Raw genomic sequence first — 72,089 nt, 5'->3', positions numbered from 1 at the left:
TTCTATGTGAGTTTTATGTGGTCTATATGAAGATTCTTAGAAATTGTGAGCTTTTGGGCTAGTATCCACTTATCAGTGAGTGCATACCATGTATGTTCCTTTGAGATTGGGTCATCTCACTCAAGATGATATTTTCCAGCTCCATCCATTTGCCTAGGAATTTTGTGAACTGATTGTTTTTAATAGCTGAGTAGTACTCCATTGTATAAATGTACCACATTTTCTGCATCCATTCTTCTGTTGAAGGGCATCTGGGTTCTTTCCAACTTCTGGCTATTATAAATAAGGCTGCTATGAACATGGTGGAGCATGTGTCCCTGTTGTATGTTGAAACTTCTTTTGGGTATATGCCCAGGAGTGGTATAGCTGGGTCCCTAGGTAACGCTATGTTCAATTTTCTGAGATACCGCCAGACTGCCTTCCATAGTGGTTGTACCAGTTTACAATCCCACCAACAGTGGAGGAGTGTTCCTCTTTCTCCACATCCTCGCCAACATGAACTGTCACCTGTGTTTTTGATCTTAGCCATTCTGACTGGTGTGAGGTGGAATCTCAGTGTTGTTTTCATTTGCATTTCCCTGATGACTAGGGATGCTGAACACTTCTTTAGGTGCTTCTCAACCATTCGAGCTTCCTCAGTTGAGAATTCTTTGTTCAGGTCTGTGCTCCATTTTTTAATAGGGTTCTTTGATTGTCTAGAGTCTAATTTCTTCAGTTCTTTGTATACCTTGGATATTAGCCCTTTATCAGATGTAGGGTTGGTGAATATCTTTTCCCAATCTGTTGGTTGCCGCTCTGTCCTATTGACTGTGTCCTTTGCTTTACAGAAGCTTTGCAGCTTTATGAGGTCCCATTTGTCAATTTTTGGTCTTAGAGCACAGGCCATTGGCGTTCTGTTCAGGAACTTTTTCCCTGTGCCTATGTATTCCAGGCTTTTTCCCAGTTTCTCTTCTATTAGTTTCAGTGTGGCTGGTTTTAGGTGGAGGTCCTTAATCCACTTGGAATTGAGCTTTGTACAAGGAGATAAGTATGGATCAATTTTCATTTTTCTACATGCTGACCACCAGTTAGACCAGCACCATTTGTTGAAAATGCTATCTTTTTTCCATTCGATGGTTTTAGCCTCTTTGTCAGAGATTAAGTTACCATAGGTATGGGGGTTCATTTCTGGGTCTTCTATTCTATTCCACTGATCCTCCTGCCTGTCTCTGTTCCAATACCATGCAGTTTTTATCACTATTGCTTTGTAGTACAGCTTGAAGTCGGGGATGGTGATTCCTCCAGAAGTTCTTTTATTGCTGAGAGTAGTTTTCGCAATCCTGGGTTTTTTGTTATTCCAAATAAATTTTAAGATTGCTCTTTCTATCTCTGAGAAGAATTGAGTGGGAATTTTGATGGGGATTGCATTAAATCTGTAGATGGCTTTTGGCAAAATAGCCATTTTTACTATATTAATCCTTCCAATCAATGAGCATGGGAGATCTTTCCATCTTCTGAGATCGGCTTCGCTTTCTTTCTTCAGGGGAATGAAGTTCTTGTCATACAGGTCTTTTACTTGCTTGGTTAGGTTCACACCAAGGTATTTTATATTATCTGTGACTATTTTGAAGGGTGTCATTTCCATAATTTCTTTCTCAGCCAGTTTATCTTTTGAGTAGAGGAAGGCTACTGATTTGCTTGAGTTAATTTTATATCCAGCCACTTTGCTAAAGTTGTTTATCAGGTTTAGGAGTTCTCTGGTGGAAGTTTTGGGGTCACTTAAGTATACTATCATATCATCTGCAAATTGTGAGATTTTGACTTCTTCCTTTCCAATTTGTATCCCTTTGACCTCCTTGTGTTGCATAATTGCTCTGGGTTGGACTTCCAATACTATATTAAATAAGTAGGGGGAGAGTGGGCAGCCTTGCCTAGTCCCTGATTTTAGTGGGATTGCTTCAAGTTTCTCTCCATTTAGTTTAATGCTGGCTACTGGTTTGCTGTAAATTGCTTTTACTATGTTTAGGTATGGACCTTGAATTCCTGACCTTTCCAAGACTTTTATCATGAAGGGGAGTTGAATTTTGTCAAATGCTTTCTCAGCATCTAGTGAGATGATCATGTGGTTTTTTTCTTTGAGTTTGTTTATATAATGGATTACATTGATGGATTTCCGAATATTGAACCAACCCTGCATTCCTGGGATGAAGCCAACTTGATCGTGATGGATAATTGTTTTGATGTGTTCTTGAATTTGGTTCGCTAGAATTTTATTGAGTAATTTTGCATGAATGTTCATAAGGGAGATTGGCCTGAAGTTCTCTTTCTTTGTTGGGTCTTTGTGTGGCTTAGTTATGAGTGTAATTGTGGCTTCAAAGAATGAGTTGGGTAGTGTACCTTCTGTTTCTATTTTATGGAATAGTTTGAAAAGAATTGGGATTAGGTCTTCCTTGAAGGTCTGATAGAATTCTGCACTAAAACCGTCTGGTCTCGGACTTTTCTTTGTAGGGAGACTTTTAATGACTGCTTCTATTTCTTTTGGGGTTATGGGACTGTTTAGATGGTTTATCTGGTCCTGATTTAACATTGGCAACTGGTATTTGTCTAGGAAATTGTCCATTTCATCCAAATTCTCCAATTTTGTTGAATATAGGCTTTTGTAGTAGGATCTGATGATTTTTTTAATTTCCTCAGTTTCTGTTGTTATGTCCCCCTTTTGAGTTCTGATTTTATTAATTTGGATACTGTCTCTCTGCCCTCTGATTAGTCTAGCTAAGGGTTTATCTATCTTGTTGATTTTCTCAAAGAACCAGCTCCTGGTTTTATTGATTCTTTGGATAGTTCTTTTTGTTTCAATTTGGTTGATTTCAGCCCTGAGTTTAATTATTTCCTGCCTTCTACTCCTCTTGGGTGTATTAGCTTCTTTTTGTTCTAGGTCTTTCAGGTGCTCTGTCAAGCTGTTAGTGTATGCTCCCTCCAGTTTCTTTTTGTAGGCACTTAGAGCTATGAATTTTCCTCTTAGCACTGCTTTCATTGTATCCCATAAATTTTGGTATGATGTGTCATCATTTTCATTAAATTCTAAAATGTTTTTAATTTCTTTCTTTATTTCTTCCCTTACCTGATTTTCAAGGAGTAGGGTGTTGTTCAGTTTCCATGTAAATGTGGGCTTTCCATTCTCTTTGTCATTTTTGAAGACCAGCCTTAGACCATGGTGATCTGATAGCATGTAGGGGATTATTTCAATTTTCTTATATCTGTTGAGGCCTGTCTTGTGCCCAATTATATGGTCTATTTTGGAGAAGGTACCATGAGGTGCTGAGAAAAAGGTATATTCTTTTGCTTTAGGGTGAAATGTTCTATAGATATCTGTTAAGTCCATTTGGTTCATAACTTCTGTTAGTTTTACTGTATCTCTATTTAGTTTCTGTTTCCATGATTTATCCATTGCTGAGAGTGGGGTGTTGAAGTCTCCCACTATTATTATGTGAGGTGCAATGTGTGTTTTGAGCTTTAGTAAGGTTTCTTTTATGAAATTCGATGCTCTTGTATTTGGCGCATAGATATTCAGAATTGAGAGTTCATGTTGGTTGACTTTTCCTTTGACAAGTATGAAATGCCCTTCCTTATCCTTTTTGATAGTTTTAAGTTGAAAGTTGATTTTATTCGATATTAGAATGGCTACTCCCGCTTGTTTCTTAGTGCCATTTGCTTGAAAAATTGTTTTCCAACCTTTTATTCTAAGGTAGTGTCTGTCTTTGTCACTGAGGTGGGTTTCCTGTAAGCAGCAAAAAGCTGGGTCCTGTTTGCGTATCCAGTCCGTTAGCCTATGCCTTTTTATTGGGGAATTGAATCCATTGATGTTAAGAGATATTAAGGAGAGGGTGTTCTTGCTTCCTGTCATTTTTGCTAATAGTGGAGACATCGTTTGTGTGGTTATCTTCTTTTGGGTTTGATGGAAAAGGATTATTTTCTTGCTCTTTCTGGGGTATGATTGCCCTCCTTGTATTGGAGCTTTCCTGCTATTATCCTTTGTAAAGCTGGATTTGTGGGAAGATACTGTGTAAATTCAGTTTTGTCATGGAATATCTTAGTTTCTCTGTCTATGGTAATTGAGAGTTTTGCTGGGTAAAGTAGCTTGGGCTGGCATTTATATTCTCTTAGGGTTTGTATGATATTTTTCCAGGATCTTCTGGCTTTTATAGTATCTGGTGAGAAGTCAGGTGTAATTCTGATAGGTTTGCCTTTATATGTTATTTGGCCTTTTTCCCTTACTGCTTTTAAAATTCTGTCTTTGTTTTGTACATTTTGAGTCTTGATTATTATGTGAAGGGAGGTATTTCTTTTTTGATCTAGTCTGTTTGGGGTTCTGTAGGCTTCTTGTGTGATTATGGGCATCTCATTCCTTAGGTTAGGGAAGTTTTCCTCAATAATTTTGTTGAAGATATTTACTGGCCCTTTAAGTTGGGAATCTTCACTCTCATCTATACCTATTATCCTTAGGTTTGGTCTTCTCATTGCGTCCTGGATTTCCTGGATATTTTGAGATAGCAACTTTTTGCATTTTGCATTTTCTTTGATAGTTGTGTCAATATTTTCTAAGGTATCTTCTGCACCTGAGATTCTTTCTTCTATCTCTTGTATTCTGTTGGTGATGCTTGTGTCTATGACTCCTGATTTCTTTTTTAGGTTTTCTATCTCCAGGATAGTCTCCCTATGTGATTTCTTTATTGTTTCCACTTCCATTTTTATGTCCTGGATGGTTTTGTTCAATTCCTTCATCTGTTTGTTTGTGTTTTCTTGTAATTCTTTAAAGGATTTTTGTGTTTCTTTAAGGACTTCATCCTGTTTTCCTGTGTTCTCCTCAAGTTTTTTGATAGTGTTATTTACTTCCTTCTTGTAGTCCTCTAGCATCATCATTAGAAATGATTTTAGATCTGGTTCTTGTTTTCCTGGTGATATGGGGAGTTCAGGACTTTCTAATGTGGGAGAACTAGGTTCTGATGATGGCAAGTACCTTGGGTTGCTGGTGCTTGTGTTCTTGTGCTTGCCTTTCGCCATCTGGATCACCTTTGTGCTATCAGTGCTGTCTCTGACTGGGGCCTGTCTTTCCTACTATCTATGTTGTGTCAGAACTGTTTGGGATGGGTTTTGCTGCTTGAGTTAGAGATGAGGCCCAAGATGTGCTCGGTGCTCAGGTGGAAACCGGAAGGGGCCGGGGCTCCGGGTCAGGAGCGGATTCCTGGATCCCAATGAGTCCCAGTGTGTCCCAGTGTGTCCCAGTGGGTCCCAGTTGCTCCCTGATTGGGGGCGAGCACTGCCTTCTCCTAGCCTAAGAAACTGCTTGAGCTAGCTTGAGCCAGGAAGAGCCCCGCTCCCTCTAGGTTCTGTGAGATTGGGTGCAGAGCTGACTCCCGGGATCTGCTCTGGCACAGACCGGAAGGAACCCACGCTCCGGGCCCTGGAGTGAACTCCTGGGTCCCAGTGGGTCCTAGCCACTCCCTGTTCGGGGGCAAGCACTGCCACCTCCTAGCCCAAGACCCTGCTTGGCACAGAGGTCCTGCGAGCCCCGCTTCCTCTGGAGTCTGCGAGATTGGGTGCAGAGCTGCCTCCCGGGATCCGCGAGTGCTCGGGCCCCAACTGGATGGAGCCCGCTCCAGGCCAGGAGCGAATTCCTGGGTTCCAGTGGGTCCCTGTTGCTCCCTGTTTGGGGTGAGTGCTGCTTTTTCCTTACCTGGGATGCTGCGTGAGTTCAAGCTCCTGGGGGTCCCTGTTTTTCTTGGTTTTCTGCGGTTGGGTACGGAGCTGCTGCCTGCGACCTGCTCTAGGCTCGGTCCCAAACCCCATAGGAGGATATTTTCTTTATTTATATTTTAAATGGTATCCCCTTTCCTGGTTCCCCACCAATATCACCTATCTCATCCCCCCACCCCCTTGCAACCACGAGGGTGCTCCAACACCCACCTACCCCTCCTCCCCGAACCCGCATTCTCCTACACTGGGGCATCCAGCCTTCACAAGATCAAGGGCCTCTTCTTACATTGATGCCTGACAAGGCCATCCTCTGCTACATATACAACTGGAGCCGTGGATCCTACCATGTGTACTTGGTTGGTGGCTCAGTCTCTAGGAACACTAAGGTGTCTGCTTGATTGATATTGTTGTTTGTCCTAAGGGGTTGCAAACTCTTCCACTCCTTCAGTCCTTTGTCTAAATCCTCCATTCATGACTCCTATGGTCCCCCCTCTCCCGCTCAGTGGTTGGCTGTGAGCTGTGAACATCCAAATCTGTATTGATCAGGGTCTGGCAGAGCCTCTCAGGAGACAGCTATATCAGGCTCCTGCCAGCATGTACCTCTTGGCATCCACAACAGAGTCTGCCTTTGGTGACTGCACATGGGATAGATACTCAGGTGGGGCAGTCTCTGGACAGCCCTTCCTTCAGTTTCTCTTCCGCACTTTGTCCCTATATTTGCTCTTGTGAGTATTTTGTTACCCCTTCTAAGAAGGACTGAAGCATCCACACTTTGGTCTTCCTTCTTGAGCTTCATGTGGTCTGTGAATTGTATCTTGGGTATTCTGAGCTGTTAGGCTAATATCCACATATAAGCGAGTGCAAACCATGTGTGTTCTTTTGTGATTGAGTTACCTCACTCAGGATGATATTTTCTAGTACCATCCATTTGCCTAAAAATTTCCTAAATCCATTGTTTTTAATAGCTAAGTAGTACTCCATTGTGTAAATGTACCACATTTTTTGTATTAATTCCTCTGTTGAAGGAAATCTGGGTTCTTTCCACCTCTGGCTACGGTGTTTCATTATAGGAATATTGACACCCAGCCAATATTTTTGGTAAAATCTTTATAGTTTAATGATTTTTTTATACTTGTAATTTGTAGTACTAGTTTAGAAGCTTCTAATTGATATTTCTTAATTGAATTATCTAGTATTTCCATCACAAATAGAATCATCTTGAGTTATGATAGAGGGAAGATAAAAGGTAGGAAAATTGTCGATATAAGAACTCAGCTAACAGCACATGAATGTAGGTAAAGTACTAGTTAAGATTTTGCCTAGTTTATATAATTGGAATATTTTACATTTGGTATACAACCTTCATTGATTCTTTCATTCTTCTCCAAATATTATTACATTACCAATTAGATATATTTATTTTGACTTATCACATACAAAACACTTTTACATGTTTTATATTTCTTGTAGGCTGTCACTGTGAATGTGAAAGGATTAATCAAGAAAACCCTACAATGTAGACAGCTATCTGTGGCTCTAGGAAAAGGCTCATAAATAAAACTTTCATTATCTGTCTTAACTTTTCAAGTGGATTTTTAAAAAGGAAGCCTAAAGGAAACTACAGAATGCGATAAAGATAATTATTCTAAAAACAGATACAGGTATTTAAACACAATTGTGAAGATATGAACACTTTTGTAATTTCATATTTATTGTTCATTTTTATACTGAAAAGCAAATGCTAATTACTTATCAGATTTGTATTACATACTGTATATTTTAGGATTTTTAGTGGTACAATATGAAAAGGAAACTGTAATTGTTTTTTATTGGACATTCTGAAATCAGTCATGTTTTTTTACTTACATTATAAATGTCAAGAGAACAAGGGATGTGTTAATCATTTTCAGGTTGTCTGGCACACAATAGATATTAATAAATATTAGTTTAATGAATCGATTAATCCAGGTGAAGAGAAGGTTTTATCCCTAGGCAAATGTGGCATTTTATATTTTCAAAGTCAATAAATAGGCTGCCTAATGTTTTTGATTTGTTTTCTGCTGAAAATTCTTTTTAGTCTTGAATATGTAAATGAAACTTGTGTATAATTCAACAAAACAAATCCCATAAGAACAAAGATTTATGTATTTGAAAGAGGTTATGGGGGAAAAAAAAACTCATGAATAGTTGTTTTAAAAAAAACTAATTGTTTTTGTTGAGCAATTCAAAAGGAATCAATCACAAACTGACAGGGAACCATATGTTCATCTTTGTTGAATGTAAGCAGAAAACATTATTTTTCTAAATATGAATACGAAGAGAAACAAAAATGATAACCCTCCTAACACAATATTTTCAAGGACCTGCCACAGAAAAGTATACCAGTTAGTAAAATAATTGATTGCAATAGAAAGTCAGAATACTCATTTCTCAAAAACATAATGAAAAATATATCTTTTTATCTCATACTACATTGTTGTTTGAAATCATATGTGTAAAGGAATTGTAAAAACTACCTTATATGCTAACCTATATGTTAACCTAAGATTGCACAATGTTCACCAAGGAAACATTGAAACACAATGCCTCACATACTGAATGAGACAAAAAAATAAATAAATCCATAGAATCATCCTTTCTTAATTTCGTCTGAAAACCCATTCAGAACGTAAGATTCATATTGATTGAAATTTTAGTAAAACTACAAATGAAAATGCTTTCTTTTTGTGGGGTTTCTCTCTCTCTGTCTGTCTCTGTCTCTCTCTCTTTCTGTCTCTTTCTCTTTCTCTCTCTCTGTCTCTTTCTCCCCCCCCTCTCTCTCTCTCTCTGTATTTGTATATGATTGTGAATGTTTTCCTTCTTCTGTGTATCTGTGGCAGTAGTTGCCCTTTGCAATGTAGTTTTCAGTTAAAGTCTACTTATAACACCATTAAACTAAATTAGAAATATAATACTATTAGAAGAAGAGAAATTTTAACGTATCAATATTACCATTTTTTCATTGAAAATAGTTTTTTCTCTTATATAATATATTCTGACCTCAGTTTGCCCTCCCTCCACTGCTCCCATCCCCCCACCTCTCCTGTCACCCAGATCTACTCTCCCCTAATTTCCCTTGAGAAAAAAGCAGGCATCCAAGACACAATGACCAAATATGACAAAACAACGTACAATAAAACAAAGCAAAAGCCCTCATCTGGAGGCTGGTCTAGGTATCCCAACAGGGAGGAAAAGAATGTGTAATAGCCAAACACATCAAGTTTGCTTTGAAGTACTGCAAAGAAAATAATAAAGAAGAAGAGGTGTAAGGTTGAGGTTGTGAGGAAGAGCAACTTACAGATTGGAGTGATGTTACTAAGTGTTCCTACCAAATGTTCACACTGAACATTCTCTTAGCTGGAAGTTGAGAGCTGGATCTGTAGGCCATATACACACAAAGGTAGGGGGCTTCATTGAAATGAATAAATTTAAGGAATGAATACAGGTAGAATCCTGAATTAAAACCTAATAGTTCAATTTGTATAATTACATTGTATAATCAGCTCTCCAATTGTGGAAGATTTGAATCTAGAAGACAGTTTAGAATCTATAGCTGAAAATGATTTTTCAGTAATTAACCATTAACCCCAGTTGTGCATAAAATAAATTCTTATTTGATAAATAAACATTATAAGCAGATTGTTCATATCAGATAACATACTACACAGTTATGAAATGTATGTTTTCAAGCAGGATTGTCTTAAATGTATTAATATAAGAGTTACTACAATATCCACTGAAGTAACAGTTTACTAAGAATCTATAATGTGTTCATTTTAAGAACATTTTTGCATTATTATTCATTAGACAGTACATCACTCAGATATTTGTTCAGGAATTTGGGAACTGTCTTCCTACTTATAATATTTAAAGTAATATATCATTATTGTTTTTACTTATGTGATATTTTTATATGCAGATTTAAAAAACCATGGAGACAGGATAAAGGATAAAACATAATTTTAAACAAATATAATATTATTTTTACATTTATAATCTGTCTCTTAATGAGTCACTTAAGACTCTGTAGGGGAAAAGTATCAGGTTGGAGTTACCATTGTATTCAGTGCAGCATGGTTAATATTTATCATAAACCATTTTCATTTGTAAAGAAGGCCCCCTTATCTTAATGTGGGAGAAATCTCCTGAGTTTTTATCTTGACTGGTTTTTCTTCATTTTGTCTTCCATAGTAGCCAACCTATATGCTATTTCTTCTTATTTTTGTGTGTCCTTTATTTCTCATTTTTTTTTTTGTCATCATGTATCTAGATTGAAAACATCCTACATCAGTGTCAGAGCCACGAGGATCATGGCTGTTAGTTTGCTCTTCAGTTTTCATACTCCTCTATTTTATCAGTTAGTCCTACAGCATTCTACCACCATAAGAAACCTGAAGTAAGTTTAATATTTCAATCAATGGCTTGTAGTTTCTTTTTGTTTAAGAATCCCAAATATCTGTGGATTTTTCCCCTTAAATTTGAGGTATTCCTTGTTTTACATATATTTCACAAGTGCACGACTCATTTAAGTATTTCTGTTGAAGGACTCTGCCAAATCCTCCACATGTCACAACCTCAGAAGCTTCTAAGTCTAGGCTCAATATTACTTAAAACACTTTTCTTTATTTTGAATTTTCTAGAACATCAAATTCTGTCACCATATGATTCTGGAGCAGCAAGTTTTTATACTAGTTTTTTCTTAGGTTCATTCCCATTGTTTCTTTCTTGTAGAAAGATTCCATTTCAACAACTTTAAATTGTTCACTAAACATTTCCTTTTGTGTTGTTACCACTTTGAAGTGTAAAGCTTTCTTTCATTTGTGTTCTCATGTTACATGCGATTTTCATTGCAAAGAAATCTCTTTAAAAACTCTGGAATCAACATTTCTGGTTCACATAAAATATTCTTTTTTTTCGAAATAAATGTTACTTTCACTAATGATGATTATCTATTTAAGTAAATTAATCCTACATATTGGTCTATTAGTGGATCACACTTATCTCAGTTGTTCTTCTACTGTTTCAAAGCAGGGAATATTTCATTGTTCTACACTTAACAGGATGTCAAGGCAATTTTAAATCACATATCTGTAATCAGACTTCAGTGATGCTGATTTCTATCAATCATAGCTGATTTTGCAGCCTCAGAGGAAAAGAAACCACACATTCTCAATATAAACTATGATACAAACAACTATGATAGAGTCTTCACTTCTCTATGAAACTTCATATGAAAGGTCTTCATCATTGACAGCTCAATTACAATAGTTTTTTTCCAATTTCCCACAATAGTTGACTTAGCTCCAAATGCTTAACAGAATTTATAGCTCAAAGTTCTAAACATGTCTACAATCCTCCAGGAAAACAATGTGGTTAGGTCTATCACATCTACCCCTACATTTTGTCCTAGTTTTTTGTTTTGTTTTGTTTTGTTTTTTCTATTACTGAGGCTTAGAAAAAATTCTTAAAGTAAGTGTGTAAAGATTATAAGACCCCAAGGTCAGGAGGACAAGAGCAAAGCTGTAGCTTCTGGATATAACAGAATCACAGCACTCATTAACTCATAACAGCTGTGTTTGCCTGTATAAGACACACATAAGGTGAAGCCAATTGGTACTCATGGAGTGGCAAAGGGCTCATGAGCTACAACCATGCCTGAGGAACTATGTGATAGTTTGAATACGCTTGGCCTATGGAAAGTGGTACTATTATAGGAGGTGTAGTATTATTGGAGTAGCTGTGGCTTTGTTATATAACATGTGTCACTGTGGTGATAGGGCTTTGAAGTCTCATCTATATACTCATAGATATTTGGCCAGTGTGATCCAAACCCTCCTGGTAGCTGTCAGTCCTCTTCTAAAGCCTTCAGATGAAGATGTAGAACTCTTGGCTCCTCCAGCATCAAGACTGCTTGTATGATGCCATGTTTCATATCATTGTGATAATGGGCTGAACCTCTAAAACTGGAAGCCAGCTCCAATTAAATGTTTTCCTTTATCAGAGTTCCCTTGGTCATGGTATCTCTTCACAGTAGTGAAATGCTAAGACAAGCTACTAGCAGGTGATGGTTTCTAGAGGAGTGAGAAATCAATTTTCTTTAAGGATTGGTAGGTGTATCAATCTTGAGTAGATGGCCCTTCATACTTGAGTGTATGGTATGCAGAAATTGGAGTTAATGATTCTTAAACAAACAAACAAACAAACAAACAAAAGTTGTGGGGGAACATGGCAGTAAGCTGGATCTAGGAGGAGTTAAGAGGAGAATTTGGGGTCAAATATTTTACAAGCAAGATGTGTCTGCTCTGCCCCCACATCTTACACCTGCTGCTTTGCTCTAGAGGCTGACTTTATGAGGGTAGTCTGTGAAGAGCAACATTTTGAGAAGCAGTCATCCTTCACTCTGACAAGTTGCAGTTTGGGATGCTCTGTGCCTCTCTCTGCTGTTTTCTTCTCTGGTGCTCTTCAGGCTTATTTATTTCTGGAGGTCATAAAATTCCTTAAGATATTTGTTCTGTTCTTGACCTTCTGTCTATCAGCATTTTTGGTGACAAGAAATCAGGTATTTTCAATTTCTTAAAATGGTCCTGAGGTCCACCTGTAGTATGAATTTGTCAATTTACAATTCATCTTTTTGTAAAAAATATGTCTGTGAATAAAATTGCAATGGTCTAGCAAAAGTATGACCTAAAAGCTATGAAACATGTTATGAAAAACTGTCAATTTTATATGTAGTAGCTATTTATTAATTTAAACCTCATTACCAACTTTTAGCCTCTTAGAATTAAAATGATTATCTTTCTATTTAATTCTAGAACTGTCTTAAAGAGAACTGTAGGTAGCGGGGTTGAATATGGTGACAAAGAAGGAGATATGGGGACTTCAACATAAAAATTTCAAATTTGAATCAGCCATGCTCTGATGGAGTATTTATCCTTCATTGAGAAGGGAATCAAAAACTTAATGAGTGGAGAGAGTAACATTTTCAATTTCACTTGATGAACAGATTAGTAGGCAAAGCCAAAAGAAAAGATGTTTAATAAAGTACATCTGCTCAAAAATGCTTGCCATTTTATGGGGGGAAAGCAGCTTTTCTAATTACATTTAACTCTTCTGTTACTTAGTTGAGCATCACAGTAATGAATATTAGTGAACCTCTAGAATAAATATTACATTTTCCAGATCTAATTCATAGTACTAAAAAGCAAATTTATGAAATCCACAGATATACATATATGTGTGCATGAATTCCATTATTGAGTGGCTGAAAATGATAGCACATTTTAAATTACTTGTAAATACTAAGCAGGTTAATTCATGTGATAGAATTAATTTGAGGTTTCTAAGTAAGAACAAATCAATCAGAATAATTTTCCTCAAAGATAAAGTTGATCTTTATTTTCATCTTACAGCATAGCTAGTAGATAAGTTGTATCTCTTCAGATTAATGCTGATTATTTCACAAATAAGATTGTTGTAACAGTCAATGGTCTTACTACATAAATTAAATTACCCATTGCTTTTAAAAAGTTATTAATGTGTTCCTCTCAGAGTACTTGTTTATTTCCCTTCATTATAAGTGATTTATGTAATTCATTAGATTGTGGTAATTGTCATTTAAGACTCATAAGACTTTTGTTTCTGTAAGGTACGGACCTGGTGATGAAGTACACAGTGATTCACAAAGCAGGGTTGATAAGCTGCATATATAGGATAATGAAGTCATTCACATTATCTTTAAGCTACAACTAGATGTAATTTATTTTATTACTGGTAAACCATTCGAGAGAGGTCTTAAAAAACAGTTATTACTTAGTGGTTATATTCTAAAGCTAGGAAGAAAGAAAATTCCTGAATATTGGTTCATTTGTCTCCAAGATAAACATATTGCTAGAGTAGTTGATTAGTATTGGTTTGTTTTGATTTCCTCTCCCCTGCCCTACACAAAGGAAGTATATTTTAACTGACATAACCTCTTGAGTCTGTCTGTAAAATGCTGTAGTTATCATAAAGAAGTTGTATTTGAGTCATAAGACCAGTTAATCAAGAGTTTAAGATACATATCATTTGTTGGGCTTATGCTATTATTATTACTGTTGAAAATAATTTTTCCCTAGATAATATATATCTGTATTATGGCTCCTATCTCTTTACTCCTTCCAATTCTTCTCCACTTCATTTCCCATCCAGATCCACTCCCTTTCTGTCCTTCATTAAAAAATAAACAAGCCCTCTATAAGATGTAGGGTTGGTAAAGATCTTCTCCCAATCTGTTTGCTGCCATTTTGTCCTATTGAGAGTGTCCTTTGCCTTACAAAAGCTTTGCAATTTTATGAGGTCTCATTTGTTGATTTTTGATCTTAGAGCATAAGCCATTGGTATTCTGTTCAGGAACTTTTCCCCTGTTCCCATGTTTTCAAGGGTCTGGTTTTTTGTGGAGGTCCTTGATCCACTTATACTTGAGCTTTGTAAAAGGAGATAAAAATGGATCTATTTGCATTCTCCTATATGCCAGCTCAAGCAGCACCATTTGTTGAAAGTGCTGTCTTTTTTCCACTGGACGATTTTAGCTCCTTTGTCAAAGATCAAGTGACCATAGATGTGTGGGTTCATTTCTGGGTCTTCAATTCAGTTTCACTGATCTACCTGCCTGTCTCTGTATGAATACCATGCAGTTTTTATCACTATTGCTCTGTAATACAGCTTGAGTTCAGGAATGGTGATTCCCCCAGAAGTTCTTTTATTGTTGAGAGTAGTTTTCTCTATCCTGGAATTTTGTTATTCAAAATAAGTTTGCAAATTGTTCTTTCTAACTCTATAAAGAATTGAGTTGGAATTTTGATGGGGATTGCATTGAATTTGTAGATTGCTTTTGGCAAGACGACCATATTTACTATATTAATCCTGCCAAACTGTGAGCATGAGAGATCTTTCCATCTTCTAAGATCTTCTATTTCTTTCTTCAGAGACTTGTCATACAGATCTTTCACTTGCTTGGTTAGAGTCACACAAGGTGTTTTATATTATTTATGACTATTGTGAAGGGTGTTGGTTTTCTAATTTCTTTCTCAGCCTGTTTATCCTTTGAATAGAGGAAGGCTACTGATTTGTTTGAGTTAATTTTATATCCAGCTACTTTGCTGAAATTGTTTATTAGGTTTAGGAGTTCTCTGGTGGAATTTTTGAGGTCACTTAAGTATACTGTCATATCATCTGCAAATAGTGATATTTTTACTTCTTCCTTTCCAATTTGTATCCCTTTGACCTCCTTTTTCTGTCTAATTGCTCTGGCTAGGACTTTAAGGACTTTTACTGCATTGAATACATACAAAGAACTCAAGAAGTTAGAATCCAGAGAACCAAATAACCCTATAGAAAATGGGGTACAGAGCTAAAGAGAAGAATTCTCAACTAAGGAATATTGAATGGTTGAGAAGCACCTAAAGAAATGTTCAACAAACTTAGTCATCAGGGACAGGCAAATCAAAATAACACTGGAATTCAACCACGTACCAGTCAGAATGGCCAAGATCAAAAACTCAAGTCCTATGGTGTTGCAAACCCCTTCAGTTCCTTTAGTCCTTTCTCTAATACCTCCATTGGGGACCCTGTGTTTAGTTCAATGGATGGCTGGGCACATTCACCTCTGTATTTGTCAGGCTGTGGCAGAGCCCTCAATTTCTGTTCTATGAGGTTCAGTGTATCTAACCTTACACTAAGTTTTGTGGAACATAAGTATAGATCTATTTGAGTTTTTCTACATGCAGGCAAACAGTTTGACCAGCATCATTTGTTGAAGATACTGTATTTTTCCTGTGTGTATTTCTGCCTTGTTTATGAAAAATCAGTTTTTCATAAGTATGAAATTTATGTCACTGTCTTCAATTTGATTATATTTATCAACATATATGATTTTGTGCCAATACTAAGTTGTTTTTAATACTATACTATAACTTTCGATCAGCATATGAGTATCAATATTTGATTCAATCTGTACTAGTGTTTCTTTTTTGAACTTGGGTGTCCTAATGGTGCTGTATAAATATTAAGAATTGCAATATCTTCTTGGTAAAATTTTCTTTTGATGAATAAATAGTGTCTTTTTCTATCTCTTCTCATTAGTCTTGGTTTGATGTCTATTTTATCAGCTATTAAAATTGCTATAACAGGTTGCTTCTTGGGTTCATTTGCTTGGAATATCTTTTTTCATACATTTTACTATGAGATGCTATCTATACTTGATTGTAAGGTATGCTACTTAGATGCAGCAAAAGGATGGAGTCTGTTTTCAATTCCATTCTGTTAGTTTGTGTCTTTTATTGGATGCCTTCAGAGCACTGATGTTGAGGGATATCAAGGAGGAGTGTTTGTTGATTTATGTTTTTTTGTTGTTGTTGTTATCATTTATGGTGGTGGTAGTGGTGGTGTGTGCATTTCTCTCTCTCTCTCGCTCGCTCTCACTCTCGCTCTCTCTCGCTCTCTCTCGCTCTCTCTCACTCTCTCTCGCTCTCTCTCACTCTCTAGCTCTCTCTCACTCTCTCTTTCTCTCTCTCTCCCTACCTCTATCCCTCCCCCCTGCCTCCCTCCCTCCCCCCCCCTCCCTCCCTCCCCCCCCCTTGCTCCCTCCCCCTCCCTCTCTTCTTTCTTCTTTCTCCCTCTGTGTGCTTCCCCTTTGCTGACTTGCTGGTCAGTTCTGGAATTATTTAATACCTGTGTATTCTTGGGTGTAGTTAATCTTTTTAGGTTTGAATTTACCATGTAGTTCCTTGGTAAGGCTCTCTTTGCCATGGTCCTGTGAAGTTCAAGTCCTTTTAGTGACAATATAACTAAATGCATTGCTTGCTTATTTCTCTCTATTTCCTCATATTTTAAAAGCATACTTTTGATCAATATCTTAGACAATCCACCAGAAGCAGAAATGTGTAAAGACAGTCTTTTATGGCATTAATTTAAATGGCATTGGAATCAAATGCAAACTTTAGAGTAGACATCATCAAAATATATCCTGCTCATACCTAGAAGAAATATACAAAAATATATTTTAAAAACAGGTTAGAATCATTTACGAAATATAAATCATTATAAAAAATTTTAATATATGTATATTTGACATGGTTATATGAGACATTGTTCCCAGCCTATTCACTTTATTCCTTCCTGATGTGATAGTGATTAATCTCATAGTATATTCTGATAGGAATATTTTTTAGTTTCATTTTATAGCATAGTATTTATTTGATTACTATTATCAATAAATGTTTATAATTCCTTTTAGCCTAAAATCATTTGAAATGTCAGTTGAAATTTTGGAGATTTTTATTGTCACCTATAATAAATTTTGGTAAACTGCAATCAAATTTGATATATAAATTTATATATCAAGTTAAATTTAACATGTGTCTGCCTATATCATATAGGCTTCAGCTATGGTATTCAGATATCATTTCTCCTATTCTACCTGTCTATTAGCCATGCATGGAGTTGAAATTTATTTTTTTGTTGTTTTTTTTGTTGTTTCTTTATTGGATATTTTATTTACATTTCATATGTTGTCCCCTTACCCCATCCCCCACCCACCCAGGAGCCCCCTATCCCCTTACCCCTCCTCCTTCTTCTCTGTGGATGTAACCCCTACCTACCCCCCCACTCCCACTTTCCCACCCTCAAAATTCCCACCCCCTGGGGCGTCCAGGCTTCATGAGGTCAAGGATCTCATCTTCCACCTATGCCCAGCAGGGCCCTCCACTCTTACTATTCAGCTGAAGCCCTGGATCCCTCCCTAAGTGCTCCCAGGCTGGTGGTTTAGACCCTGGGAGCTGTGGTTGGTTGGTATTGTTGCTCTCCTCATGGTGCCACAAACCCTTTCAGCTCCTTCACTCCTCACTCTAACTCCTCCATTGAGAACCCCATGATCAGTTCAATGGCTAGTTGTGAGCATCTGCCTCTGAGTATGTCAGACTCTTGAAGACCTCTGAGGAGACATCCATATCAGGCTCTTATCAGCATCCACTTCCTGACTTCCACATCAGCATCTTCAAATGGCCCGTCCTTCAGTTTATGTCCCTCACTTTGTCTCCATATTTGCTCCCTTGAGTATTTTGTTGCTCCTTCTAAGAAGAACTGAATCACCCACACTTGGTCTTCCTTTTTTATGAGCTTCATGTGGCCTGTGAGTTGCATCTTGGGCGTTTGAAGGTTCTGGGCTAATATCCAATAATCAGTGAGTGAATACCATGTGTGTTCTTTTGTGATTGGCTTACTTCACTCTGCATGATGATTTCTAGTTCCATCCATTTACCTAGGAAACTCTCGAATTCATTGTTTTTAATAGCTGAGTAATACTCCATTGTGTAAATATACCACATTTTTTGAATCCATTCCTCAGTTAAAGAACATCTGGGTTCTTTCCAGCTCCTGGCTATTATAAATAAGGCTTCTATGAACATAGTTGAGCATATGTCCTTGTTATATGTTCGAGCATCTTCTGGGTATATGCCTAGGAGTGGTATACCTGGATCCTCAGGTAATGCGATGTCCAATTTTCTGAGGAACCATCACACTGATTTCCAAAATGGTTGCACCATCTTGCAGTCCCACCAACAATGGAGGAGTGTTCCTCTTTCTCCACACCCTCGCCAGCATCTACTATCACCTGAGTTTTTAATCTTAGCCATTCTGACTGGTGTGAGATGGAATCTCAGGGTTGTTTTGATTTGCATTTCCCTGACGACTAAGGAAACTGAACATTTCTTTAGGTGCTTCTCGGCCATTAGAGTTTCCTCCATTGAAAATTCTTTGTTAAGCTCTATACTCCGTTTTTTAATAGGGTTATTTGGTTGTCTGGAGTCTACTTTCTTGAGTTCTTTGTATATACTGAATATTAGCCCTCTATCAGATGTAGGATTGTTAAAAATCTTTTCCCAATTTGTTGGTTGTCATTTTGTCCTATTGACAGTGTCCTTTGCCTTACAGAAACTTTGCAATTTTATGAAGTCCCATTTGTCAATTCTCGATCTTAGAGCATATGCCATTGATGTTCTGTTCAGGAACTTTTCCCCTGTGCCTAAGTATTCGAGGGTCTTCCCCACCTTCTCTTCTATTAGTTTCAGTGTATCTGGTTTTATGTGGAGGTCCTTTATCCACTTAGACTTGTTCTTTGTACAAGGAGATAAGAATGGATCAATTTTCATTCTTCTACATGTTGTCCTCCAGTTGAACCAGGACCATTTGTTGAAAATGCTGTCCTTTTTCCACTGGACAGTTTTAGCTCCTTTGTCAAAGATCAAGTGACCATAGGAGTGTGGGTTCATTTCTGGGTCTTCAATTCTATTCCATTGATCTTCCTGCCTGTCTCTGTACCAATACCAGGTAGTTTTTATCACTATTGTTCTTTAGTACAGCTTGAGGTCAGGGATGGTGATTCCTCCAGAAGTTCTTTTATTGTTGAGAATAGTTTTCGCTATCCTTGGTTTTTTGTTATTCCATATGAATTTGAGAATTTCCTTTTCTAACTCTGTGAAGAATTGAGTTGGGATTTTAATGGGGATTGCATTGAATCTGTAGATTGCTTTTGGCAAGATGGCCATTTTTATTATATTAATCTTGCCAATACATGAGGATGAGAGATCTTTCCATCTTCTGAGATCTCTTCGATTTCTTTCTTCAGGGACTTGAAGTTCTTGTCATACAGGTCTTTCACTTGCTTGGTTAGATTCACGTCAAGGTATTTTATATTGTTTGCAACTATTGTGTAGTGTGTCCTTTCCCTAATTTCTTTTTCAGTCTGTTTATCTTTCATGTAGAGGAAGGCTACTGATTTGTTTGAGTTGATTTTGTAACTAGCCACTTTGCTGAAGTTGTTTAGCAGGTTTAGGAGTTCTCTGGTGGAAGTTTGGGGGTCCCTTAAGTATACTATCATATCATCTGCAAATAGTGATGTTTTGACTTCTTCCTTTCCTATTTGTATCCCTTTGACTTCTTTTTGTTGTCTAATTGCTCTGGCTAGGACTTCCAGTACTATATTGAATAGGTAGGGGGAAAGTGGGCAGCCTTGTCTAGTCCCTGATCTTAGTGGGATTGCTTCAAGTTTCTCTCCATTTAGAGTGATGTTGGCTACTGGTTTGCTGTAAATTGCTTTTACTATGTTTAGGTAGGGGCCTTGAATTCCTGATCTTTCCAAGACTTTTATCATGAAGGGATGTTGAATTTTGTCAAATGCTTTCTCAGCATCTAGTGAGATGATCATGTGGTTTTTTCCTTTGAGTTTGTTTATATAGTGGATTACATTGATGGATTTCCGAATATTGAACCATCCCTGCATTCCTGGGAGAAAACCCACTCGATCATGATGAATGATTGTTTTGATGTGTTCTTGGATTCGGTTTGCTAGAATTTTATTGAGTATTTTTGCATCGATGTTCATAAGGGAGATTGGTCTGAAGTACTCTTTCTTTTTCGGGTCCTTGTGGGGTTTGGGTATGAGTGTAATTGTAGCTTCATACAAAGAATTGGGTAGTGTTCCTTCTGTTTCTATTTTGTGGAATAATTTGAAGAGAATTGGTATTAGGTCTTCGTTGAAGGTCTGATAAAATTCAGCACTAAAACCATCTGGTCCTGGGCTTTTTTTAGTGGGGAGACTTTTAATGACTGCTGCTATTTCTCTAGGGGTTATGGGACTATTTAGATGGGTTATTTGCTCCTGGTTTAACTTTGGGACCTGGTATCTGTCTAGGAAATTGTCCATTTCATCCAGGTTTTCGAGTTTTGTTGAGTATAGGCCTTTGTAGTTGGATCTGATGATTTTTTTTAATTTCTTCAGTTTCTGTTGTTATGTCTCCTTTTTCAGTTCTGATTTTATTAATTTGGATACTGTCTCTGTGCCCTCTGGTTAATCTGGCTAAAGGTTTATCTGTCTTGTTGATTTTCTCAGCTCCTGGTTTTATTGATATTTTGTATTGTTCTTTCTGTTTCTATTTGGTTGATTTCAGCCCTGACTTTGATTATTTCCTGCCTTCTACTCCTCCTGGGTGTATTTGCTTCTTTTTGTTCTAGAGCTTTTCTTTGCACAGTCAAGTTGTTAGTGTGTGCTCTTTCCAGTTTCTTTTTGTAGGCACTTAGAGCTATGAGTTTTCCTCTTAGCACTGCCTTCATGGAGTCCCACAAGTTTTGGTATGATGTATCCTCATTTTCATTGAATTCTAAAAAGTCTTTAATTTCTTTCGTTATTTCTTCCTTGACCAAGTCATCATTGAGTAGAGAGTTGTTCAGTTTCCATGTGCACGTGGGTTTTCCATTGGTTTTGTCATTATTAAAGACCAGTCTTACTCCGTGGTGGTCTGATAAGATGCAAGGGATTATTTCAATCTTTTTGGATCTGTAGAGGCTCGTTTTGTGACCAATTATATGGTCTATTTTGTAGAAGGTACCATGAGGTGCTGAGAAAAAGGTATATTCTTTTGTTTTAGGATGAAATGTTCTATAGATGTCTGTTAAGTCCATTTGGTTCATAACTTCTGTTAATGTCAAAGTGTCTCGGTTTAGTTTCTGTTTCCATGATCTGTCCATTGCTGAGTGTGGGGTGTTGAAATCCCCCACTATTATTGTGTGAGGTGTAATGTGTGTTTTGAGCTTTAGTAAAGTTTCTTTTATGTATGTAGGTGCCCTTGCATTTGGAGCATAGATGTTCAGAATTGAGAGTTCACCTTGGTAGATTTTTCCTTTGATGTGTATGAAGTGTCCTTCCTTATCTTTTTTGATTAATTTTGGATGAAAGTCGATTTTATTTGATATTAGAATGGCTACTCCAGCTTGTTTCTTGTGACCATTGGCTTGGAAAATTGTTTTCCACCCTTTTATTCTGAGGTAGTGTCTGTCTTTGTCACTGAGGTGCGTTTATTGTATGCAGCAAAATTCTGGGTCTTGTTTGTGTATCCAGTCTGATAGTCTGCATCTTTTTTTGGAGAATTGAGACCATTGATGTTAAGAGGTATTAAGGAAAAATGATTGTGGCTTCCTGTTATTTTTGTTATTAGATGTAAAGTTATGTTTGTATAGTTATCTTCTTTTGGGATTGTTGGAAGATTACTTCCTTGCTTTTTCTAGGTTGTAGTTTCCCTCCTTGTGTTGGTGTTTTCCATCAATTATCCTTTGAAGTGCTGGGTTTGTGGGAAGATATTGTGCACATTTAGTTTTGTCATGGAATATCTTGGTTTCACCATCTATAGTGATTTAGAGATTTGCTGGGTATAGTAATCTGGGCTGGCAATTGTGTTCTCTTAGGGTCTGTATGATGTCAGTCCAGGCTCTTCTGTCTTTTATAGTCTCAGGTGAGAAGTCTGGTATAATTCTTATAGGTCTGCCTTTATATGTTACTTGACCTTTTTCCCTTACTTCTTTTAGTATTTTTTCTTTGTTTTGTGCATCTGATGTTTTGATTATTATGTGACAGGAGGTATTTCTTTTCTGGTCTCATCTATTTGGTGTTCTGTAGGCTTCTTGTATGTTTAAGGGCATCTTGTTCTTTAGGTTAGGGAAGTTTTCCTCAATAATTTTGAAGATATTTACTGTCCCTTTAAGTTGGGAATCTTCATTTTCATCTATACCTATTATCTTTAGGTTTGGTCTTCTCATTGTGTCCTGGATTTCCTGGATGTTTTGAGTTAGGAGTTTTTTGCATTTTGCATTTTCTTTGACAACTTTGTCAATATTTTCCACCGTATCTTCTGCATTTGAGATTCTCTCTTCTATCTCTTGTATTCGGTTGGTGATGCTTGTGTCTATGACTCCTGATCTCTTTCTTAGGTTTTCTATTTCCATGGTTGTCTCCCTTTGAGCTTTCTTTATTGTTTCTATTTCCATTTTCAGATCCTGAATGTTTTTGTTTAATTCCTTCTTTGTGTTTTCTTGCATTTCTTTAAGGGATTTCTGTGATTCCTCTTTAAGGGCTTCTATCTGTTTACTTGTACTCTCCTGTATTTCGTTAAGGGAGTTACTTAATTCCTTCTTATAATCCTCTATCATCATCATGAGAAGTGATTTTAATTCTGAATCCTGCTTTTCAGGTATGATGGGGTGTTCAGGGCTTGCTATATTGGGAGAACTGGGTACTGATGTTGCCAAGAAAATTTGATTTCTGTTGCTTATGTTCTTGTGCTTGCCTTTTGCCATCTGGTTAACTCTAGTGTTACCTGTCCTTACTGTGTGAGACTGGAGTCTGTATTTCCAGTTATCTTGCTTGTTGCAGAGCTCCTCAGAGTCCAGATGTCTCTGTAGTCTTATGATCCTAATCTCCTTGGTGTGTGCTGCTCTGAGTGCAGTGGTTCCTCTAGGCTGACTCAGGAGTCAGTATCTCCGCAGGAGCAGACCAATTCTGTGTGGGCTGCTCTGAGTGCAGTGGCTCCTCTAGGATGACTCAGGAGTCAGTATCTCCACAGGACAGGGGCAGACCCAACTCTGTGTCTGCCCCAGCCCAAAGGACCAGGCAGGGCAGGAAGGGAAGTGGAATTCCGGAGGGGCGGGGTTTGGGTAGCTGCTGTGTCCTGACTGTCCCTGGCTCCCAGATGTATCTCTGGGGCTTAGGGAGTGAGATGGAATTCTTACCAGCTGCTCTGAGTGCAGTGGCTCCTCTAGGATGACTCAATAGTCAGTATCTCCACAAGACAGGAGCAGACCCAACTCTGTGTCTGCCCCAGCCCAAAGGACCAGGCAGGGGAGGAAGGGAAGTGGAATTCCGGAAGGGTGGAGTTGAAATTTTAAAGCTTACAGGCAGGTATGTGCCTATGTACAATGATGTCACCCACATAAGTAAGAAAGACTAACACTAAACAACAATAGAGCTACAAAACTACAAGCATATTCCAGTAAATCAAAACCAAATATATAATGTTCACCTTTTATAGACACCATGTAAATGGCAGTAGCTAAAGTGCTTATACAGATTCAGTCAGACAGGATAAACAGTGTATTAGGAATAGGAAACAGAAAAAGAAATCTACCTCAATGAAGATTTTGTTGTTGTTGTTGTTATTTTTGTTGATGATGATCTACAAATGTACTTTATTTTGTAAAGACTTAACTTAGATTTTTTTCAAGATTTTAGATGCAGTCTTTGTAAATAAATAATTCCACAGGCCATTATTTTGTTATAGTTCCTCAATATTACCGTTAGCTTTTTATGGAAAAATATTAACAATAGCATAGTAAATGCTCCCCAGCTAATAAAACAAAGTAGATGATATAATGCTTCGAAAAAATATTCCTATCAACTAGCAGTCAGTGTCTGTAACATGCTTCTCTAAGATGATCATGAACTTCATACACCGAAAATTCTGCAGAGGCTTCTCATTTGAATAAAATCACCATTTCTATCATTAGGCTCTTTGTATATAGAGATTTCCTTCCATGTATCAGGAATACTAGAAACAAAAGCCAGCTGAATAGATTGTAAAAGCAATTTCCTAATGAATTACTTACGTTTCCTTGAAAATGTGTGTATTTTATAGAGACTTCAATAAAATGAATGGGAGCTTCCGGTCTGGGCCCGAGCATAGAGCAGGTCACAAGTGGCAGCTCTGTACCCAACCCCAGAAAACTGACAGAAAGAGGGACTCCTAGGAGCTTTAACTCAGGCAGCATCCCAGGTAAGGAAAAAGCAGCACTTGCCTCATACAGGGAGCAACTGGGACCCACTGGGATCCAGGAATTCACTTCTGGCCGGGAGCGTGGGCTCCATTTGGTCTGGGCCCGAGCACTCGGCAGATCCCAGGAGGCAGCTCTGCACACAATCTCACAGAAACCAGAGGAAGTGGGGCTCTCAGGAGCTCTAACCCAAGCAGTATCTTAGGCAAGGAGGTGGCAATACTTGCCCCTAAAACAGGGAGCAACCGGGACCCACTGGGACCCAGGAATTCACTCCTGGCCCAGGGCAGGTTCCTTCGGGTCTGGGCCTCAGAAGATCCCAGCAGTCAGCTCTGCACCCAATCTCCCAGAACCAAGAGGAAGTGGGGCTCCCAGGAGCTTTAACCCAAGCAATATCTTAAGCTAGGAAGTGGCAATACTTCCCCCAAACAGGGAGCAACCGGGACCCACTGGGACCCAGGAATTCACTCCTGGCCCAGAGCGTGGGTTCCTTCCAGTCTGAGCCTGAGCACTGGGCAAATCCCGGGAATCAGCTCTGGATCCAATCTCACAGAAACCAGAGGAAGCAGGGATCCCAGGAGCTCTAACCCAAGCAGTATCTTAGGCTAGGAAGCAACAATACTTGTCCCAATCAGGGAGCCACTGGGACCCACTGGGACCCAGGAATCCACTCCTGACCCAGAGCCCAGGCCTCTTCCAGTTTCCACCTGAGGACGGAGCAGATCTTGGGCCTCAGCTCTAACCCCAGCAGCAAAACCCATCCCAAATAGTTCTGACACAACCTAAATAATAGGAAAGACAGGCCCCAGTCACAGACAGCACAGATAGCACAAAGGTGATCCAGATGGCAAAAGGCAAGCACAAGAACACAAGAACCAGCAACCCAAGGTACTTGCCATCATCAGAACCTAGTTCTCCCACATTAGAAAGTCCTGAACTCCCCATATCACCAGGAAAGCAAGAACCAGATCTAAAATCACTTCTAATGATGATGATAGAGAACTATAAGAAGGAAATAAATAACACTATCAAAACACTTGAGGAGAACACAGGTAAACAGGATGAAGTCCTTAAAGGAACACAAAAATCCTTTAAAAAATTACAAGAAAACACAAACAAACAGATGAAGGAATTGAACAAAACCATCCAGTACATGAAAATGGAAGTAGAAACAATAAAGAAATGACAAAGGAAGACTACCCTGGAGATAGAAAACCTAAGAAAGAAATCAGGAGTCATAGACACAAGCATCACCAACAGAATACAAGAGATAGAAGAAAGAATCTCAGGTGCAGAAGATACCTTAGAAAATATTGACACAACAGTCAAAGAAAACACAAAATGCAAAAAGTACTTAGCACAAAACATCCAGGAAATCCAGGACACAATGAGAAGACCAAACCTAAGGATAATAGGTATAGATGAGAGTAAAGATTCCCAACTTAACGGGCCAATAAATATCTTCAACAAAATTATTGAGGAAAACTTCCCTAACCTAACGAATGAGATGCCCATAATCACACAAGAAGCCTACAGAACACCAAACAGACTAGATCAAAAAAGAAATACCTCCCTTCACATAATAATCAAGACACAAACTGCACAAAACAAAGACAGAATTTTAAAAACAGTAAGGGGAAAAAGGCCAAGTAATATATAAAGCTAGACCTATCAGAATTACACCTGACTTCTCACCAGATACTATAAAAGCCAGAAGATCCTGAACAAGTATCATACAGACCCTAAGGGAACATAAATGCCAGCCCACGCTACATTACCCAGTAAAACTCTCAATTATCATAGACAGAGAAACCAAGATATTCCATGACAAAACCAAATTTACACAGTATCTTCCCACAAATCCAGCACTACAAAGGATAATAGCAGGAAAGCTCCAATACAAGGAAGGCAATCATACCCTAGAAAGAGCAAGAAAATAATCCTTTTCCATCAAACCCAAAAGAAGATAACCACACAAACGATGTCTCCACTATTTGCAAAAATGACAGGAAGCAACAACACCCTATCCTTAATATCTCTTAACATCAATGGACTCAATTCCCCAATAAAAACGCATAGGCTAATGGACTGGATATGCAAACAGGACCCAGCTTTTTGCTGCTTACAGGAAACCCACGTCAGCGACAAAGACAGACACTACCTTAGAGTAAAAGGTTGGAAAACAATTTTTCAAGCAAATGGCCCTAAGAAACAAGCGGGAGTAGCCATTCTAATATCGAATAAAATCGAATTTCAACTTAAAGCTATCAAAAAGTATAAGGAAGGACATTTCATACTTGTCAAAGGAAAAGTCATCCAACATGAAATCTCAATTCTGAATATATATGAGCCAAATACAAGAGCACCCACTTTCATAAAAGAAACCTTACTAAAACTCAAAACACACATTACACCTCACCCAATAATAGTGGGAGACTTCAACACCCCACTCTTAGCAATGGATAGATCATGGAAACAGAAACTAAATAGAGATACAGTGAAACTAACAGAAGTTATGAACCAAATGGACTTAACAGATATCTATAGAACATTTCACCCTAAAGCAAAAGAACATACCTTTTTCTCAGCACCTCATGGTACCTCCTCCAAAATAGACCATATAATTGGGCACAAGACAGGCCTCAACAGATATAAAAAAATTGAAATAATCCCCTACATGCTATCAGATCACCATGGTCTAAGGCTGGTCTTCAAAAATGACAAAGACAATGGAAAGCCCACATTCACATGGAAACTGAACAACACCCTACTCCTTGATAATATGGTAAGGGATGAAATAAAGAAATTAAAAACTTTTTAGAATATAATGAAAATGATGACACATCATACCAAAATCTATGGGATACAATGAAAGCAGTGCTAAGAGGAAAATTCATGGCTCTAAGTGCCTACAAAAAGAAACTGAAGGGAGCATACACTAGCAGCTTGACAATGCACCTGAAAGACTTAGAAGAAAAAGAATCTGATACACCCAAGAGGAGTAGGTGGCAGGAAATAATCAAACTCAGGGCTGAAATCAACCAAATAGAAACAAAAAGAACTACCCAAAGAATAAAATCAGGAGCTGGTTCTTTGAGAAAATCAACAAACTAGATAAACCCTTAGCTAGACTAATCAGAGGGCAGAGAGACAGTATCCAAATTAATAAAATCAGAACTGAAAATGGTGACATAACAACAGAAACCGAGGAAATTAAAAAAAGTCATCAGATCCTACTACAAAAGCCTATACTCAACAAAATTGGAAAATTTGGATGAAACGGACAATTTTCTAGACAAATACCAGTTATCAATGTTAAATCAGGAGCAGATAAACCATCTAAACAGTCCCATAACACCAAAAGAAATAGAAGCAGTCCTTAAAAGTCTCCCTACAAAGAAAAGTGCGGGACCAGACGGTTTTAGTGCAGAATTCTATCAGACCTTCAAGGAAGACCTAATTCCAATTCTTTTCAAACTATTCCACAAAATAGAAACAGAAGGTATACTACCCAATTAATTCTATGAAGCCTACAAATATGCTCATACCTAAACCCCACAAAGACACGACAAAGAAAGAGAACTTCAGACCAATCTCCCTTATGAACATTGATGCAAAATTACTCAATAAATTCTAGTGAACGGAATCCAAGAACACATCAAAACAATTATCAATCACGATCAAGTAGGCTTTATCCCTGGAATGCAGGGTTGGTTCAATATTCAGAAATCCATCAATGTAATCCACTATATAAACAAACTCAAAGAAAAAAAACCACATGATCATATCAATAGATGCTGAGAAAGCATTTGACACACACCTTCAACACACCTTCATGATAAAAGTCTTGGAAAGATCAGGAATTCAAGGTCCAGACCTAAACATAGTAAAAGCAATTTACAGCAAACCAGTAGCCAACATCAAACTAAATGGAGAAAAACTTGAAGCAATCCCACTAAAATCAGGGACTAGGCAAGGCTGCCCACTCTCCCCCTACTTACTTAATATAGTATTGGATGTCCTAGCCAGAGCAATTAGGCAACACAAGGAGGTCCAAGGGATACAAATAGGAAAGGAAGAAGTCAAAATCTCACTATTTGCAGATGATATGATAGTATACTTAAGTGACCCCCAAACTTCCACCAGAGAACTCCTAAATCTGATAAACAACTTTAGCAAGGTGGCTGGATATAAAATTAACTCAAGCAAATCAGTAGCCTTCCTCTACGCAAAAGATAAACTGGCTGAGAAAGAAATTATGGAAATGACACCCTTCACAATAGTCACAGATAATATAAAATACCTGGGTGTGAACCTAACCAAGCAAGTAAAAGACCTGTATGACAAGAATTTCATGCCCCTAAAGAAAGAATTCGAAGCAGATCTCAGAAGATGGAAAGACCTCCCATGCTCATGCATTGGAAGGATTAATATAGTAAAAATGGCTATTTTGCCAAAAGCTATCTACAGATTTAGTGTAATCCCCATCAAAATTCCCACTCAATTCTTCACAGAGATAGAAAGAGCAATCTTAAAATTCATTTGTAATAACAAGAATCCCAGGATTGCAAAAACCACTCTCAGCAATAAAAGAACTTCCTGGCGAATCACCATCCCTGACTTCAAGTTGTACTACAAAGCAATAGTGGTAAAAACTGTGTGGTATTGGAACAGAGACAAGCAGGAGGATCAATGAAATAGAATAGAAGACCCAGAAATGAACTCCCATAACTATGATTACTTGATCTTTGACAAAGGAGCTAAAACCATCGAGTGGAAATAAGACAGCATTTTCAAAAAATGGTGCTGGTCCAACTTCAGGTCAGCATGTAGAAAAACGCAAATTGATTCATACTTATCTCCTTGAACAAAGCTCAATTCCAAGTGGATGAAGGACCTCCACCTAAAACCAGCTGCACTGAAACTAATAGAATAGAAACTGGGGAAAAGCCTGGAACACATAGGCACAGGAAAAAAGTTCCTGAACAGAACACCAATGGCCTGTGCTCTAAGACCAAGAATTGACAAATGGGGCCTCATAAAACTGCAAAGCTTCTGTAAAGCAAAGGACACAGTCAACAGGACAAAGAGGCAACCAACAGATTGGAAAAAGATCTTCACCAACCCTACAGCTGATAAAGGGCTAATATCCAAGGTATATAAAGAACTGAAGAAATTAGACTCTAGACAAAGAACCCTATTTAAAAAATGGAGCACAGAGCTGAACAAAGAATTCTCATCTGAGGAAGCTCAAATGGTTGAGAAGCACCTAAAGAAGTGTTCAGCATCTCTAGTCATCAGGGAAATGCAAATGAAAACAACACTGAGATTCCACCTCACACCAGTCAGAATGACTAAGCTCAAAAACACAGGTGACAGCACATGTTGGCAAGGTTGTGGAGAAAGAGGAACACTCCTCCACTTTTGGTGGGATTGTAAACTGGTACAACCACTATGGAAAACAGTCTGGCGGTATCTCAGAAAATTGAACATAGTGTTACCTGAGGACCCAGCTATACCACTCCTGGGCATATACCCAAAAGACGTTTCAACATACAACAGGGACACATGCTTCACCATGTTCATAGTAGCCTTATTTATTTTAGTCAGAAGTTGGAAAGGACCCAGATGCCCCTCAACAGAAGAATGGATGCAGAAAATGTGGTACATTTATACAATGGAGTACTACTCAGCTATTAAAAACAATGAGTTCATGAAATTCTTAGGCAAATGGATGGAGCTGGAAAATATCATCTTGAGTGAGGTGACCCAATCTCAAAAGAACCTACATGGTATGCACTCACTGATAAGTGGATATTAGCCCAAAAGCTCACAATTTCTAAGAAACAACATATAGACCACATAAAACTCACATAGAAGGAGGAAGACCAAAGTGTGGGTGCTTTGGTCCTTTCTAGAAGGAGTACCAAAAATTTCAAACAGAGCTCCCAAAGTCTAAATCGACAGCCAGAGAGCACAAAGGGAGGGACTCATGCACCTGTATAGGGAATTGAGGGTGACCTTGTTAGACTTCAGTGAAAGTGGAGGGCCTTGGTCCCCAAAAGTTTGGATCTCCTACTGTGTGGGAATTCGAGAGCAGGGAGATCGGACTGGGAGGATGTTTGGAGCACACCCTCACAAAAAGTAGGAGGAGGGGGTATGGGTTAAGCGGTTTTGGGGGATAATGGGAGAGGAGATAACATTGAAAGGTAAATATGTATAATATCCAGTAAAAAAAACACACAGATAAAGGTTCTAAAAAAAAAAGAGAGGGAGAGAGTTTACTTATTTTAAATTATTTTCAAAAGTTTCTAGGAGTTGCTAATTGGCTAAGATCCTATTTTAAGCTCTCCACAAAAGAATTTAAGTCTCTGTTCAATATTCTCAAGAGAGATGTAAATCCTAATTTTCCTCAACTATTAATTGACAAAAGAGAGGCAATCTCACAAAAAGTAGAAGACGCTATTACTAATCGATATATTATATAGTCTGATTAGTTGTCAGTGTTACTATAACAGTCTTTTGACCAAAGATTATTAATATAGATTTATATACCCTTAAATAGGGTCTTCATGACTCTCTGAGTGTGGAAGGAGCGACTGTTGGAGCTTCTGCCCTGATTTTACAAGAACTCTGAAAAATTGGCTTTAAAAACAAGAGAAGGGGAACAGTACTCCCTCAGAAGGCGTCCCCCTGAAATATTCTCCATCATGCCTTGTTCACTTTTATCTCTCTAAAGCTGAAAGCTCATGGCAAATCTGCTGCTGACTGCCTCTGGCACCACCAAGACCAACAAAACTTTGCCACAGATATGGGGAAGGACCCTCTTACCCTTAAAGGGAATGGCCCAGACCCAGCTCCCCTATGGGGCCGAGGATTGATATGCCTGTCTGATACCACAGAAGGCACAGCTAAACAGCTACCAAAAAGATTAATGAAAAAATAGATATCCCCACAAAGCCAGGCCCAACCATAAATATGGTGAATAACAATTTACATCCAGGTAAGAGAAATATCCCTGAGAACTCCGTTCTTTTTCCTTTCAAGGTAAAAATGAATCACCCGTGATGTCTGCTGTTAGAAGTTCTAATCCAGATGCTGCTCTCCAAACTTATACTACTTAGACCTTTGAAGGGCCACTGACAAGAACATCATACAGCTAGAGATTGACATCACTAATCTGAAGAAATCCCTCGTTTCGCTGTCTGAAGTTACCTCCTAAAATCCCAAAGATACTTATTGGAATTGATATACTTTATTACTATAGAAAAGGCTGTGTACAGCTCTTGACTGTGTATAGCCCTTAAAGAAGAAGGTTGCCTTTACATAGACAAGAGAAGGACGGTTAAAGAGAGCGTGAAATAGGTAGTGAAGGCCCTAAGAAAAGTCAGAGAGAGAAAGAGACAGATGAATGCTGGTACAAGAATTGGTTTTCACCCTCTCCAAGGTTGTCAACCCTATTTCCTCCCATCTTGGGACCATTATTTGGCTTCTTTTTGCTTTTTTCTGCTGGTCCCTGGCCCTCAAATAGGCGAACTAACTCTGTGATACAACAGATAAATAATTTGATAGCAAAACCTACTCAGATACATTATCATAAGTTAGCTATGGAGGACCACGAGACTCAAGATGAGGTTGTTACTTTATACAGGGTGTTTCCAAAACTCATCTCCACCCAACCTTAAAGGTGGGACTTCTACCCCTAGACCAAGCAGAGAGGGACCACCCAGAACCCCTTCTGATATGCGATCTGAATTCTTGCTTAGGCTGCGAGGCTAAGCACTGCAAGGGAATATAAATAAAAGAAAAAATATCTATCTGGGTTCCCTGAGGGACAAGCCTAACTGCATAGGGGTTGATGTCAAAAGTATCCCTTCTCCAGGAAAAAGACATCGGGATGGGTATGGCCCTCATGCTTCACTGGACAACGACAGGGGAACTGGAGCCATTACAAGGTCCCCTTAAAATGCTGGAGGTCAAGCCTCTATCCCTGCCTTCTCAAGTTTAGAATTGCCACAGCCCTTCTATACTTAGAGAAAGGATGAGATGTCAGGGGCAGCCCTGCTTACACACTGAAGGCCTAAAATCAGCAGTAGGCCTGTCATACATGTATACTAACACCAAGTCTTGGGTCTTTGTGGAAAAACATTGAAACAGATGGCTATAAGCTAATGTCAACAGGCAGCTTTTGTGGAAATTCACAAGCCTGAGTAGTCATAGACCTTGTAAATAGGTAGCCTTGGCAGACAATACCAACTTAGATTAGAACAAGCGAGTCATAGGCAGAGTCATAGTGAGTTGTCCCCTGAACCTTCACCCAGCTGATACCCAGTTCTGAAGATATCTGTATTCCCCCTGAACACCCACACTCCAGTGTCATTCCCTTCCCCACATCCTGCCTTTCTGTGTTTATAACCTCTGTGTGAATGAATTACGATTCGAGAAAAAATAAATTATAAAAAAAAGAGGTACAATATATAGCTTTAATAGGAAAAGATTCCAACTGTTCTTGTATGTAAGTTGTGCTTGTCAGTATATATAGTAAATAGGCAATGATCTAGGATAAGCAAAATTGTATTTATTATATATAAAAAAGTATTCCTCTGATGTGCATTCGGGTTCATATGTATGTAAGCCTTATACTTTTACATGGAAAATTTCATAAAAAATATACTGACCAAGAGAAAACGTTTGCAAATAGATAGCTATTAAGAGTTGTATTTTCAATAAATAAAACACGAAGCCTAACGTTAAACTATACAGAATTATATATTATTAAAGAAATAATTTGGATGGCCAAGGAAATCAGAAAGTTGTTCTCCACTAGTGCTTTTCAGGAAAAGCCACATCAGCATTAATCACTTAACTACTAAACTGAAATTGACCTAAGCTAATCAAAAAGATAACAAGTATACTCAGAGAACAAAAGATGGAAACGAAGTGGTGAATATTCACGCCTCGAATATTATTTCCCAAGGTGAAAATGTACCTCTCACAGAGCCACATCTGACATTTGATGCATGACCATAGACTAGAAACAACCCGGATATCCACTAACTAGTGAAGAAATCAAGGCTCCAACCTGAAGAAGTTGCAGCAGGGATAAACATGGAAGGACTGGTCCAGGAAGCAACACAGATTAATTTCAAATGTATGTACTATGTAAAAACAACATTGTCATTTAAAGACATTGTAAAAAGGTAACACTGTCCACTCAGGAATCAGATCAGAAGGGACCAGTGCCTAAAACATTGACCAAAGAGGCACTGAGATAAGGATCATGCTGTTGATGCTGCTGTGAAAGAAAGAACATGTTCTCTTCAATACTGGCACAGTGGTGCACTGTTTTACTTGGAAGGCAGAGACAGGAAGGTCTCTGTGAGTTTGAGGCAAGCTTGATCTATATAGGGGTCCAAGACAGCCAGGACTACACAGAGAGGCATTGTCACAAACAAAACAAAGTATTTACCTTCATAGTTATCACAATGCATCAGTTTTTTAACCCAAATTGTTGCCTTTTATTTTATGCTAGATCTAAACTCATTATGACTGACTGAAAATTCCTTTCCATAATTGCCCACATTTCTGGAATCATTCAGAAAAGTATCTAATGGATCTTCTTGATCTACTAAAACTATATGAACTTTGTTTCAACTAATTTTCTTTTTTCTTCTCAGCAATTTCTCATTCATATTTCTTTTTAATACATTGCTTAGGTTTGGTTTGTTTATTTGCTGTAAAATTCATGTAATTTACTATATATTAGGTTTATGTCTCAGCAAAGCATGGGGATTCCTGTATCTGCAAGAACACAGCCAAAGCCTTCAATCTCTTCCTCATTGGGGGCCGTGTTTGATGTCTCCTCCTTTCCACAGCAGGTGCAAGCAGGACAGGCAGGCAGTGCACTGCCCACGAACTTCGAACAGCTGGACTTTTCCACAGGCAGCCTTTGAGGTCTATGGTTGCCATGGCTACTTGCCTGACCAAATCTAAGTATGCTGCTGCTTAAAAACATTCAAAGAATTTTAAATCAGTGTTATCCTGACTCAATTTGAGCATAGATTATTAAATTATAACAGGAGAAAAGTTGGGTTATAAATTTTATAAAAATATAATGAATCATTTAAAAATGTTAGTGTTTATAAAGGTCTATCATTTACTTAAGGACAAAGGAAAGGAATATGAATATGATGACAAAATGGCATTTACTCTGGTGAGGAAACTATAGCTACTTTAACCTATTTATGTGTTTTTATGTTGGATTAGAGATTTTATACAAATGCATCTATTTTTTCACTGTTGTAGCAAATGTGACTCGAAACTAAAACTTGGATATAATATTTGCATACAGTAACCTTGCTCTTAGTAATCTACAACTATGAGCAAGATATTCAAATGAAGATATCTAGCAAAACAAACTAATAATATAGGTAGCAACTAATGTACATCAAATTCTGTATTAGATTAACAGCAATCTCAACAATCATTATATCATTTAATATAATGTAGGTAAATGCATATATACTTAATATGATTGTACATGAAATATGACAAATCATGCACACAAGACCAATGTTGGAACATTTATTAAAATATCTATTTGTAAATAATTTTAAAAATTAGTTGTGTTTTTGACAAGTTTACAAATATATATAATACATTCTAATTACACTAACCTATTCTATCTTCCTCAAACACTTACTTGGCTTCTCTCTTCCCTATAAAATTCCTACTTTGATATCATTCAGTTTGATTGTGATCTACTACTTTTAACAAGGGTCATCTATTTGACCATGAATTTGAAAATACTCACTGAATGCTGGTGTACCCACCTGTGAGTACACACAGAACAGGATATACTCTCTCCAGAGGCCACATGCTGCCAGTAGTTCTACAGGGACTATTGAGTAGTTCTTGTGTAGTCTTGTGCAGACTTAAAGCAAGTAAACATAGTTACAATTTCCTAAAGATTGCAATGGTCTTATCCTGTCTAGATGAGGGCATTTCACAGCCCTTATTTGTGTTCTGTTACATTCTTTCTGCCTCCTCTTCTGCAGTGTTTGATAAACATTAGAGATGGTGTTATTAATGTTTCATTTAATTCCAATCAGATAGTGCTTGATTACTCCCATGACTATTTACTGAATTATGCCTTTATTGCTTCATTTTGTTCTTTTTCTTTTTCTCCACCCTTCCATCCCTCTTATTACTTTATTTAATCAATTTAATTTATATCCCACTGGCTGCCACCCCTTCCCACAAGCCTTGCCCAAATCCATCCTCCTCTTCTCCTCCAAGAGGGTGCCCCACCCCCATGTATCTCCCAACCCTGACACACCAAGTATACAGGGCTAGTAGGCATATTCACTTCCACTGAGGCCAGACAAGGCAGCCCACCTAGAAGAATATATCTCATGGACAGGCACAGCTTTTGAGATAGCCTTCATTCCATTTGTTCTGGACCCACATGAGTAAGAAGCTGCAAGTCTGCTACATATTTGTGGAGCAGCCTAGTTCCAGCCCATATATGCTCTTTGGTTGTGATTTGTTCTCTGAGAACACCACAAGTCCAGGTCAGCTGACTCTTTTGGTATTCTTGGGTAATATCTATCCCCTTCAGACCATACCTTGGAGGCAAGCTACCACTGAAGATCTCAGGGTTTGTAGCTGGGCTGGTGTTTACTCTTCTCCTCTCCTAGTATGCACAGTATCTCCCAGTATCATTAATACTATTTAGAAGGGATGAAGGTTTTAAGTCAGCACCCACTGGGCTTCTAAATGCTCAGTGATTATGTGGGTGTTTTCTTCAGAATTAAGACTTTACCAACAGAGAACAACCAATAGTGTTGGGAATAGCCTGGGTTATCTGGGTTATCTATGATCCCCTTCAGCCCAAAACTAGATTAAATATAACCCTATACTGGCACTTGAGGTTTTATTTGCTGGTGAGGGATGTCTAGCTGAGATTTTGTCTCCAACATTATATGGTAACCATTTATAGACTTCTTTCATTTAAGCTTCTACTGTATTAGGTTTCCATATGACCCCTCAAGTGATCCTTAGTTTTAGGTCTGCCTTCTGTAGTCCCTCCTCCAGCCAGTCTTTTTGTCCTTCCCATTTTTATTCTAAAGATTTCAGTCATACCATCTCTGTCCAATATATTGTATTCTTTTTCAACTTACTAGGGAGCTCCGTCCCTTTCTCAAGTCCCTTACTCGATACATATCCTTGCATTATATGGATTGAAGCCAATTTATCACAGATTGAACAGATTATTTACACATATAAGTGAAAACACACCATACTTATCTTTTTTTGGTCTGGGTCACCTTACTTAGGATAACCGCTTTCTAGCTACATCCAATTATCTGTAAATTTGATGATATTTTATTAAAGAGCAGATTTTATTAAGTAAATGTACTATGTTTTGTATTCATTTATCTGTTGACAGAGATACAGACTGTCTCCAGTTTCAGGCTATTATTAACAGAAGAGCCATGGACATAGTTGAACAAGTGTCTGAAATAGGATGCAGAACCTGTGGGTAAATGCCCAAGAAAGGTACAGCTAGATCTTAGGATATACATATTTTTAGCAAGGAACAATCACACTGATTTCCGTAGTGGGTGTACAAATTTCCATCTCAATAGCAGTGGATAAGTGTTTACTTTATCCAAGTCCTCACCCAGAATGAGTTGTCCTTTGTTTTATTGGTTTTGGATGGTCATATTTTATAAAATGAAATCTCAGAATGATTTTGATTTACATTCCCATAATTACTAAGTCTGTGGACATTTTCTAACTTGTTCAGCTGTTTATTTGTGTTTAATTTTTTGAGGATTTTCTGTTTAGTTGTTTATCCCAATTTTAATTTGCTTATTTTGCTTTTTGAAATCTAGGATTTCAGGTCTTTATAAATTTTGATATTATCTCTTCATCAGATGTGGTGTTGACTAAAAGAAAATCTTTTGTGGACAAGAGCGATGTCTGAATGATGGTTTCATTTACCTTACAGAAGCCTTTTAATTTCATGCAGTCACATTTATTAATTGTTCTGTCTATGCTATTGGTTTTCTGCCCAGATAGTCTTCTTCTTGCCAATTAGCTTAAGAATATTTCTCATATTCTCTTCTATCTGATTCCGTGTATCTGCCTTTATATTGATATTCTTGATTCATTTGGAGTTCATTTTTGTGCAGTGATAAATGTGGATCTATAGGGATTCCCTCTTCATGTAGCCTTCCAGTTTGACCAACACCATTTTTTGAAGATGTTATCTTTTCCCTGGTGTTTTTTTTTTTTTTTTTTGCTTCTTTATGAGAAACTTAAGCTGTTCATATGGGCATCAATTTATTTCTGGGTCTTTAATTCAATTCCATTCTTCAATGAGTCTGTTTCTATGCCAATACCATACTGATTTTACTGCTGTAGCTCTGTAGTACAATTCCCAATCAGGTATGATGACCTACTGCAGTAGACGGAACCCATGTCTGACATTGCTCAGGCAGACAAGAACCTGTGACTGCGATGTCTATGGTACTGAGGAAAGCAGACTACTGTGTTTCTGCTAAAGTAACATAGTAATAAAATGATTTCTAATCATATATCATTTCAGCCACTGAGCAGTGAACCACAGATTAACCGTAAAAGAAGTATTGTTCAGCAGTAAATGAAAACTAGAAAAGAGACCTAGGATTGGACAATGTCCAGAGAATGAGGCTCTTAGGAATATTCATATATAGATGGGATATCTTCATTATACTCTCCTTCCAAGATTTAGGATCTATGTGAAAGAGAAATTGGAAAGATCATAATAGCCAGATATGAACAATGATTACAAGAAAACAGTGACTTCCAGACACATCATAGCTAGTATACTTTTTCACTCACAGAAAATGTGGGTATAGTAGCAGGCATAAACATATTTTTGTAGACATTTTGTTCCATTTTGCATTTGTTTTGACAAACAAAACATACTCTATATCTTTTGTGTCATTTTCTGTTCTTTTCTTATCTTTTTCTTTCCTTTTTTGGGGGGGGTGGATTTGTTTCGATTTAAAAGGGATTTTTGGTTGCTTTTGTTTGTTTTATTTTTCATGGTTTGTTTGTTACTGATTTGGGTGTTGGCTAGGTAGAGATTTGATTATGGAATTAGGAAGAATTGGGGGAATAGAAAAATATGATAAAAATAGATGTTATTAAATTTGTGGAAATATAAATGAAAAACTATGCTGGAGATACAAGAAAAAGTATAATATCAGATTAAAGGGATAATTATTGTACCTATTGCAATAAATGGCTTAAGGTAGAAGTATCTTGCTAGAGATAGTTTATCCTTCCTAACAATCACTCAGCCAGATCATTGACCTACACAAACCAACCAGGACTGAGTTTTTCCTTTATGGGTTTTTATTGGTATCTAGCACCATAGTTGCAGAATTTATTCTGCACTGATGATTCCCTATACTGCATTCACCTTAGTAGAAAAATCTGAATGACAAGCAAGTCTCTAATACGTATCTATCTATCTTGGTGGGTTGTTGGTTTGATTGCTTTATTTTTAATCATTATTTTTACAGTCCAGGCCTTATCCCCCTCCTGGTCTGCCATCTGAAAGTTCTTTATCTCAATCCAACTCCATCATCCCAAAGATGATGTCCCTACCCCAACAGACCTTCACACTACCTGGGTCCTCAAGTCTTTCAAGAGTTAGGTTCATCTTCTCTCACTGAGGCCAGACCAGGCAGTCCTCTGCTGTATACGTGTTGGGGACTCATTTCATCAAGTGTATACTGCCTGGTTGTTGTCTCAGTGTCTGAGAGATCTTGATGGTCCAGGTTAGTTAGACTGCTGATCTACCTATAGGATCATCCCCTTCCTCGGTTTCTTCCAGCCTTTCCCTAATTCAACCACAGGGGTGCCCAGCTTCTATCCATTGTTTGTATATAAGTATCTGCTTCTGTTTCAGTCAGCTGCTTGTTGGACCTTTCAGAGGGCAGACATGCTAGTCTGCTGTCTGTAAGTACACCATACCGTCAGTAATAGTGTCAGGCCTTCGAACCGCTCCTTGAGATGGATCATAATTTGAGCCTGTCATTGAACCTCCTTTCCCTCAGTCTCTTCTCCATTTGTGTCCCTGCAGTTGTTTTAGACAGGAACAATTCTGGGTCAGAGTTTTTGACTATGGGAGGGCAACCCCATCCCTCCACTTGATGCCCTGTCTTTTTACTGTAGTTGGACTCTACTGAGGGTGTGGTGTGAAGGCAGAGTATTCAACTATCTTGGTGGTTTTTAAATTATGTATCATTACTATATTTTTAAAACTGTTTCTAATTTTAAAAATTTCAATTCATAATACAAACTATAATTTATAAAGCATTACTGTGTTGATATTTTATGGATATTAAATACAAATTATTCTTATTCATGATTTCTTTTAAATGCGTCATTTACATATGATGTGCTTCTGTGCTCTAGAATATTATAGTCAGTCACACATACTGTGTTTCTGTCTTCTGTTCTCGTTCTCTTCTTTTCTTTTTCTCTGTCCCCTTATCTCCTCCCCCTCTGCCTCCCTGTCTATATGTGTGTCTCTATCTAAACTAAAATTTATGTAAATGAACTGGAAAGCACACCAATTCCAGAATTCTTGACAATGTTAATATAGACTTAAATTGTTGTCAAACTTTCAATTATTTTATTAATGTATAATATCCATACAACAATGGGAAAGTAAAGCTTGTTTTCTCACAGAACTCTGCTATTCAGAATATTGTTTATTATTTATACTTTTATAATATTAAAAATAAAGACTTTCATGACATTACTGTCTCATTGTTTATACTAATTTAATTAAATACCATTTGAGGAGGAAATGGTTCATTTTTTTCTTTCAACCCTCAGATTACACTCAAAAACTGAGGCAAGCCAGGGGAAGAACTCAAGGTATGAACTTAGAGGCAAAATTTTAAACAGAGACTACAGAGGAATTTTGCTTAATGGCTTACTCCCATGGCTTGTTCAGCCTAATAACTTATACAACTCAAGACTACCTACCCTAATGTGACAACACCCTCAAGGGTATGCTCTTTAATGTCAATCACTGTTCATGAAAATGTCAATCAGACAGCCTCAATTCAAGGCCAATCTGATAGAGGGATTTCTCTCAAATAAGTGTTCCTTTTCCTTAATGACTGTAGCTTGTGTCAAGTTGATATAAAACTAGCCAGTATCATCTTGATATTAGTTTTCTTAGACTTTTGAAGTTGTAGTCACATATTCATGATTACTAGTAAACTTTTCATTTGTATAAGTAATTATTTTTCAAAGAACTGAAGAACAGTCTTTTATGAAATGTATGAATTGATTAACTGGAATGAAAATACTTATAAATTCATCTTTATATACTCCATAGCATTGCCAGTTGTAGTTGTAGAAATATTAAGTTGCCTATCTAAAATTAAAGCAAATGTGACAAAATTATATAAGACATTGAATAAATGTTTCAGCAGTTAAAGCATTTGATGTTCAAGACTGAGACCTGACTTTAGATACTCAGAACCCAAATAAAATTTGGAATGGTAGCAGTACAGATATATAATCCATATACTCTTACAGGGATATGGGAGATATAAACAGGAGAATTCCCTTATGTCCATGAGTAAGTTATCCCTGAGGTAGATCATCACAGAAAAAAAAAATCTTGTCTTAAGTAAGGTGTAAGATCAAGAATGATGTCATCAGTTTTCCTCTGACCTCCATACATATGCCATGACATGTGTGTAAATACTCAGACATATACATCACATACAAACACATAAACACACATGTATGTGATACATTGTAGCTTTTCTTCAAAAATGTATATTACATTTTTCACAGTTGAACATATGCAGAACCTGAAATATATACTGTTTCACCTAAACACATGTTGTTAAATGTGTCAAAAAAACCTATACCAATTTTATAATACAGTTAGTTAAACATTTCAGCCTAATGCCATCACATAGACCAAATACACTTTAAACTGTCAGATCCCCTAATTAACTGGACATTAATGATATCAATCACATGTTGGCTTTAATCATGATTCAAATTTCCACAAGTGAAACACCAACTGCACTTTGAGGCACATGAATTTGCAAAATCTCTTGTTTAGGAACATTCTGTGAAACCCACTTAGCAATCAATTTTATTGCTGGACTCCAGAGAACAAATGGAGGAGGGCTCAGAAATTCAGAATGAGTGTGAAGCAACTTGCAATTACTAAAAGAATTTAGTATCTGCAAAATTAATTCAATTAAATTTAATGCAGAGAATTCAATTTTATGTGCTGAGAAATTACACCCTGGATACATGGAGAAAATGCAGAGTAAAGCACTGTTACAGTCATGGAAAATGAAGTTTTAAAAGAAATCCCATACTTTTTATTCTTTAAGGTACATGAAAAAATATTTTTGAGGCTAGTAGGTAAAGAACATAGCAGAGCTCTTCTAATTACTGCAGCTCAGAGCCTCTAGGTACTACTTGGAAAAGCTTCTATAGGCTGGGTCTACAAAAGCCCTGGGTCTGCCCCTTACAGTTTTCAACCATCTCCCCTCTACATCCTATCTCAGAATCTGAGGCAGTCTAACAGAGGTCACTTGGCAGCAATCACACATTAATCAAGTTTGCTTACTTGTGGTTCAGGACCTCTATCCTCTTCAGAGCCCTTTATTTTTTCATTTTACATCTCCACCTTGCCTCCCCCACCCCATCCCACCTCACAAACCAGTCCCTCTCTTACAAATCCTTCCCCTTATTAACCCCTCTCCTTCTCTGAGGAGAAGGAGAAGCTCTCCTTGTGTACCACCTCGCCCTGGGACATACGATGAAAGTAGGCCTAAGAGTATCCTCTCCCACTGAGGCTCACTTAGGTAGTCAAGTTAGGGGAAAGATATCCAATAGCAGGCTGGCAAGTCAGAGACAGCCTCAGCTTCAATTGTTAGAAGACTCACATGAAGACCAAGACTGTACATCTGTTACAAACGTGTAAGTGGCATAGGTCCAGCCCAAGCACACTATTTGGTTGATGATTCAGTCTCTGTGAGACCCCATAGATTCATAAAGTCTTCTTGTGGTATTCTTGACCTCTCCATCCCTCTCAATTCTATCCCCCACTGTTCCAAAAGACTCCTTGAGTACTGCCTGATTTTTGGCTATGGGTCTCTGCATCTGTCTCCATCAGCTGCTGGATGAAGCCTCTCAGGATAGACTTATGCTAGGCTCCCATCTGCAAGTACAGCAGAGTATCGTTAATAGTGTCAGTGATTTGGCTATCTTTCATTGAATGTGTTTCAGTTTAGGCAGGTCACTGATTGGCTGTTCCCTCATCATTGCTCCTGCTTTATCCCTGCCACTTTTTTATGCAGAAAAAGCTTAGTATTGAAAGTTTTGTGGGTGGGTTGATGTCCCTCTATCTCCTCTACAAGTCTCACCTGGCTACAGGAGGTGGCCATTTTAGTCTCTATATTCCCTACTGCTAAGAGTCACCCCAATAGACATCCCAAAACACCCTCAGTCCCAAGTCTGCAGATACTACCAAAGATGCCCCATCTATTGATGTTCTCACTCCCAGCCTTCTCCCACATCCCCTCTCCCATACCTAATCTCTAGTCCTGTTCCCCTACTTACCTCCTTTTCTATCCAATTCCCTCTCTCCTTTCATCTTCAATGACTATTTTGTTTCTCCTTCTCAGTGACATTGCCACATCCTCCCCTGGACTCTCATTATTTAGTTTCTTTAGGTCTGTGGAATGCAGTAAGAGTATCCTGTACTTTATGGCTAATATGTCAATCTGGGTTTAGGTTACCTCACTCAGGATGATATTTTCTAGTTTCAAACATTTGCCTGTAGTTTCCTGTTGTATTTGTTTTTAATAGTTGAATAGTATTCCATTCTGTAGATGTACCACATTATCTTTTTCTATTTTTAAATTGAAGGACATCTAGGTTGTTTACAGTTTTCAGATATTATCAATAAGGCATCTGTAAATATAGTTGAGCAAATGTCTTTGTGTTATAGTGGAGCATCTTTTGTATACATGGTCAGTATATGCAGTATAGCTCAGGTTAGGGGATAGAACTATTACCAGTTTTTCGAGAAACTGGCAAATTGATTTACAAAGAGGTTGTAAAATTTTTCACTCTCACCAGCACTGGAGGAGTGTTCCTCTTGCTCCACAGCCTTGCCAGCGTATGCTGTCACTTACTTGACTTTTTGATTTTAGCAATTCGGATGATGTAAGATGGAATCTCAGAATTATTATGATTTCAATTTTGCTGCTGACTAAGGTTGATGAAAATTTCTTTAAGTGATTGGCAAACATTAGAGATTCATCTGTTGATAATTCTGTTTAACTATGTACAGCATTTTTAATTGGGTTACTTGGTTTCTTGGTGTCTAATTTCTTGAGTTCCTCTTGAGTTCTTACTAGTATTTTGATATTAGTTTTGTGTCACGTGTAGGGTTGGTGAAGATCCTTTCCCATTCTGTAGGCTATCATTTTATCCATGGTGTCCTTAGCCTTGCAAAAACTTTCAGTTTCATGAGGTCATATTTATTAATTGTTTATTTTCATGCCTGAGCTATTGGTGTCCTGTACAGGAATCTGTCTCCTGTGTCAACGCATTCAAGATAGTTCCCTACTTTCTCTTTTGTTAGATTTAGTATATCTGTTTTATGTCCAAGATTTATTTTGATCAACTTGGACATCATTTCAGAAGAAAAGAATAGACAAAGTTATTCCAAGCAAATGGACCAAAAAGAAAAAAGAAAAAAAAAACCTATCTAGTGTAGCCATTTTAATACCTGACAAACAGGTTTCAAGCCAAAAGTAATCAAGGCAGATAGGAAAGGACACAATATAATGTACCTGATGGGAAAAAAGGACAGGGTGGAGAATGGGGAACACAGCCAGGTATTGGGTTGGGGGGAGCAAGACTCAAGCCCTGGGGCCAGCAAAAAGAATGGAAATGGGCAACATCAGGAAGTAGGAGGTTAGAGGACCCTCTAGAATGTACCAGAGACCTGGAAGGTGAGAGATTCTCAGGACTCAAAGGGAGAGACCTTAGGTGAAATACCTTACAAGGGGAGAGGGAGTTTGTAGAATCTACCTCCAGTAAAATGACAGGGCATCAAGTAGACGGATGGGATTGCCACCTCACAGTCAAAAACTCTGACCCACAATTGTTTTTCTCTAAAAGAAATGCAGGGACAAAAATGGAGAAGAGACTGAAAGAAAGGAGGTCCAGTAACTGTCCCAAATTGTGATCCAGCTAAAGTGAAGGTTCCAAGACCTGACGCTATTACTGAATCTATGGTGTGCTTATAAACTGGAGCTTAGCATGCTTGCCCTCTGAAAGGCCCAACAAGCAGCTAACTGAAACAGAAGCAGATACTTACACACAACCAATGGATAGAAGCTGGTGACCTCTGTGGTTGAATTAGGAAAACTCTGGAAGAAGCTGAGGAGGAAGGTGACCCTAGAGGAAGACCAGTAGTCTCAATTAACCTTGACCCCTGGGATTGCTCAGGTACTGAGCCACCAACAAGGCAGCATACACCAGCTGATATGAAGTCCCCAAAACATATACAGCAGAGTACTGCTGGGTCTTGACTCAATGAGAGAAGATGAACCTAACATTCAAGAGACTTGAGGCCCCAGGGTGTTGGCAGGCCTGGTGGGGTTGGGGTTGGTGTAGGGACATCCCCTTGAAGATGGGGGAGGGGGTATGGAATATAGACCAGTCAGGGGAGACCAGAAGGGGGATAAAGACTGAGGTGTAACACAAAGTGTAAAGAATAAAAAAAAAGTCAGCCAAGTCATCTAGATAGACCCAAAACAGAGAAATATCAAAGCTAACAGACACTATAAAAATAATGGATCTAACAGATATCTACAGAACATTTCAGCCAAACACAAAGCAATATACCTATATTTCATTACCTAATAGAACATTCTCCAAAACTGGCCACTACTCAGATATAATGCAAGTCTCATAAGATATAAAAAGTTCAAATAACAGCATAGAGAAATTTTAATCCAGTGACATGGTTGTTCTGGCAAAGGATCATATACAGAGCCCTTCAAAGTCTATGTGATTGTGATGAAATGCCGACATATTACAAAATTTTAATATGTCTTGCTGGAATCATCTTTAGTATACATCTTTAATGACTAACATTGAAGGAAGCAGACATGTTTGAAAGTGAGATCTAATTGAGAGGCAGAAACAGTGAGTCCTTGCAGAGGGCAGTTCAGTTAAGTCCAGGCAATGCAGTAGAGTTCTGTTGAGTTCGACTCAGATAAATCAGTTCAGTCAGTGATTTTATGTTATTCATGTTTCTTGTTGGCAGAAATAGAAGAAGCCAGAAGAGTAGAATAAATTGCCAGAGTTAGTTTGAAGCCAAGGAGTGCAATTCAATTAGAAGCTGAGAAAAACCACTTTCTATCAGTCAGCCTGGACAGAAGTTTGAGCCAGAACAGCTGAGTTTAACCAACCAGTGAGAATCCAGAAAGAAGCAGAAAGGGTAAACCTATTTAGCAGTAAGCCTCAAAGATAATAATTATATCTGGTGTATCTGGCAAATAAAAGTTACAATTGCATAACTCTTTTAATCCTGTCTGACTATTACAGATTAACACTGGATATCAATAACAAAAGCAATAGGAAGCTTATATACTAATAGAAACTGAACAACCCACCACTTAATGAAAAGTGGGTCAAAGTAGAAATTAAGGACATTCTAAAATTGAAAAAAACAAAGAATCTATGCAAACAAATAGGGCATAATGAAGTGGCTGTAAAATACACCTTTATAGCACTAATTCACTATATAGCAAAATTTTTGAGATCTCACATTAGTAACTGAATAACAGAACTGAAATCCCCAGAACAAAAAGGAAGAAATCATACTCAGAATGAGGAAAGGACAAAAAAATAATATAAGTTGGGAATGAAATATATCAAATAGAAACAAAGAAATAAAACAAACTAAACAAACACACACAAAATTAAATCAATGAAATAAGATTTGGTTCTTTGAGATTATCAATAAGATTGACATACCCTTTATCTCCATTTTAACTAAAAGGAGAGAAAAAATATCCAAGCTAACAAAATTATAGATAAAATGGGTTGGGGTATAATTAAAATATACAACAAAATTTCAGAATCATAGGGACATACATTTAAAAATATGTTTTCTACCAAATTGTTGAAATCTCTAAATAGTGAGAGAGACTGATTATCAACTGGCCTTCTCTTGTCACCAAAGAAAGATGGGACTGTGACTAAGTTTTATCAAATTGAGCAGTTGAAGGAAAGAGTCACATGGACATTCTCAACAACCCAGGCTGTTGCCCTAACAGTAGGTTGCTTTCTATGAAATAACAGCAAGATTCCATTGATAAAGACAATACCAATACAAATAATTCAACATAAAGAGGGTGTGTTGTTGCCTACTGAGAACCATTAACCCCCAGTTCTAGTGTGTATGAAAACAAACACAACCACAAAACCTTTTTGTATATCTGCATATATCTACATCTTTCTGCAAAATGTTAGGGAAATGTTGGCACAAACCTTGGAGTAGTAACTAAAAAATTTTTTATTTCAAATAAGGCCTACCCCATGAGATGGAACCCATACCTGATACTGCTTGAGTAACCAAAAACAAGAGGCAGCCCAGAGAACTAAGGTAAATCCAAAATACTAATATTTTTTAAGTAAAAATAAAGATTACTGATAATTCCTTATAATATTCTGCCATATTCATATATTGGTTGCCTTATTTGGTTTATGTAGGTCTTCTCCTGCCTCTTCTTATTGCCCAGGACACTTAGTAGAATAAGAAGCAGAAGGAGTCAGTGGGGGAAAGGGGAAAAGAACATCAGGAAAACAAGGCCCTCTAAAATAGCTGAGTAAATCTCATAAGAACTTACATAGAGTATAGCAAAAATCACAGGGTCCATATGGGGTCTGCATTTTGCATATATACCATAACTTTCTGAGTAGTATTTTAATGAGACTACTGAGTACAAGAACTACTGATTCTTGGGCCTTTTCTTAGGCCTTTTTTCCTATTTCTGTTTGCTTGTCTTATTTAACTCTGATATGATGGCTTTTATTTTAACCCATGTTTCATTTTGATATCTTTCATTGTTACCACTTAGAAGCCTTTTCATTTAGAACGAGAGATACCAAGGAATAGATCATGATGACAGAGGAGGTGGAGAGGAATTGAGAGGAGTACAGGGCAAAGAAACTGTATTCAGGTTATAGTGAATGAGAAAAGAATCTATATTTAATAAAATAAAATAAAGAAAAAGCTACATGAAATGGATAATTCTCTTGATACATATCACTTACCAAAGTTAGACCAGGTTCAGAGAAACAATTTTAATAGACTTATAACCCATAGATTAAGAGAAGCTGTAGTTAATAATGCCAACCAAAAAAGCCCAGTGCCAAATGGTTTTAGAGAACTGTTTTACCATAATTTCAAAGAACAGTTAATTCTAATACTCTAAAAAATGATTTCACAAAACAGAAACACAAGGAACATCAATCAACTCATTTTGTGAGGCTATAGTTATTGTTTTACCCAAGCCAGATAAAGATCAATCAAAGGAAGAGTACTATAGATCAAATGTTTTTATGAACAGAGAAGAAAAAGTTCTCAATAAAATATTTGAAAACAAATTCTATAATGCATTAAACAGATTATCTACCATGATCAAGTAGGGTTCACCAATGTGATGGAGATATGGTTCAACATACATAAGTCGATAAAAGTAAACAAACTGAAAGACAAAATTACATGATTATCTCCTGAGATCCAACACCTTCATGATAATGTCCTGGAGGGACTTTGCCAAATAATGGAAAGACAGAGCCTTAACTGGACATCTCTTGTCACCAAATGATCTTCCAGTACTGGGGTTGGGTTAAACATATCTGAGTTTTTGATCAAAGGTTTCCATTTGAAACCATTAAACAAACCAGGTTATTGCTAAGACAATATTTTGCTCTCCACAGACTGCCAGCCATAGCCAACTGATGAAGCCAACACCTACACAAGTCACTGAACATGACAAAATTGAGCTGGTGCTTACATGCTACTATTGTTGGTACAGTAAGTTACTCTGCACGCTACCGAAGGAGAAACAAAGAACAACTTAGGTATAAAACTTGCAATCTACAATGCCTTCAAGATATGTTTGTGCAAGTGTGGTACAAATCTTTTGGGGAAAAAACAACAAATATGAGATTAAACAAAGGCCTTCTAGGAGATGGAATCTATATCCAACATTGTCTAAGAACCTGAGAAAACATAGCTTAGGTACCTAGGATAAAACCAAATAATAATGCTCTAAAAGAAACAAACATAAAATTCAGCAATGAAATGACTCCTAATGATACTTTACATAGAGATCTGTGCCTAATTAACAATAAAAAATTGCATCTTTTTTCTTCAGGTGGAAAAAAATTAAGATGCCCACAGCCAGATATTATCCAGAGAGTGAGAAACCTTGATCACCATCAAATGTCTCCCCTTAAGGTTAATAGAACCCTGTAGAAGGGGAACCAAAAGAATGTAAGAACCAGAGAGGGTGGATGATTCTACAAAAACAAGGCCTTCTAATTGAATAGGATTTATGAACCTATGAACTGATGAAGACAGAGACAGCTTGTACAGGTCCTGGAGACTTTTGCACCATATGGGGTCCTAGAGATGAAAGAAGAACAGACATATGCACTCATCCCTAACCCAGAAAAAATATCCAGTTGATGACACCTGCAAATAAAAAAATTATTTTTTCAAAGCTCATCTCACTGGAGAAAACATCTCAGAATGGTAGGCCACCTGTCCATCAGTAGATGGCCAAAGAAAGTGAATTCAATAATATCTTTGTAGTCTTCTGGTCTTATAATATTCAATAATATCTTTGTAGTTTTCTGGTCTTATAATATCTTCCTGTCAGGGCTTTTCATTTAGAAAATATACATACATACATATATATATATATATATATATATATATATATATATATATCTGTGTGTGTGTGTGTGTGTGTGTGTGTGTGTGTGTGTGTGTGTGTATTATTTGTAAATGTATATATTCTTCTATCTTTTTACCCTATAGGTCCTTTATACCTTATAGGTCCATACATATTTTATAACTTCCATTTTTAGTTTTTTTAATGGGATTCCTGAGTGTAAATATGAGTGGGTTTCTTAATTTATAGTTGTTTCTTGTGCCTTTCTTGGGCTCATTTAATTATGTTTGTTTTCTGTCCCGTTTTTATGTATTAGCTTTTGTTTTGTCATAATTTATTTTATTTTTATCCATCAGAATCCCATAGTATGATTTCTAATGAGAGACAAAAAGTGGGTGGAACTGGATGCGAGATGAGATGATGAAGAGTTGGTAGAGTTAGAGTAAGTGAAAACTGTTTTTAGGATAAATTATGTGAGAAAAATCTATTTTCATTAGAGGAAAAAGTAAAAATTAATGTATAACTCTGTGTTAAATAGAATACCGTTCAGAAGTTTAGCAGCCTTGATTGTGAAGTCTTTGAAAACAAAATTTGTAATGGTAGATTAAAATTAAACTATTGATAGGATAAGTTTAGTCTTTTTTACCCCAAGTTCCAATATCAGTTTATATGGCTTACTTATCTGATAATTTAAATCTTTGGTTATATGCAGGACAAAGAAAATTATTAACTGTGGTCCAGGATAATGAGTTTATTGTCTATGTGATATTTGGCACTCCTAAATTTTAATGTCTGATATTCAAAAAAACTATCATGATATAAGAACAGTCTTGATTTCTTATTTTGCCTTTTAATAATGTTATACTCCTAGAAGCCCTAAATATTTCGAGAACACCTCCTGAATTGGGATGCTGTACTTGCAGATCAGGATATAATCTGAATATCTGGTCTGTGGTTCGTTTTTCTGAATCCTGAATGGTAACCTCTATGCTGAACTCTCTTCTACTGCTTTGTTGTTGCTCTCCAATCTATATGCAAAGTGTGCACTTTTTCTACATGAAAGGGGTAAGCTTATCAGAGAATGACAAAGTTGCATTACAATCTACCTATGGCTGCTCAGGAACTCCATCCTGTTTCATGGACAACTGAGCAATTTCATCACTAGTAATTGTCATGTCCCTAGCATTAATAATCATAATGACACATTCTAATTCTTACCTTATGTGCACCTCATACAACTTTTGATTGTGTCATCTTACACTTTAGAGGTGTTAGTTAAGCTGATTAAAAGAGCAGATCTTTGCATCTACCCTGCATTCTCTTAACTCATGATAAAAATTAAGAACTTCCTATTAATCTAATAGAAATTCCTTAACTGTAAGCTAATTGTCCTTTATGTTTAGCTAAGATTTAGATTTGTTTGATCCTTAATTAGAATTAAATTTGGAAATCTTGTATAATAGATTGGGTATATGAGATCTGCATCTCATGAAGGACCACTCAATCATTGCAAGAGAAACATGCGTCCTACTGATAATGATTTTATTTTGAGTAGTTTAACAGCATTTTCTAAACATTGAGAACATAAGTATGTTAAATATATTGAATCTTTTTATTCTGTTATGAAGAGTATTTTTCATAGTTGTAAAAACATTTCCAAACACTTTTATAACTATATGCCGAAAGGAAAATATTGTATTTCTCAAGGAGCACGTTGAGTGAATAGTTGGGATCTGATTTAAAGAAGTTAATTTAAGTGCTCCGGTCTGGGCCTGGGCACTGAGCAGGTCCCAGGCAGCTGCTCTGGACCCAATCTCACAAAACCCAGAGGAAGCAGGACTCCCAGGAACTCTAACCCGGGCAGCATCTTAGGTAAGGAGACAGCAATACCCGCCCCTAACAGGGAGTAATTGGGACCCACTAGGACCCAGAAATTTACTCCTGGGCTGGAGTACTGGTTCCTTCAAGTCTGGGCCTCAGCACTGAGCAGATCTTGGGCCCTAGCTCTAACCTTAGTAACAACACCCACCCCACACAGTTCTGAAACAACCAAAATAACAGGAAATACAGGCTCCAGTAAGAGACAAGGCAGGTAGCACTAATATGGTAGATCCAGATGATGAAATGTAAGCGCAAGAACATAAGCATCAGCAACCCAGGGTACTTGGCATCATTGGAACCTAGTTCTCCCACAACAGAAAGTTCTGTATTCCCCATATCACCATGAAAGCATTATTCAGATTTAAAATCACTTCTAATGATGATGATAGAGGACTTTAAGAAGGACATAAATAACACTCTCAAAGAACTTGAGGAGAACACAGGTAAACAGGTAGAAGCCCTTAAAGAGGAAAATCCCTTAAAGAATTACAAGAGAACACAATCAAACAAGTGAAGGAATTGAACAAAACCATCCAGGACATAAAAATTGAAGTAGAAACAATAAAGAAATCACCAAAGGAGACTACTCTGGAGATAGAAAACCTAGGAAAAGAATCAGGAGTCATAGATGCAAGCATCACCAACAGAATACAAGAGATAGAAGAGAGAATCTCAGGTGCAGAAGAAACCATTGAAACTACTGACTCAGCTGTCAAAGAAATTCCAAAATGCAAAAAGTTCTTAACACAAAACATCCAGGAAATCCAGGACACAATGAGAAGAACAAATCTAAGGATAATAGGTATTGATGAGACTGAAGATTCCCAACTTAAAGGGCCAATAAATATCTTCAACAAAATTATAGAAGAAAGCTTCCCTAACCTAAAGTACAAGAAGCCCATAAATCTATATGAAGCCTACAGAATGCAAAATAGACTAGACCAGAAAAGAAATACCTCCTGTCACATAATAATTAAAACACCAAATGCACAAAACAAAGAAAGAATTTAAAAAACAGTAAGGGAAAAAGGCCAAGTAACATATAAAGGCAGGTGTATAAGAATTACACAAGACTTCTCACCAGGGACTATAAAAACCAGAAGATCCTGGACTGATATCATACAGACCCTAAGAGAACACAAATGTCAGCCCAGGCTACTATACCCAGCAAAACTCTGAATTCTCATAGATGGAGAAACCAAGATATTCCATGACAAAACCAAATTTACACAATATCTTTCCACAAACCTGGCATTACAAAGGATATTAGTGGGAAAGCTCCAATACAAGGAAGGAAATTATACCCTAGACAGAGCAAGATAGTAATCCTCTTTGAACAAATCTAAAAGAAGAGAGCCACACAAAGGTAATTCCATCTCTAATAACTAAAATAACAGGAATCAACAATCACTGTTCCTTAATATCTCTTAACACCAATGCACTCAATTCCCCAATAAAAAGACATCGGCTAAAGGACTGGATATGTAAACAGGACCCCGCATTTTTCTGCATACAGGAAACCTACCTCAGTGATAAAGACAGACACTACCTTAGAGTAAAAGGCTGGAAAACAATTTTTCAAGCAAATGGTCCTAAGAAACAAGCTGGAGTGGCCATTTTAAGACCTCAGCCTGGGAATACAAAGGGAGGGACTCATGGCTTCACCTGTATAGGTAGTTGAGGGTGGCCTTGTCAGGCATAAGTGGAAGTGGAGGGCCTTGGTACCCAATAGTTTAGATTCCCTAGTGTTGGGGAATTTGAGAGCAGGAAGGTGGGAATGGGAGGATGGTGGGAGCACATCCTCATAGAAAGTCCCAGAATTATATGGATTAGATATGATAGAGACAGGCCACCAGAAGACTAGATTCCAGAATTCAAACAAAAAATATCTTGATACTAAAATTTGTTTTGAGAATTGTATATTGCAGAATATACAGCCTCGGTGTATCTACTCATCAAGCAATTTGTGCAGAGCTGCTCAAATCTCTGATGTCCTGGAATCTCAGCTGAATGCAGTGAAGACACAGATGTCAGAGGCTTATCAATTTACTCTTCCCCCCACCTCTCTTCTAATATCTCAATGCCCATAGACAGCTTGAAGAAGTTAATGAAGAGTCGGCACCTCTATTTTATGGGTTTGGGGACTGAGGTCACTAATATTGGGCTATCTTTCTAGGGAAAAGTAGTGTTTTCTTTGGAACAGGGAGGGATAGCTAGGATTTATTACATAGCCATAACCTATTGGTAGAAATCTGTATAATTGTTATTAAGCTGAAGTTATAATTTCTTAAATGGTACAATATTTACTTTGATTTCAAACTTTAAGTTTTCATTGGTACGAGTTTCTTATTGATATAGAAGTGAGATTAATATTGTTACTCTCATAGGCATTGTGCCCATATAACACATTTAGGAATACAAGGCTTAGGCCCAGTCCTTCTTTAACTACTTTTAAATTGATTTGAGATGGTTAGCCTGTGAGTTAAGGGCCTATAGCAAATTCATGGCTCTGAGTTTATTGTTAGGGCGTTTTCTATATTTTATTTAGAAATAGCTGAGAGGAGTTAACAGACAACAGTCCAGATTGCCTTACATGGATAGTTGCTTTTCAAAATGTCAGAAATTCACAGAATTGATGTTACAAACATTTCTGCATTAAGATTAATTTTGATTAGAGACCTTTCTGCTCCTGACAGCTTCCTGTCTTGGATTGTAAGAAGAAATTGAGTGTCTTTGGAGTTACTACAGTTGTGGTGAGACAGCCACTAGGCAATAATTGCCTCTTTTCATCTACAGACAAATTAATGTCCTAAAAAGGACACACTTGTGGAATAGTTGACTGATTATATCTCCCAGGATAGAGTAATCAGCCCTTAATAATTCTGCAACACTAGGTCTGTCAGATGATCCTTGGCCAGAAGGCTGAACATCGGATGTTCCAAAGTTTTGAAGTATAGGGACTGTCCAGGTGTTCAGTGGTCTCTATAAATTGGCTAAGTTTTAGAAACTATGCTTTGTGCTTCCCATAATTTCAGTTAATTCAGTCATTCTGGATTTCTGATAGGGTTGAAGACTTATAGTCTCATAGCCAATCCTGGCTATTTACTTTGAGAGAAAAGACTTGAGAGGATGGTTTTCAGCTGACTTTCATTCTAAAGCTAAGAAAAAAGCCAGGTTCAGAACTAAGTCTTTTAGTTAGGAGAGATGACATAGGTTCTGGTTAGTCAACAAAATTATGGACTGGGTATTAAGTCTATCTTATACCTTACTGATACAAATTGCTATAGTTATGCTTGTATTTTGAGAGAAAAGTTTTATCTTAACAGGAAGGGTGATATGTAGGAGGAGCTATGGTGAGAGGAGTAAGGAGAGGAAGAGGATGAGTAAGGAGAGGAGGAGGAGCTAGGAGATGAGAGAGGGAGAGAGGGGGGAGGGGGAGGGGGAAGTAGAGGGGAAGGGAGAGGGAGAGAGGGGGGGGGACAAGAGGACAAACGGGGAGGGGAGGGGAGGGGTTCATGGAGGCAGATGTTCAGGTGTCTCCGCCAGTCAAAGATAGTTGGTATGTCTAGGTTGGGTTTTGGGTTACACTTCTGATTGTTTGGGCATCTTGTTATTGAGCATTACCGAACTTATAAAGACTTTGATTAACATTTTTTAAAAAACAAAGAAGTTAAAAAAGAAGAAATTAATTTAATTCTTCTGGGTTCCTTTGAAATACTGAAACTCAGCCAACCATTAGTATTTGCCAGTTAACACCTGGGAGAAGGCTAGGTGCTTATGATATAGGCTGTTTAAAATGCCAGGAATTGTGAGTCACCATCCTCTGCACCTTTGCTGTTATGCCTGCTCCCCTGTCTCTATGCATTTCCCTGAGAAGACTGCTCAAGGAGAAATCCAAACTTAGGTGGTAGGCTGCCAAGTGTGTTTGTGTCTCCTTCTTCCTGTTTTGATCCTTGTTCCTGTTTCTATTCCTGTTCCTGTTTGTGTTCCTGTTTTGTGGGGAGTATAAAAGGGAGCTATGCAGTTGAAAATATAGCATTTGGTCTTTACCAGATGACTCCTTGTCTTTCTCTCGCCCTCAGCCCTCCGCTGATCCAAGGAACTCAGTCAGCTATGCTGGCGTAGCTGACAAGGAATGAGGGCACTTATAAGTCTATACTCATCCTTTACTGATTCATTGATTCATTCATCATCTTTGACAACAATTTTATTCTTATTAAAACTTAAAAATATTTTATTATTTAATTTACCAGCAGTACAATAGTTGTATTATTAAGATAATTATCATTAGCATAAATAAACCATCAAAATAAAAGGCCAAGTCAGTTTTTATTACTTCACATACTGAAATATCTAAGTATAAAGTTCATAGTTCATTGAACTAATTTGTATTGCCTATTTTTATGAATAAAATAATAAGTTTAATAGTGTAAAACAGTAACAGTAGAAACTTCTTGCTGAATGAAAACATAATATACAACATAGTTTTAATATTCTTGCTTCTCTCCAATATTCACAGTAATCCAATGAAGGTGGCATTTTAATTAGCTGGAATTTTCATTAATTACAGTGATATATAATATGATGTCTTAAGAAATTGTGGTCCTAAGTGCTTTCAAGCTCCCATCAAATTCTGCAGATAATATGACACACTTTGCTGTGCAGGTGAAAAGGTTTAATGTTGGTCTTATTACCAAGTTATTTCTAGAAATACAGTAATTATGTCATTTGGAATATGAGGATAAATACTGTCTTAAAATTCATCTTTGTGTTTTCCCTGATAATAGAGTGCACATACTTGGAAGAAAAGGCTGTTGTATAAATCACAAACTATCTTGTTGCTAGAAGCATTTGGGGGTGGGGGAGTTGTTCTACCATGTTTCATTTTACTGGGCCAAAAAGAACTTTTTCAACATCTGATGTAATTGACATACATCCAGCATTATCAAGAGCTTTGGTTGGTGCCACCCTATATTATAACCTGGATGGTGATCACTACTGTGTACTTCACCCACTGAATGTTGATATAAAGTGCCAGCTATTATCAATGAACTCTGTCCCACTTGTGAGAAGTAGAAAATGAGCCTTCCAGATTGTTTCTGGTCTTAACAAAGAGCTGATGATGCCTGTGCCCTTTATATGCTAATAATTTCCCTCAGTTCTGACCTCTTCTCTGGTTCTTCTATTACCTTAAATCTTGCACATAATTGCTATTTAAGTTAAAAAGTGGCTGGTGCTCTAGGTGCCTTTCTTTTCTCCTTCATTGTTGCTATTAATGGTACCATGATACTCATTTCTCTGAATTCATACAATGTTATTATTAATCTCTCATTTACTCTGTTACTCTCAGTTTTACTCCTTGCATTCTTATTGAATTTTCTGCTCATTAACATTTGGTGTTTCTAATATTACTCCTGATAAACCCTTTAAATCCATGGTGCTTTGTTTTTGCTTTATTCACATTTATACTGAAGGTTTGTTACCGTCCCTTTTGATTTAACCCACATCTGATATGTCAGCATAGGTTGAGGCTACCTCTACTCAGAAAAAAAAAGGGAGGAGGAGATGGGGAGGGGCTCTGTGGGGGAGATAAAGGAGGAGAGGGGGCCTGTGATCTGGATGTAAAGTGAATAAATGAATGCACTTATTTAAAAATAATATTGCAAACTGCAAAGAAACATTTAGTAGAAAATTTTATCTCAACATACAATGCTTCCCACCACTTTCTAATGGAACTGGATTACCTTTGTTGTCCTAATATGACCTGGGATCTATTGTAGATTTGAATTGTAACAGTATAGCACCATCTAACCATTTGTTATTAACTAATGTCCTAAATCCTATGACAAATAATTCCAGATTAATTTAGAATAGATATATGATTACCACAGACCAGAAATCAAACAAATGAAAGTCAGGGTAAATAAAAGAATGAAAGCTAGGGCCATGTCAGTATTTGGGCCACTTAGAAGGATTGACACAATGTAAACTAAAAGATAAGCTACAGTATTAACATAATCAATTATTGACAACTGTATAGAAATAGTGGAATGTCAGTGATGATAATAGTTTGATAGATTTTCAGAAACCACAAAATGAACAAGAGCTTGACTGAGAAAAATACCTTGTGGTTTTTCACTGTGTTTTTCATGAAACTATTTTTATTGCACATATAAACACGACACACAAAGCACATTGAGATAAATGCTCAAAGAGTTGTAATGCTTATGTCATTTCTCAACATAGCAAAAGAGAAAATGTTTTCTAAATCAGAAAGAGAGATTATTTCTACTAATACCCAAAGGCAAAAACAAACAAACAAACAAACAAACAAACATAAAACAAAAATCAAAAAAGAGTCTCCAATTCTAGTCTTATAATTCATGAAAAACTGTTTGTGTTCAAATATTAAAATTTCCCAGAAGACTCAGCAAAACGGTTCTCTTTCTCTGATGTTCAAGAGTTGATTTTTCTGCTTAATTTTAAGAAAGCAGGCTGGTGTACTTATTAGACATTTGATTTCTTTAACAATTAAAATGTTATAATTGAATAAAATGTTTATTGAAATACAGAGCTTGATGTTATTCATGTGCATCATGATGTGATCAACATGTAATATGCCCAGCACCTCATCCTTTTTTCATTCTCATTAAGTGTGTGTGTGTGTGTGTGTGTGTATTTAAGTAAAGAAAATGTAAGATGCAAAAGCAATTATTGATTATACTTCTATGAAAGACACTCAAGTTGGGTAGCATTCTTCTACCTTGTGTTCCTATGAGTATGATTTAAGTTTCTGTTAGTGGAATCATGTAGAATTCTGTTTTTGTCTTACTGTACCTGTTTCACATCATTCAGTTTAACATTTTCTCAAAAATTTCTGTGCTATAAAGAAGGTACATCCTTGTCTTTGAAGATATATTTGTCTCATATATAACTACATGTACAATGTCATAGCAAAATATTACAAATAATTCCTTGATTTAATTGGATATTTTATTTATTTACAATACAGATGTCATCCCCTTTCCCTTTTCCCCTTTCCTCACTTTCCCTCCCTAGAGCCCCCATCCTATACATTCTCTTCCTTTTTGCTTTTATACCATTTTGATTACATGCATGTATTAAGGTCAGTTCTAGTCGAGGGTCTAGCAATACAATAGATGCCATACAATAAACACAAATAGTTAAAGAAAAAACAAGGGATTCAACCCAATTACGTGAACTCTCCTGTGATCATTGTTTCTAAAGACTTATCAGGATGATCATATGTAGTTATAAATGATACATAGAGACATCCTAAAGGAATGAATGTGTCATAAATGAAATAGGATTGGCCATGAGTTGATAAATGTTAAAATCCAGCAGTGAGGATATGTGAGTTTGTTATATTTTTTCTTATGTATAGCTTACTAAAATACTTAAAAAGTGTATAACTTTTTCATGATTAATATTTTAAGTAGGAAAATAAATATATAAATAGCTTTAATAATAAAAAATGCTATAATACATATACTGAAAATATTTGGAAAACTGAGGAGGGAAAAAGTGTGCAGTTGTGGGTAGGAACTCCCTAGTTTTATACCTGATCCTTCCATATGTTAAATATATCAAAATATTAAAACCAATAAATACACAACTAATATATATATATATATATATATATATATATATATATATATATTTGTAGTGTGTGAATGTGTGTGTGTGTGTTTGTGTGTGTTAGTAGAATTCATATCTCTTCATAATATTCATAGTAGTAAGAAAAACAGCCCTGTGTCTCAGAGAGGACCTTATGTAAGTAGAAGCATTGAAGAATATGAAACGGGAAACATGATTCTATATGTTACGCTCGAGTGTGGAAGAGTGAGAGTAAGCTGAACATTGGCTTATATTGGCTTAGATGAAATGAAATTGAACTGCCATTCACTCAAGTGAATGGGAGAAGCAAGATTTTTTTGAATATGCAAAAACCAAGGTGACATCTCATGTATTCTCTGACTTTGTGTGGAAGTAAAGAGATCTCTTATCCATGAGAATTATGAACAATGTAATTTATCAGACAAACTGTTATATCACTGGAAAGTAGACTTTGATACTATGAACGCCTGAACAGGAGCACACCTGCTACTAATCCAGGAATCATGACCAATTGACTCTTTATATAGCACTTGCAAGGTTTTTTGTTGTTGTTGTTGTTCACTTCTGAAGTTTATTTTTTGCCTCTTTTTTATTTAGCATTTAAAATGTGATGAGAGATTAGGGTAGTTCTCACCCTATGACTAATCACTATGAAACAAAATTCTGCTCCAACTGGTAGTTATACATTTTACTATATAACTGAATTAAACAATACTTGTGGTTCTTCACTTCAATATTATAGACTTTCAGTGTTCAAAGGAAACATCCATACCTTTTGTTTTACCTGGGCCATATCTACATTTTAATTTCTGATCTTCACTGCCTATATAGCTTCTTTGAATTACTATCTGTGTCTTTGATAGGTTTTTTCCTTAGGTTTACTAATATTGTAAGAACAGATATTGATTAAAAACTTTATAAATCCCATGTTAATATCAGGAAATTTTCCACCACATTTTAAGCAACAACGACAAAAGATGGTCATTCAGAATGCAAAGGTCTTCACATGCTTCTGCCTGTGTTTTGCTATGAAAGAATTATCATCTGCTTACTTTTACAAATAGCCATTGCTTTTGCCGTTTTGGGGACAAACAAAAGTGAAGTTTTACCAAATCTGTGTTTGATGCCTGGCTTCTCTGGCTCTGAAAGTTGCAATTGAATGACTCATCCATGCTGTTATGTGCTAACAATTGAACCTTATAAATTTCTTTATATTAAACTGTCATGATTGCTTTGCATTCTAGTTTTTTAAATTTTATTTTATTTTTGTGTGATATTATTTTAAGGAGGTGGCTCATTGTGTACTTTGGCGTGATCTTGGACTCATTATAGAACCAAATTTGTCCTTGGATTGTTACATTTTCTTTTTTATCCCATTCAGGACATACAAACAAAAGCCACAGCATGCAGCTTGATTTTTTTTTTGACAAATCTGCTTTATTGAGCTTGATTTTGATATATTGTATAATTTGTACACCAAAACACCACACATCCTTGCATAATACATACAGTTGTAATTTTTGTATAAAAAGCTACTTGTTTGTAACCTAATGTTTTCTTTTTCCTTACTTATCTATTTACTTTTTTACACTCAGATTTTATTGCCCTGCCTGTCCACCCTCCAACTGCTCCACATTCCATACCACCTCCCCACCCCCTGTCTCCTTGAGGATGTCCCCACCCTCTACCCTCCACCTCATCTGACCTCTAAACTTCCTGGGGCCTCCAGTCTCTTGAGAGCTAGGTGCATCATCTTTGATTGCACACAGACCCAGAAGTCCTCTGCTGTATATGTGTTGGGGCCTCATATCAGCTGGTGTATGCTGCCTTTTTGGTGGTTCAGTGTTTGAGAGATCTCAGGGTTCCAGATTAATTGAGACTGCTTGTCCTCCTACAGGGTCGCCCTAATTTTTAGCTTCTTTCAGCCTTTCCCTAATTCAACCACAGGGTTCAGCAGCTTCTGTCCATTGCTTGGGTGTAAATTATCTGCATCTAAATCTTTCAGCTGCATGTTGGGTCTTTTGGAGTGCAGTCATGATAAGTCCCTTTTGTGAGTGCTCCATAGCCTCAGTAATAGTGTCAGGCCTTGGGACCTCCCCTTGAACTTACTCCCATCTTGAGCCTGTCACTGGACTCCTCTCCATTTCCATCCCTGCAGTTCTTTCAGACAGTAACAATTATGGGTCAGAGTTTTGACTATGGGATGGCAGCCCACTCTCTCATTTAATGCCTTGTCTTTCTGCTGGAAGTGGACTCTGGCATTTTATTTATCTAAGGTCCCTCCCTTTGAGTCCTGAGAGTCTCTCACCTTCCAGGTCTCTGGTGCATTTGGAGGGTCCCCCCAACCTCCTACCTCCAGAGGTTGCCTATTTCCATTCTTTTTGCTAGCCCTCAGGGCTTTAGTCCTTTTCCCTCACCCAATACCAGATCAGGTTCCCCCTCTCCACACCCCCCAAGCCAGTCCACTTTCTCTCCCAAGTCCTTCCCTCCCTCCCCACTTGTGATTGCTTTCTTCTCTCTCCCAAGTGGGACTGGGGTGTCTTCACTTGGCCCTTCAGCTTGTTTACTTTTTTGAGTTATGTGGAATATATCTTGGGTATTATGTACTTTTCTTTCTCTCTCTCTCTCTCTCTCTCTCTCTCTCTCTCTCTCTCTCTCTTTGTTTTTGGCTAATATATGCTTATTAGTGAGTACATAGCATGCATGCCCTTTTCCATTTGCCTGCAAAACTCAGGATGTCCTCATTCTTAATAGCTGAGTAGTATTCCATTGTGCAAATAAACCACATTTTCTGTATCCACTCTTCTGTTATGGTATATCTGGGCTATTTCCAGCTTCTGGCTATCACAAATAAGGCTGCTATGTACATAGTGGAACAATAAGTTTTCAAACCTATGAGGTTTAATGAAAGGTTTTGATGTATTTATATCTTAGCTATTGACAAATTTGAGGTAAATAATATATTCACTATTTTTAACTGTTGTCATTCCTTTGTAGTGAGCATACTATGAACTCTCCTTTAACCACCTCAGAACAAAAAATAAGCAGTGCTGAGATAGCACACAACATAGAAAAACATTTTTGTAAATTCTTTATCTGACAAGCAATAATATCCAGAATACATGATAAACTTGAAGTTCATAGCAAATGCAAAACTAATACTCTTTCTAAAGGGGAGTAGGAGGGATCTGAAGGAGATCAGAGGTGCAGGGGGAACTGGGTAAGTGGAGGAAGGAGAGATTGTGGTCCAGATGGTTATAGGAGAGGAGCATTTTTAAAAGAAATAACCTTGTTGGACTCATAAGAGTTGGAGCAAGGGTGGTCTCTGACTCTTTTGTCAGCATTTAGAACCTTTTTCCTCACTCTGGGTGACCTTGTCCAGCCTTAATATGAATGGAGGTGCCTAGTCTTATTGCAACTTGATATGTATGCCATGTTTGGTTAATATCAATAGCAGGGCGCCCACTTGCTGAAGCAAAACAGTGTAAGTGTCAAGGGGGTGGGCAAAGCAGTGGTAGGGTGGAGGGACTGAGACAAGAGGACAAGGAGAAACTGTGGCTGGAATGTAAAATAATCAATAATAATAAATTAAAAAGAAAAAAGAATTGGTAAATATTTCTGGTTTGTATATATATGTATTTCTATTTTTCTGTGGAACTTTTGGCCATTTTGTTGTTGTTTTATCATTTCACATAGCTTTTAAGTAGTGAGTAGATATTTTAAAGTGTTATGAACTGAAATGCTTACAATATTTTAAACTTATCATGTACCTCAACAGACTTTATTGTATATTATCCCTTTTAAATAAATACAAGAATTTTCAAAATTAATTTATCCTCCCAGAGTTAACTATTTTACCATGGAGGTACAAGTAATAAGAGTAATGCTTTTAATACAAATTGTATTGTTATTATTGTTATTATTATTATTACTGTATTATTATTACTGTATTATTATTATTAGTTGTAGTAGTAGTACTTATTTATTTTATTAAATTCCAGTCATTATCACTCTCATGGTCTGCCCTCTGACTGTTACTCATCCTATGTCTTTCTCCCACCATCTCCAAAAGGATGCCCCAAACCCTTACCCCACCAGACCTCCCAACTCCTTGGGGCCTCAAGTTTCTCAAAGCTTAGGTGCATCTTCTCTCACTGAGGCCAGACAAGGCAGTCATCTGCTGTATATGTGTTGGTCTCAACTAACTTGGATCCCTGAAATCTCTTAAACACTGAGACACCAACAAGGAGTGCCTTTTTAATGTAGTAGATCTTTTTGATGACTTGAGAGCTTACAATTGAAAAGGATGCAGTATGTGAGTTAAGGGTAGGTTTTGTACTAAGACCAATATGTATTTGAATAATCTAAAGATTGTCTATATTTAGCAAATGAGGTTATATCCCTTATATATAAACCAAAGCGCCCTTTTTCAGGATTGTATAAAAACAGATATTCTTGTGCTTTACTTTGAAGTAAAATGAAGAGGCAATTATTGGTTGATATTGTATCAAACTAATATATTACCACTCAGTCACTGAATAACTGAAAACACATATTTAAGTGACTGTAACTCAACTTCATGCAATTTGATTTATTTTTAAATAATATATGTATGTACATTTGCACACATAGTCACAGACATAAATTCACATGAACATATGTACCCCCCCACACACACACATAGTTTTTTAAAAAAATATATAGTAGGAACGATGTTTTAAGGAAATAAAATAATCCTATTAATTTTATATGAAATGGTGAGTACTGAGTTAGTTATCCACATGATGCAAAATATGATAATGAAGTTGAATGCAAATGAGCCTCTGAATTGCTGAAAGTAACAGAGAGAATTATAAAATGCAATGAAGTTAAAACATTTATCATATTGCTAATAAAACCATTGGTGTAGAGGCCTATTTGTCAGAACATTTAAATATAGCAATTTATATTTGTACTTTGTTCAATATAAATAATTTATAGGTGAAATGCAATTAGTTGGCTATGTATTTCAACCTAGATTCTCTTGAAGAGTATAATCTTATGTAAGCTCTCTCATTAGAGTTCACACTGCCTGAATCCTGTGGCTACTCACAGCTGATCTATTCTTTCAGTCAATGTCAGAGCACCAGCTCTAACTAAATGTGTATAAAAGAATTTATCTACTTAAGAATGAATGTCTGTGTTTTACAATATTGAAGTTCTACTCAGAAGTGAAATGACACAGGAGATAGGACCATTAGAAGATAATCCAATTTATATATGTTTATCTGGGTGGAGGTCCTCACAATGAAGTCACTGTTCTTTTGAGAAGACCCTTTAACAGTTTTTATCCACACAGGGATGAAGAAGCAATAGAATAGCTTCTGCTTGTCTGGAGTTTATCATAGTTTTTATTACTATAGTTAGTCAACAATTCCTGGAAAACTCTAAAAGGAAATTTCAGAAGTATTTCATGAATTTTGAGCTATGAAGCATTTGCATACCAAAACTTAAATTTTGTGCCATCCTGTTGTCTTTCATCCTGAAATATTAAAGTGTCCTTTGCCCAGTGCAAAAGTGTGTACTCATTACTCATATCAGCTGTAATGCATGGACCGGTGGTCATTTATGGATTGACCAGATAATTCCCTGGGCTGAGCAATGAATTGAACATCCAGAAAATATATATACAACAACGACACCAAGAAAGCAAAAATCACCTTCATCCTTTTAGGATTGAATGATTCTAAATACATGCTGGCTTCAGTATTTTATGAGGCCTCTGGGTCCTCCTATTTAGGTATATTCCCTTGTGTGTATACAACATTTTTTCCTTGCAATGTCTTCTGAGCCAAAATCTACCATTTCATGAAGGCTTATACTTCTTTACATTGTCTATCTATGTTAATGTAGTTGTCCACAGCTAACTCGACAATTAGCTGTTTTATTCAAATACATTTTACATAATGTTACAGCAAAATGATTTTATTCTTTAATTATGTTATCTTAGCATTTTATCATCACACGTCACCCAAGAAGAGAGGTGAGAACAGACTGTAGAAATACTAGCTGGGTGGTGGTGGCACATGCCTTTAATCCCAGCACTTGGGAGGCAGAGGCAAGCAGATTTTTGAGTTCGATAGTTCGAGGCTAGCCTGGTCTACAGAGTGAGTTCCAGGACAGCCAGGGCTACACAGAGAAACCTTGTCTCGAAAAACCAAACCAAAAAAAAAAAAAAAAAAAAAAACCTTGGAGACATACTAAGCCGAAGTAAGAGGAAGAGATGATTTTTAAAGAGCACGCCTATAATTGTTTTATTTTACTAACACTTGTTATGATGCTTTCTTATCATAAATAAAACTATTAAATTATAGGAGTGAACAGTAAAGTAATGGGAGCATATATGAAGACACTCACTCACACATGTGTATACATATAGACAAACACATAAGTTTAGTTTGCTTTTTATTGCTGTAATAAAATACTGTGACAAAAAAAATGGTGGAGGAAATAATTTTTTCCAGATAGCAACTTTCCATTATAAATACAATTCAGGGCAGGTTATTTAAGATGGCAACCTGTTGATAGAAAATTGTCTTAATCAGTGATTCTATTCCTGTACAAACATCATGATCAAGAAGCAAGTTGGGGAAGAAAGCATTTATTCAGTTTACATTTCCACATTGCTGTTCATCACTAAAGGAAGTCAGGACTGGAACTCAAGTAGGTTAGGAAGCAGGAGGGATGTTACTCACTGACTTCTTTCCCCTGGCTTGCTCACCTTGCTTTCTTATAGAACCCAGGACTATCATCCCAGATATGGCACAGCCTACAATGGGCCCTCCTACCTTGATCACTAATTTAGCCTTAAAGCTGGATCTCATGAAGGCATTTCATCAAAGAAGTCTCCTTTCTCTGTGATAACTCCAGCTTGTGTTAAGTTGACACACAAAACCAGCTAGTACAGAACTGAAGCAGAAACTATAAAGGAATTATCTTTACTGGATTACATTCTATGCTTGCTCAGCTGCTTTCTAATAAAATAGGAGTCCATGTCTGAGGATGGTACCACCCACAATAACCTTAAATTTTGAATCAGATTCTGGGCTCTCTAATAAGATAATGCTTTATTTTATCAAAACTATTTTTTGAAGAATGTGTTTACCAAATATGTGAGTTATAAGAAAGAAGAAGCACACATTGTAATTCTATTTATAATCGATTAAAAAATAAAACTAGAAATATCTCAGAAGTCCTTCAGTTAGTTAATGGATAAACTGTGATATCATCCACTGGAATTTTTCCCGGTATTTGAAGGTGCTTTATTGATTCACATAGTGTATAAGGATAATATAATCTGTATTGCTAAATGGAAAAAAAATAACCAAAGACACAAAAATATAACACGGCACTAAAAAGGAAAGAAAGAAAGAAAGAAAGAAAGAAAGAAAGAAAGAAAGAAAGAAAGAAAGAAAGAAAGAAAGAGAGAAAGGAAGGAAGGAAGAAAAGAAGAGATAAAAGAAAAGAAAAAGAGAAAAGAAAAGAGAAAAACTAGAAAGTCATAACACAAATCAGCAGTGCTGGCTATTGAGTTGCAAAAGAACTGAGAATAAATAGGAAATGACTAAGGTGCTCGAGTTACTATGTCTCTGTGCTAGTGATACCTGGTTTGAAGGTTCAGTAAATCTTATAGAAATCAATAATATGTTTTTACATTTACTTACTCTGGTGTGTTTGTGTGTGTGTGTGTGTGTGTGTGTGTCTATGTTTCTCTACTTTCTCCACGAAGGTTTCTAGAATCAAACTCAACCTTGACAGCCTTAGCATTTGATGTCTATACTCAGATATCTTGCTGACTTAGAAATCAATAAAGATTTTTCTTTAAGTTTTATACTTTAACTATCATCTATACTATGTTTATAGTCACTTATCTACCATGGAAAAGAAAGTGAAAAAAACACAATTATAACAGGATTGACATTAGAAAAAATTAGCTATAGTTCATCTTCAATGACTCATGTTACTTTTACATGCATATTTATCCTTTCCAATCATCTGATATTAACTTCTCAGTCTCCTTTTTACAATTTATAGTATATTCACGCTTACACTAGCTTACATACATTTACGCATTAAAGCTTGGATCAGCATTTGAGGGATTAAAATCTGTTGTATTTTTTTCATTCTGAGTTTTCATCAGTCATTTGATATTATAATCTCAAACAATGGTGTTTACAAAACCAACAAAAGGATAAGTTAGGTTCATATGTTAGTTGAAAAAAATTGCCCCTATAGGCAGTTGATCATTAAGGAGTGACACTGTTTGAGAGGGATTAGGAGATGTCAAGTGTGTCACTGGAGGTTGGCTTCGCGGTTTCAGAAGCCCAAGGGATGCCTAGTGGTTTCCAATATTTTCTTCTGCTGCCTATGGATCCAGATGTAGTATTCTCAGATACTCCAGCACCATGATTGCCTCTATGCTGCCATGCTTCCCACTATGCTGATAATGGACTAAACTTCTGAAATGTAGACTGTCACCAATTAAGTGTTTTTCTTTTTAAGAGTTGCCACGGTCTTAGGATGGCCTTTCCTTTTCAGTCTCTGCTCCACACTTTGTCTTTGTATTTGCTCCCCCATCTAAGAAGGACCAAAGCACTCACACTTTGGTCTTTCTTCTTTTTGAGCTTCATGTGGTCTGTGAATTGTATCTTGGGTATTTGGAGCATTTGGGCTGATATCCGCTTATCAGTGAGTGCATACCATCTGTGTTCTTTTGTGACTGGTTTACCTCACTCAGGATGATATTTTCTAGTTCCATTCATTTGCCTACGAATTTCATGAAGTCATTGTTTTTAATTGCTGAGTAGTACTCCATTGTGTAAAGGCATCACATTTTCTGTATCCATTCCTCTGTTGAAGGACATCTGGGTTCTTTCCAGCTCCTGGCTATTATAAATAAGGCAGCTATGGACATAGTGGAGCATGTGTCCTTGTTATATATTGGCGAATTTGTGTATATGCCCAGGATTGGTATAGCTATGTCCACACGTAATACTAACTCCAATTTTCTGAGGAACTGCCAGACTGATTTCCAGAGTAGTTGTACCAGCTTGCAATCCCACCAACAATGGAGGAGTGTTCCTCTTTCTCCACATCCTCGCCAGCATATACGGTCACCAAACCCAGACACTACTGTGGAAGCTAAGAAGTACATGCTGACAGGAGCCTGATATAGCTGTCTCCTGAGAGACTCTGCCAGAGTCTGACAAAAACAGAGGCAGATTTTCTTTTTCTTTTTTTCTTTTTTTATTGGATGTTTTATTTACATTTCATATGTTGTCCTCTTACCCCATCCCCCACCCACCTGGGAACCCCCTATCCCCTTACCCCTCCTCCTTCTTCTCTGTGGATGTAACCCCTACCTACCCCCCCACTCCCACTTCCCCACCCTCAAAATTCCCACCCACTGGGGCGTCCAGGCTTCATGAGGTCAAGGATCTCATCTTCCACCTATGCCTAGCAGGGCCCTCCGCTCTTATGTATACAGCTGAAGCCCTGGATCCCTCCCTAAGTGCTCCCAGGCTGGTGGTTTAGACCCTGGGAGCTGTGGTTGGTTGGTATTGTTGCTCTCCTCATGGTGCTGCAAACCCTTTCAGCTACATCAGTCTTCACTCTAACTCCTCCATTGAGAACCCCATTATCAGTTCAATGGCTAGTTGTGAGCATCTGCAGAGGCAGATTTTCAAAGCCAACCATTGGACTGAGGATGGGGTTCCCAATGGGTTCTGCAATGGAGGATTTAGAGAAAGGACTGAAGGAGCTGAAGGGGTTTGCAACTGCTTAAGGAGAACAATAATATCAACCAACCAGATTTCCCTAGAGCTTCCATGGACTAAACCACCAACCAAGGAGTACATATGGAGGGATCCATGGCTCCAGCTGCATATGTAAGCAGAGGATGGCCTTGTCAGGCCTCAATGGGAGGAGAGTTCCTTGGTTCCTTGATGAGCCAGCATAGGGGAATTCAAGGGAGGGGAGGTGGGCGTGGGTGGGGGGAACATCCTCATAGAAGCAGGAGAGGGGATGAGATAGGGGGTTTCAGGGTCTGGGAATAGAGAAAGGGGATAGCATTTGAAATGTAAATAAATAAAGTATGAAATTAAAAAACAGAAAAAAGAGTTGTCGTGGTTTTGGTGTCTCTATACAGCAATAAAACACTAAGTCCAGGAATGGGATATTGCTGTGACAGGCCTGATGATATTTCTGCTTGACCACATATGGCCTTTAGGACTTTAGATTAGGAAAGCAGTTGAGTGTTTTAAGTGGGACTAAATGGGCCATCCTATCAGGGGCGTGGAAGACCTTGATGCTAGTGAGTCTCACTTGTCCATGCCTCTGCATCTGCTCCTGCTTCCTCGGACCTGCACAGTGTGAGTTCCTGTCCTAACTGCTTTTGATGTTGGAAACTCTTTCCTTTCAAACTTACTTTTCTACATGATATTCTTATGACAGCAATAGTAACTATAACAAAGACAACCTGTATCTTTTACCTTGTGCAAAAATCAATTAAAAATGGCATAAGGGTTAGGGTTAGGGTTAGGGTTAGGGTTAGTGTTAGGTTTAGGGTTAGGGTTAGGGTTAGGGTTAAGGTTAGAGTCAGATTTCTTAATTAAAACAAAAACAAAACAAAGCAAAACTGCTATGGGAAAATAGGGTGAATGCTCTTCAGGTCATCATGGACTTTCTGAATAGTACTGTAATGTTTCAGGAGCTAGATTAGAGTATCAGCATATAGGCTACATAAAATAATAAGGAATCAAAGCTTCTTCACAGCAAAAGGATCACAGCAGAAAGCTGTTTGTAGCCTGCTCCATGGACTAAAATGACAGAATGGAGCAGAAGAAGAATTAACCAATGTTCCTGTCCCCCTTCCCCAAATCTTTAATATTTTAATTCATCATCATTTCTATTTTCTTCTATTTTTTTAAATTATAAATATTTTGCTATTATATATTTATTATGCACTAATAAATGTTTTCATTGTGATAGTCAGTCTACAGAGTTTATTACTAATTATGTTGAGATCCTTTTGGCCTCTTTTGCCCCCTCATATCCTTGTTAGTGCCTTCCTCTTTTCTAGCTGATCTTTTCTTTTCATGTCTAAATTTGTGATTTGATGCCTGATGTTTCATCCTGTTGCTTACAGGAACACAATTAAGTTTTTTTTTCTACATCGGCATATTCACCTTTATCAGTAGGTATAGCACTGAAGTAAATGTCTTCCCTTAACTAACAATATTAGACTAGCAATAAATACCCAAAATGGATGGTATTTTTGTTTATTTCATTGCTTTTGTTGTTTTCTTTTTGAGACTGTAACATAATTACATCACTTCTCCATTGCATCTCCTTCCTCATCACTCTTCCACTGACTTTTTGTTCCTTCTCAAAGTCATGGCCTCTCTTTCACTACTTTCTCTAATTGCTCTTATGCACATATGTATGCACACACATCTTACACACACACACACACTCACACACACATTTCTAAATATCTTCCTCAGCCTGTATAATGTTACTTGTTTGTATATTTTCATGACTGACCATTTAGTATTGGATGACCAATTGTTGAGCTCTTCAGTGGGAAGATTATCCCTTAATTCACTATAATTCTTTGTATAGCGTTGAAGCCTTGTGAGGTTTCCTCCATTAAATTTGGCATGACTATTCATATACTGCTTGTTCTGGTCATATTAAACAGCATATTGAATTGCTAGCCAAGCACTCTAAACCATTGATTCCCAACTAAACTTCAACAGAGGGAAACATTCTAGTCATGATCTGCTGCCTTTGTGTGGAACAACTCAAAAACTGGCCAGCATCAATGATCCTGATACAGGAACTGCTAGAATATAGCCCTCCAGATCTCCATTTACCTATGCTGAAATTGGCTCTTAAATGCTTCTGATGCACCAGAGAGTATCTGGGAAAGTTCATGAAGTTAAAAAGTGTAAAATACTGGAAACTATAGAAGTAGGTGCTTCTTTCCTTTCGATTTATTTGGTTAATATTTTTCCAATCCCTGCTTCACGTGAAGCAAAATTGTGTCTTCTCTATTTGAAGAGCATAACCATTCAGAGAATAATACAGTCTCAGGCAAGCATGTTAATGTGATGATCGTGAGTTTTACTAAACAAAACAATATCTAAGACTCTACCCTGTGTCTGACAAGTCATTTAACTGCACTCTTGTTTTTAATCTCTGCCCTAATCCATCCTAAGTTAACACTCATTCATCATAATTATGTTAGTTATTAGCATCTTAACCATATCACAAATGTCAAAATATTTTCCAATAAATAAGGTCTGAATAGACCATTTGGGATGAGTTATTTTGGTCCTCATAAATTAGGCCTTTAGAAAGAAAATATTTCAGGCAAAATGGATATTTTTTCTGTCAGGGAAATAAAAAAGAAGAGTTGAATTCACCTAATGGCAGGTTTATTATGAATGTACTAATATCTGTCAACACTGAGGAATGAAGCAGAAGGAATCAGCTCTAAACTCACAATTCTCGTGAGTCTGGAAGTATTCAATAACTTCCTCAGCTTGAACAATCTATTATTTTGAATCCTACTCCATAAGATGATAAGATTAAATTATTCAGTCAATACGGCAGTATTGGCTTTTGTCATGGATATATTTAATAAAATAAAAAAGAATGGCCCATTTATCTTATAGTTACCGTTTTATATATCATAGTTTTTGACATTTGTTTTTTCTCCCAGCATTTAGAATACTAATTCATTTGTGACTATAATTAATCATTTATATTAAAGGTCCCCAGATGTTAGAGAGATTAAACACTGGTAAAATACATACCCACAAATAGCATTTATTATTATACATGGGTATAGTTTATCTGAAGATACAGGGATTTTCCAATAGGAAGTATCCATGTAAAAATTTTGTTATCATAAACTCTTTTTTTTGGCTTTTTCTTTTAAAAATAATTTTTTTTCTCAAATTGTAATTCATTCACACGGGGTTATAAACAGAGAAAGGCAGGATGTGGGGAAGGGAATGACACTGGAGTGTGAGTGTTCAGGGGGAATACAGATATCTTTCAGAACCGGGTATCAGC

Source organism: Grammomys surdaster, unplaced genomic scaffold, assembly GCF_004785775.1.
Source record: "Grammomys surdaster isolate TR1022 unplaced genomic scaffold, NIH_TR_1.0 189, whole genome shotgun sequence".
NCBI classification, from domain to species: domain Eukaryota; kingdom Metazoa; phylum Chordata; class Mammalia; order Rodentia; family Muridae; genus Grammomys; species Grammomys surdaster.
The sequence above is the reverse complement of the archived record's forward strand: the minus strand, read 5'-3'. Positions refer to the sequence as shown.